At 40.0% G+C, this 67,941-nt stretch overlaps 2 long non-coding RNA genes across 2 annotated transcripts in view; both read left to right on the top strand.

Moving 5' to 3' along the window:
• The window catches only part of LOC140611292 (uncharacterized), a 6,762-nt gene extending 6,275 nt beyond the window's left edge, over window positions 1-487 (top strand). Inside the window, exon 3 of the long non-coding RNA XR_012012571.1 lies at window positions 357-487. This is a non-coding gene — a long non-coding RNA (uncharacterized lncRNA). The remainder of the gene's footprint in view (window positions 1-356) is intronic.
• Window positions 488-19,653: 19,166 nt separating this feature from the next.
• Window positions 19,654-50,760, top strand: LOC140611293 (uncharacterized). The gene is made up of 3 exons (XR_012012572.1): window positions 19,654-19,883; window positions 49,365-49,520; window positions 50,434-50,760. It is a non-coding gene; the product is annotated as an uncharacterized lncRNA (long non-coding RNA).
• Window positions 50,761-67,941: the final 17,181 nt, after the last annotated feature.

Genomic DNA, 67,941 nt, shown 5'->3' on the forward strand with positions numbered 1-67,941 from the left:
ACCTGAAATTATATTGATAACATCTCTCTAGATTCTCTTTTAAGGTTCAATACCATGTATTGTGAAATCAACTTGGGATTTTTAAAACAGAAGACGAAATTTAAAATCCAATCCCACTATTTATAATATGTGGGAATGTGAGGACTTTAGTCATCACTCAGACACCCAGTTTCTTCCTATACAAAAGGAAAAGGATATCTACTTCACAGAGGTTTAAATCAGGTCAGTTAAATAAAACCACAAGCATAATGGCTCCCCATAGTAGTAATTTTTTTCTTGATATTAAAAAGGTTGAACTCTTCTTATTAGATGTATGTATATATATATATATATATATATATATATTTAATTTTCAGGTATTTTTTTTCCTCTGCCTTGTTGCCATTCCAAATCCAGACAAATAAACCTGGGGGAAAATGCTAAAGAAAATGCTTAATTCAATTTTCCATCACGATCAAAAGAAATGAATTTAAAGATCTATAAAATCCATCTCTCAGCTACATTTGCATACATGAGCAAACACTTCCATCCAAGGGTGTGTGACGCACATACATACATACAGATCATGTTACATTTAGTAAGTAAGCTGACCATTCATCAGTACAAATAATAGTACGAAGGAATATAGTGAAGGAATAATACTATGCAGAAAATAAAGCTTATGAAGTAGTTGTATATGTTCAAATGTGCTATAATCTCAAATATTGTTAAGTGAAAAAAAGTTAAATATTAAAAGCTTCAAATGTTAAGTTTTAAAATGAGATCAAATGTAAGTTGCTGGCAACTTCAAATAGACTGTTATAGATAATAGGTTGTTATATGTAGGCCTCATGGTAACCACAAAGCAAAAACTTGTAGTAAATACACAAAAGATAAAGATAAAGGAATATAAGCATACCACTGAAGAAAGTCACCAAACCACAAATGAGGAGATCAGATAAGAGGAAAGGAACAGAGAAACTATAAAAATAGTAAAAAAAAACAATAAATAAAATGACAATCATTAATTGTGTTATGTCTTGATAATCTTTCCTTTTCCAGAATGTCATAGAATTAGAATCATACGATATGTCGCCTTTTTGGATTGAAGTCTTTTGTTTAGTAATATGCATTTAAGGTTACTCCATACCTTGTTATGGTTTGAAATCTCATTTCTTCTTAGCACTGAATAATATTCTATTGTCTAGCTATACCCCAGTTTATCCATCCACCTACTATAAAGGACATCTTAGGTACTTCCAAATTTTGGCAATTATGAATAAAGCTACCATAAACATCTATGTGCAGGTTTTTTTGTGTGGACATATGGTTTCAACTCCTTTGGGCAAATACCAAGGAGTGCTATTGCTAGATTGTATCATAAGAGTATGTTTAGTGTTGTAAGAAACCGCCAAACTATCTTCCAAAATGGTAACTTCATATAATTTTCACTTGTCATGAAATTCATCTTTTCATTTCTTTTCTATCATTTAAAATATAAAAAACCATTCCTAACTCATGTGACATATAAAAATGAGTGGTGGGCTGGGTTTGGCAATTCACAGCAGTAACTTGTCAGCTGCTTCCCTATCATCTAATTTAAATGACATTTTTTTCTCCTCTATGATATTGGACAAACTGGTTCATCTCTCTTAGCTTCAGAGTTCTCATCTTTAAAACTGAGTGGTTAGTGGGTCCAATACAACAGACTGTTTGAAGATTATGTTGAAAGACATACATCTGATACTCTTCCTTCTCCATACACGAATACATTTACATTTTGTTAGAGTTTTGTTAGTCAGAATTTTTTCAACTGCAACTAATGAAAATACCAATTCATACTGGCTTCAACAATAAAGGATATTTGTTAGTTTATACAGCCAAAAAGCTCAGGTATAGCTGCATCCAGAGATTTAGTCAATGTCATTAGGAAGAGATCTCTCTCCATTCTCCCATACTGCTTTCCACCTTGTTGACTATATTCTCAGACAACAGCTCTTCCAGTGTTGATGGCTAGCAGCTCCAGGTTTATATTATCCCAAGCTTCTGTTCAAAAGAAAAGGGGCATATCTCTTTCAGGTGCTCAAGCAAAACATGAAAACTAGCTCTGATTGGACTGGATTGGCTTGGTTTAGGATAAATATTCATCCCTAACCCATCACCGTAGTTGCATGGATATGATATTCTATTAACTAGATCTTTGTCATAGATCTACTTCTGGAGCAGAAGGTGGAAGAGAGGAGAAATCCGCCCCATCTAAAGATATGAACTAAGATTAGAAGAAAGAGGGCAGCCCTGGTGGCCCAGCGGTTTAGTGCTGCCTTCAGCCCCGGGGCCTGATCCTGGATACCTGGGATTGAGTCCCACGTTGGGCTCCCTGCTTGGAGCCTGCTTCTCCCTCTGCCTGTGTCTCTGCCTCTCTCTCTCTCTGTCATGAATAAATAAATAAAATCTTAAAAAAAAAAAAAAAAAAAAGAAGATTGGAAGAAAGATGGTTCCCAGAGCAAAATCAGGTTGCTGTTATCTGATAAAGGAAGGATGGTGGGCAGCAAAACTCAAAATGTAAACTCCAGAGATCTTACCCACAAAATCTGATTTCATTAGAAGTTTTCTCTTATTTTTTTGTTTGTTCTTTTAAAGATTTTATTTATTTATTCATGAGAGCAACAGACAAAGAGAGAGGCAGAGACATAGGTAGAGACACAGGCAGAGGGAGAAGCAGGCTTCATGCAGGGAGCCTGAGGTGGGACTCGATCCTGGGTCTCCATGATCACGCCCTGGGCTGAAGGCGGTGCTAAACCACTGAGCCACCCAGGCTGCCCTTATTTTGATTAATATTCAAAATACATAAAGAATTTATACAACTCAACACCCCAAAAAAGCAAACCCAATTAGAAAATGGGCAGAGGACTTGCACAGACATTTTTTCTAAAGAAGGCATATAGATGGCCAGTAGACACATGAAAAGATGCTCAAAATCCCTAATAATCAGGGAATGCAAACCCAAAACCATCTTACACTAATTAGAATGGCTAAAATAAAAAAAGAGAAGAAATAAAAGTTTTGACAAAAATGTGGAGAAAAAGGAACCCTGGGACACTTGGTGGGAATGTAAATTGGCACAGCCACTGTGGAAAACAATATGGAGGTTCCTCAAAAGATTAAAAACAGAAATATCATATAATCCAATAATTCCACTAGTAAGTACGTGAAGAAAATGAAAACACTAATTTGAAAACATATATGCCCCCCTACATTTATTGCAGCATTATTTATAACAGCTAAGATATGGAGGCAGCCTAAGTGTCCATTGATAGACAAATGAATAAGGAAGATGTGATATACACACACACACACACATATAAAATCATGCACATAATGCACATATATGTATGCGCATTGGAATATTACACAGCCATAACAGATTGTACCATTTGAGACAACATGGAACAATCTAGATGGTATTATACTAAGTGAAATAAGTCAGGCTGAGAAAGACAAATGGCATATGATTCCACTCATAAGTGGATTCTAAAAAAAAAAAAAAAAAAAAAAAAACACCAAAAAACCAAAAACACACAAAAAACAAATGAATAAACAAACAAAAAGTTAGAATCAGACCTATAAATAAGGAGAGCAAACTGACAGCTGCTGGAGGGAAGAGGTGGGGTCATGGGCAGAATGGAGGAAGGGGAGTGGGGAATACAGGCTTCCAGTTATGGAATGAAGTAATAGGAATACAAGGGCATCGGGCTCCCTGTGTGGAGCCTGCTTTTCCCTCTGCCCGTGTCTCTGTCTCTTTCTCTCTTTGTGTCTCTCATGAGTAAATAAATAAAATCTTAAAAAAATAAGAATACAAGGCACAGCATGGGGAATATAGTCAGTGATATTGTGGTCATGTTGTATGGTGACAGATGGCAGCTACACTTGTGGTGACCAAAGCATAATGTATAAACTTGTGGAATCACTATGTTGTACACCTGAAGCTAGTGTAACATTGTGTGTCAACTATACTAAAATCAAAACCAAAACCAAAACCAAAAACCCAAAGTGTCTGCCCTTATTTCTTTCCACGTCTAGATCAATGTAATGAGGGATATTTGCATAACTGATGGTTCTGTTTTGCAGCTATTGGTTTTAGTGTGTGTTTCAAAGACACGAATCTTTCCAGTCTCTATATTGAGAGAAATGACTTCAGAGACTTCGATTCCTGAGATTGAATCTTTCAAAAGGTGTCGTGTGAATAATACTCCTCTTTCTTGTACCATTTCTTTATTCTCCACAAATTCCTACCCTCTGGTAATTCTACTGGATACTGAAAGCCCAACCAAAGTTTAAACTTTCTTATTAAAAATCTCTGCCCCAGGGGCACCTGGATGTTTCAGTTGGTTCAGCATCCAACTCTTGATATCAGCTCAGGTCATGAACTCAGGGTTGTGAGATAGAGCCCCGTGCCTCTTTCAGTGACTCTGCTTGGGATTCTCTCTCACTCTTTCTCTCTTTCTCTCCTTCCCCTTCTACCCCTGATCACCCCCACACTCTCTATAAATAAATGAAATCTTAGAAAAATCTCTGTCCTTTTATAGTCAGTAAAATCCACCCAATCTCAGTTCTTTTCCTTACATTCCAATTGGTCTGGATCTTCCTCTCATACCCCTGCTCTTGCTCTAGCTCTCTCTGAATCACTTTTTCCTTCACCTGCCTCCTTGTTATTCCCTAGTCTCACAGCTCTTCTTTTTCTGCACTTCCCCTCAATTGATTCCATTTGTGTTCATTGAGTGTCCCCTCAATTGATTCCATTTTGTTCATTGAGTGTCTACTGCATCTGGCTCTGGCTCTTCTCAATGGCTTTGAGAGGCAGTTGACATTACTCACATTTCACAGTAAGGACTGGTAGCTTACTAAAGGTCACATAGCTAGAAATTGGGAGGCTTGGAGTTCAGGCCTGGTCTATCTGATTCCCTTTTCACAATACCTTGCTCTATTGTTTTATGGCTCCTTGAAACAGACAATAGTGTACTAGAAATTACAAAAGACCTAGTCCCTATCTTCAAAGTGTTCACAGTCTAGTGGGGAAGACAAGCAATCAATTTAATTACAATGTAAGAGCTACAACAGAAACATGAATACATTCCAAAGTTACATCTAAGGCTCAGATCTCTTGCCTGAGATCTATGCCCATATCACCAAGGGCCCACTGAACACTTTCATTTGAATATTATTTTCATTATTTATTGGTGCCTAACTAACAAATCAACCAAAGCATAGTGGCTTAAAACAATGATTTATTATTTCTCATCAATTTTTGAAATGGCTGAGCTCTGCTGAGTGGTTTTTCTGCTGAAAGTCAACTGCCATGCTGGCACTCAACTAGGAGTTTGACTAGGGCTGGAATATGTGAGACGTACTCACATAGCTCCGCATCTCTCTCCCCATGACCTGTCATCATTCAGTGGTCTAGACTGAGCTTCCTTATGTCATGGTGACTGGTTCCAAGAGGTCAAGTCTCTGTCTGTATCATGTTAATGTCCCATTGGCCAAACAAGTCACATGGCCAAACACAGAGTCAATATCGGAGGCAGCTAGGACGAGCATGACTACTGGAGCCATGGATCACTAGGGAGCTACCAATGAGATGTTCACCATAGGGGTCTAGTTTTTGCCTCCATATCTTAAACTAAAATCACCATATGCCTTCAAAACAATCTCATAATCTCTCAAGTTGTTTTTATTTCTGGTATCATTCTTTTTTTTAAAGATTTATTCATTTATTCATGATAGACACACACACACACACAGAAAGAGAGAGAGAGAGAGAGAGAGAGGCAGAGACACAGGCAGAGGGAGAAGCAGGCTCCATGCCAGGAGCCCAACACGGGACTCGATCCCGGGACTCCAGGATGGCGCCCTGGGCCAAAGGCAGGGGCTAAACCGCTGAGCCACCCAGGGATCCCCTATTTCTGGTATCATTCTTAAAATTTAGGAGTTACTGTTGACTGCAAAATCTATCCTAGCCACATGTAATTAGTTCCCAATTCTTTTCAATTTATTCTGTAAATTGTTTCACATTCTTTTCTTTCTTTTTCATATACATCACTACCTATTTAATTCAAAACAGGCTACTAACTTAGAGGATGCCAGCTGTGTGCTGGTGCTCACTACCATGCTATAAAAAGAGTACAGGTATGAGGACATGATGTTTGTCATTTGAGTATTTGGGGGTGAATGGCTTGGGCAGCTGGAGTCTTGGGGCTGGTCACTCCTGACCAGGAGCAGCCTTATCCATTTGCCACAGTGAGCAATACAAACATCATTTTTCATATAAAAAATTTAGGCAGCACTGTCATAACTGAATCTCCTATCTTCTGTCCATCCTTCCTACCATCACCAGGTTAATCTTTTGTACTATAACAGGTTTAATGGCTTATGAAACCACTTCATATTTTACTCTTCTCTCAACAACATAACTTGCCTATTACACACAGTCAAAGCTGGCATCCAAAAATTTTCTGCCATCTGACTTGAACCTGTTTTTCAGTTTTTCCCACTCCTTCACTAAAACAAAACAAAACAAAACAAAACAAAACAACTTCCATCAAACTGATCTGCTTAGCATCTCCTAAGAATGCCTTCTTATTTTCTGTATCCCTGCCATAGGACAAGTCTACCCTCTTAGAAAACTTCCAAACCCCAAATGTCTTCTGAATCCATTTTGAGTTCTTCGTCTTCCATTAAGGCTACCACATTATTTTGGTTCAAAGTGAGATCTCTGTTTTGCCTCTGACCTCTAAGAAGATATTGTTTATAATTCTCCATTGTTCAATATAGTAGTGACTAGCCTTACATGGCTATTTAAATTTAAATAAAACTGAAATTCAGTTTCTCAGTCACACTAGCTCCATTTCTAATGGTCAGGTGCCACAAAGACTAGTGACTCCCATATTGGATAGCACAGATACAGAGCATTTCCATCACTGAAGAACATTCTATTGGAAAGCTCAGTCTATGCCACATTGTTGGCAGCTTATCATTATTTCTGACTTTGGATTGGATTTTCAATGACCAATTGTCATCTCTTACTTCTTTGTTGCTTCCTGTTATAGAACCTGAGAATCCCAGATACTTCTGTTTCTAGACTTTCTTGCAGGTAGGCTTGTCCTTGTGGCCCAGATCTGGTCAATGCAATATGAGTATGCTTGTTGGAAATTTTTTTAAAAGATTTTATTTATTTATTTATTTATTCATGAGAGATAGAGAGAGAGAGAGAGAGATTGCCAGAGACACAGGCAGAGGGAGAAGTAGGCTCCATGCAGGGAGCCTGACATGGGACTTGATCCTGGGTCTCCAGGATCACACCCTGGGCTGAAGGCAATGCTAAACTGCTAAGCCACTGGGGCTGCCCTTGTTGGAAATTTTTGGGCAAAAATAGTTTTATATGAAAAAAGAGAAAAGTAAAAAAAGAGAGAGAGAGAGAGAAGTGTGCACTGAGATTTCTCTTACTAGATACCCCCTTGCCTTCAGGCATAGCCATATGAGAATGTCTTACCTAAATGTGTGGCAGCCATTTTATGCCCATGAGGGAAATACGACTATCTCAGAGACAGCTATGCAGAGCCCTGTGATGGTTAAACCACTCAATCAACCCTAAGACTGTTAGTCCCAAGACATCTTAGTATGTAGTTAACTGCACTGGCTTACTACTTAAGCCTCTCTTAGTTTTAATATTAATTATGAATGCTAATTCTTATGTCCTAACTACACCATTAGGAAAATTGTCTATATCTATGCCCTGCTTCTTCAACCACATTGCAAGAACATTTTTACAACATCTGTTTGACTCATCTATGGCACATAGTAGGTGCTCAATGAAGTCAGGGGACCAGATTGATTTCTTGCCGGTTTGGGAAGTCAACAACGACGGGCTCCTAAGCTGGACCACGGCTTGTGAATTTCTCTTCTGAAACTAATCTTAGCCTATGTGAAAAACTGTGTCATTTTAACAACAGCAACACTTCAATCTATATTCGTACCTGAGAGTTACACTAGAAAGGTGAGAAAGGGAGAAATATAGTCCTTCAGTTTTACCTCCACAATACACCCGGGACAGATCAATTTAAAAAATTAATGTGATGGTATGATGTCAGTGGCAATTTGAAAGGAAGCCCATGAGTCTCATTGAGAGCTTTGCCAGGTAATCTAGTCACACTTAGCTTCAAGAATTATTTGCAATGTGTGGTATGTATGGTGTAATGTCTGGGTGTGTGTATGTGTGCGTTCTCTTCAATGACTTATTATCAAAGATGTGTGAACTGAAATAGGATATTACTGAGTTTACTTTGTTTCTTTATGCCTCTTGCTTTCCAACTTGTGCCAAAATTCTACTTCTCAAGCCAAAAGGAATTCTCATTTCATTCATTCTTCTAAAATTCATTGGGCACCCAGCAAACACCAAATATCCAAAACCAAGAAGAGACAGATGCTGTTTTACTAACGTTATTATAGTGCTACCATTTAGAGAATTGTCCTTTAGCCCATTCCCCAATGCTGGAGTGGGGGCCTCGTTCTTATCCCATGGAGAGGGCTACCTTTAAGGCTGCAAGTGACCTGCCCTCGAGTGCTCACTGAAGCCTGTCCAGATAATCCCAGAATTAAAATTTTGATTTCCTAAATCCTGGTTTTCCCTCTCTGGATGCCAGGAGGCCTTATAGAAGAAAGGTTTTAGGATACTGTGAGATCAGAGATTTGCATATATTCCATGGGCCAGGTGTGACAATAGTGGATTATACTATTTTTCTAGGCCTCTGTTCCTCACTCTACAAAATGGTTGTAATAATAGAACCTATTCCATAGGGTTAGTAAGTACTCAGTAATACAGCAAGTGCTCAATAAATAGTACATTATATAGTGAACCATTTTAAAGCAACAATTGACGTGAGTCTAGACATGTGGTTCAATGAGCAAAAATTTCTGTGGGAGATCCTGTGTATCTACTCCAGGTGAAGTGGACAGCAGGCTGGCTGGGATCAGGTCAGAGGTGCACCTTTCTTCTACAAGAAAGGTCATGCTCAGCTTCCCATGGCACCAAGGATTCCCTTTCCCCTATGAGAGAAATTGCAACATCCCATAGGCTCCAGAGTCTCCAGATGCTAGGCAGCTATCATTGTCAGAAAAATTCGGAATAGTTGATTCTCAAATCCAGACCACCTGGAAGCAAGAAGCTGATGATTTCCCACAGGAGGAAATACAGCAGAATACCCTGATCTGGTGTGGACTTTTGTGTAATAACAAGACCAAGGCAGGCTCATGCCTTCTCTTGTTGATCTTGGCTTATGTAAATTTCCCCTTTCTCCAACAAAAGCAATTCCTTAAACCACAGAATTTGTCTTGAACTCTGATCCATAACAGGTGGAGGCTGTGTGGAGGGGGGGGCGGGAGGCGAGGGACCCACCTTACCTAATAAGTAAGTGCAAGTTAGATGCTAACTGACCAAATGGGAATTGGTCCCCAAAGCCTAGTCTGCCTGCAGGAGAACAAAACAAATTATGACAGAAAGAACATCCAGAGAAGTCCACAGTACCCCAAAAGAAAGATTCTAATTTGAGTCCCCAGCTCCTCCTTTCTCATTCCATGTTTCACACCAAAATTTTGTATTTGTGATCTTGTATACTTTTTCTTAAAAGAGTCACCAGAACTATACACATTTCAGATCCCATATACCGTGACTGTGAATGGAGCATCGGTGTTGTTCCATGGCAGGAGGGGATAGAGCAGCTGCATATTCTTGTGAGAATCCAACCTCTTCGCTTTACAAATGAGGAAATTGAGAAGGAGGCTAAAAAGTAACTAAATCTTTCTTGGCCCACAATTAATCAGTAATGATTACTTTAACCCTGCCCCCCCCCATGTTTATTAGCAACATTATTGAAGTAACCTGTCCAGTCCTTCCTCCCTCACCCTTCTTCCCTCCTTCCCGAAAAACAGGTACCATTCCTGAAGCAGCTTGGGGAATAGTTAAGTGTGAGGGCCCTGAAGCCAGCCTGGCCTTAAAGTTCAAGTTCACCACCTGCTAGTAAAATATATTATCTCACTGTGCTTACTTCCCTCTGCTGCAGGAATAGAGAGATAGGGATAACTGTACCTGTCCTCGTCAGTCGTTACAAAGATTCAATGAATTAAGTCTCATTAAGTCTTGGGAAGGGTCGCCAGCAGACAGAAAGCAATAATTGTTGGAAGAAGGAAGAGAGAAACATGTTGCTTGACCTTCTTTTTCCTTCTGGTCTGGGTCTGCCTGGACTTCAGATGATATGGATGTTTTATGAACTGGATAGAATATAACAGTTGAGCCCAAGACTTGCTTCCAGAATCAGGTTCAGATGTTCATCCTTCTTCTTGTGTCCAAGGCGGCATGTGCAACAGGGATTCCATGAATAGGAATTCTTGCTCCGGTGCCATGTGCCAAGATCTAGACTTGCATCAAATACTGACGAGGTCCAGAAGTAGCTGCGGGCCACGTTATTTTCTTCAATTGACTTTACCAACAAAACACCTGTGCTTTGGTCTTCTGCTTCATTCATTTGGTGATGAATTGTGGGGTGGTGCGATGGTGAAGTAAAGTAGTGCTGGTCTTAGGTCTCCTTCAAACACCACAAAAGTCACGTCAACCCTACAATGTGGTGCCCTTGTAATTCAGAGTTGTGGATGTCTGTATCTGTCAGAATCAGACACACAAGACTCTCAGATTACAGAGTCCTTTTTGTTTGGGTTTATCTAAGAGTAGCAGGTGAGAATGTGCAGCCACAGTCTCAGGTGTGCAAGAAATAACACGTTTATCCTTTTCAGCCTTTATATGGAGAGAATTTAAAACTGAAACAAATGTAGACGAAACAGCATCGTAAACCCCCATATACTCCTCCCCTAGCTTCAGAAATTGTCATCTGATTGTCAGTCATGTTCTGGTCATACTCCCAACCGAAACGGTTCATTTCTTCCTTCAAAAAATCAGGTAAATTCAACCGCTAACCCCCCTCAGGTGAGACTGCATGAAGTTCATTTCCTTTCCTTGGGTTGTTCAAAGGTCCTGGAGTCTTGAAACATTTGAGGAGGCACCCTCCATGTTTGTTTGTTCCCCCCTGGTCACTACAGAGCTTCCCACTGACAAAAATGAAATAGAGTTGGAGTCTTTCTGCTTTTCTGCCAGATTGCAGAGCAGAAGATTCAATGCTGTGGCCAGAGCTCCAGGGCCAAGTTTGGGGTGCAGCCTCCCTGGTGCCCCTTAAAGCCATTCCTTCCTGAGGTCTTGCCAGCCCCATACTTCCCACTAGGGCGCAAGCCAGCCAGTGGGGATGGGTCCTCGAGGTGTTGGTAGGACACACAGATCTCTAGTCCTTTCCTAATGTTGAGAATACTGTTCCTTCTCACTTTCCACTTTTTAAGGACTCCAAGCACCTAACATCATCACCTGCCTGCAGCCTGACTCTTCTCTCCCACTCTAACTGCTTTTTGCCTCTTTTTTTTTTAAGATTTTATTTATTTATTCATGAGAGACACAGAGAGAGAGAGAGAGGCAGAGACACAGGCAGAGGGAGAAGCAGGCTCCATGCAGGGAGCCCGACATGGGACTTGATCCCGTGTCTCCAGGATCAGGCCCTGGGCTCAAGGTGGCGCTAAACCGCTGAGCCACCTGGGCTACCCTGCTTTTTGCCTCTTATGGGATTTTTACCACGCAGTGTACTGATCCAACCTCCTTGTTTCTCAGAATGTGAGCTCTGCAGTCAGACAGTCTGAGTTGAAACCTCAGTTCTATCCCTTACTGGCTGTGTGACTTAACCTCTCTGTGCCTCAGTGTCCCCATCTCTAAAGATAACAATAGTACCCATCACATAGGGTTGTTGCAAGAATAATGAGTTAATATATATGTGTATATGTATATAAAGCTCTCGGAACAGCCTAACATGTAGCCAGTTGCTGATTACTATCACTCAGCCTCGCCTCAGCCCCAAGAGGTACACATTATAATACTAATTTTATAGACCAGGGTAAGGATACACTGCTACTCTGGGAATTGTGCAGACACTGATTTCACTTATATTAGTAGCACATTCCCATAAGGGTTTTTAAAACAGAGACTTAGGCCATATCCCAGTTTATTTTTAAAGCTGGAGCAATTATTCACTACATATAATTAAGCACTTTTGAGAGTCCAGTTGGAAATGATATTTCACCAGTAAACGGTAATCTTAGTAATTCAGGATAATTAAAAAAAAATCTTCCTCTGATCCTCAGGGAGAGACAGATTTTTCAAACAGCTGAGAGATATTCTGTAAATCTCAGGTAATGTTGTTCCTGTAATTCATGATTTATTTACACCCAGGAAGGCGTTGACTCAACAGGCAGGAGTAAGCCGTTACTTCATTAACGTCTCATTATTGATCTTATTACTTCCAATATCTCTACTCTGGTCCCCCCAGGTTTTCTCAGGTGACTCCAATTTTAAAGATCCTCTTGAGTTCTCCCTCAAATCATCCAAATATCTCTCGAGGAAGTGCCAGCATCAGAGCATCCCACCTCACCTCTCAGGGTGGCCCTGGCACACACAAGTAGCAGGGTCACCTTTTCACTGTGTGTGTGTATTTCGATTTGGAAAACGTCCTCGCCGAGCCCCCCAGAAGGTCGAAGCAGTGAATTTAAGAGCATAACCACGAAACAGGTCTCCGTGTGCAGAGTCTGGGTCCCATCAGCTGAGGCCCTGGGGTGACATTGTCCCTTTGCCGGTTAGCTGTGGGACCATAGGAAAGCTTGCTCCATTCATATTCAGAAAACGAAGATCTGTTGGCCCCTGCTTATTGCCCTTCTTCTACTTTAAAGCAAAATGTCCAGGTTCTTCCATAGACAAGTAGTAAAAAACAAAAACAAAATGCTGTTGTTTCCATGCTAGGCTGAGTCAGGAGTTCTTTGTTAAGACGAGGCTGATGTTTATCTGGTATGTACTTCCTCTCTTGTCAGGCTAGCACGTATTCCGTCTGGTCATCCTCAGCATTTTGGTGATGTCCCTCTCCTCCTCTTTCCATCTCTAATTAAGAGGGTTAACCTATGGGGTCAGAAAGACCTGGGTCCAAGTCCCGACTCTACCCCCATCAGCTGTGTGTGATCATGGGCTAGATACTTCGATCTTGCCTTAACATTGTGCTCTGTAAGTGGGGACACCAGCAGGCACTATAGAGAGGGCACTCCCTGAGCATCAAGCTCGGTGCTTAACATAATGTAACACCTAATAATATTATTATTGCAATAATATATTATTAGGATGCCTAATGAATGAATGAATGGCTCAGGTGTTGAGCATCTGCCTTCGGCCCAGGGCGTGATCCTGGGTCCGGGGATTGAGTCCCGCATTGGGCTCCTGCAGGGAACCTGCTTCGTCCTCTGCCTGTGTCTCTGCCTCTCTCTCTGTCTTTCATGAATAAATAAATAAAATCTTAAAAAATATATTATTATTGCTATAGTGAGAGGAAGGGCCTCAAAGTCTACAACTATAAAATGGAAATTAAAGCCTGTCCAATAAGAAGGATTAAAGGAAAACCTCACAACTGCAGAAAAAACTCACTTATAAAAAGAAAATTACACCAAAGGAAAAGTAAAAGAAGAAATGTAAGCAAAATTGACAAGTTGCCTCATGAGTGATTAATGTTCATTTAATCATATCAATGGGGGATCCCCTGGGTGGCTCAGCGGTTTAAAGCCTGCCTTCAGCCCAGGGCATGGTCCTGGAGTCCTGGAGTCCTGGGATCGAGTCCTGCACCAGGCTTCCTACATGGAGCCTGCCTTTCCCTCTCTGCCTCTCCCCCTCTGCCTCTCATGAATAAATAAAATCTTTAAAGAAAACCATATCAATGTAATTAGAGGATATCAATTTAACTGAATATGTTGTAATAGATCTATGTTGTGAGGGAAGAGGAAGAAAAGATTTAAGAGAGTGAAGCTCACATCAACCATAAAAGGCAGTCAATAAATATTGTCAAAATTGATTAATCAAGAAAACACAGCAAGAATATATCATTCAGAAATATGGGTGCAAATATGGGAAGATACAGTGAAAAATATTGCACACAGTGGGGGGCTGGACAAGAGATAGGCAACTGCTATTTTTTTTCTTTTAGTATTGCATTATTTAGGATTATATCAGGCTGCAAGGAACAAGAGCAGTAACATGTAGACAAATAAAAATTGCTTAAATGTGAGGAAGCTTATTCCTTGTTCAGGTCAAAGTCTATAGCCGTAAGTCCAGCTAACAGATTTCCTACCTTAGAAGAACAGGAGATTGGATATAGGATCAATAGTCTTCTTTGACTTTTGGGCTACTTTAAGGTTCAGATGCTTTAAATCAAATAAAACCTAAATGCAAACCATGTGTAATGTGGTGGCTAAGAGCTCAATCTCTAGGGTCAGAGGCTGGGGGTTGAATCCTGTAGTATCCACTTAATAACTCCATTTCCTTATGTGAGATAGCAATTAAAGGAAATGATGCTAAAACATAAAATGATAGTAGCTGGCATATAGTAAGCACTCATTCAGGGAGTATTTGTTGTCATAATCATTTTACAATTATGAAGATAAATAAGTGCCTAAATCTTAGTCATCTGATGAAGACTAATCAATGAAAGGGACAAACTGAAGAGTACAACACTTCCAGGAAATATTTTGAGAATTATTTGGGGAATAGAGGAGATTAACACATTTTAATAAATAACCTTAATTATATTCAAGAAAATACTATGTACATAAAACAAGAAATTAATGCATAAAAAGAGGGCAAAGAGACAGTATCAGATACAGCTAATACAACTAACGTACAACCTCAGATTCTGAACCTCACCAATGTCACAGACATACAGTGGTGTCTTGAGCCTCAGCCCCCCTAACATAACAGGAACAGAGGCTAATCAGTTACTCCTCCTATTTCTGGCTCTTGCCACCACTCTCCAAAATGGTAAATGTTCTGGCTTCCCCCAGAGTGGGGGTAATATTGCTAACATTGGGCGAATTTATTCCCACAGGGCAAACTTTTGACCCGTGAGTGGTGAGTGCCAGGAGAAAGCTTAGCCCACCAGACATGGAATAAATATAAGTTCACCAATTTTCGGGGGGGGGGGGGGTTTCAGTATAAAAAAGTTAACAGTCGTGTTTTAAGTTTTATGTATTAAAAATACAAACAGGGCAGCCTGGGTGGCTCAGCTGTTTAGTGCAGCCTTCGGCTGAAGGTGTGATCCTGGAGACCCCGGATTGAGTCCCACCTCAGGCTCCCTGCATGGAGCCTGCTTCTCCCTCTGCCTGTGTCTCTGCCTCTCTGTGTGTGTGTGTGTGTCTCATGAATAAATAACTAAATAAAATCTTTAAAATAAAAATAAAAACATATCATTCAAATCACCAGACTTAACCAGTAGAGAAGAACTGAAAAAGTACTTAACAAAAATCTGTAGTTTCTTGGGTAATAATGAGCTAGCAAGGAGGCAAAAGCATTGCTCTGGAGTTGCTTCATCAGGAACTAGTAGCATAAATGTATTATCTAAAGGGATAATGGTAACTGCCAGAAACAAACCCTTCAAATATGTAATTGGCAATTCCTACAACATGGTTGAGAGTAGAAGAGACACCATTTTCATATTATGTTATTTTACACAGTTTAGTAAAAATTTACAGTGTTCAAATACTATGGACAGCATCAGATATAATTACTTTTTAATTGTGGAAGAATATATATGGGCTCTCGCGTTGGTTGATATGGGAAAAAAGGACTTGGTCTTGTCTTGTTTCACATTATATACCTTGGGGTTGTCATAATGTTTTTGTGGGTCATGTGTGACACGAATAAAGTATTTGGGGAGGGAAACTGATATATTAAGACACACAATGCCTGAGCATACTGTCGGTGACTTCTTTCCCTCACCTGAAGCAGCTGAGCCCAGTAGTTAGGGTGTACATAAAGCATTGAGTATAGTGTTTGGCACTGTTCAATAAACACATCATTACTATCATCCTGAGATTGACGATCTTCAAGTTTCTAGTATTGAATTCACTACATCACATCCCACCTAAAACAAGCATATTTCACAAATCAATCTAGAAAGATTCCTTCTTTCAATCAGCTCAGGGTCCAAAGATTTTCCAAAGACTTTATGGCAATTCATGATTTCCCCTCTCACTTGTCATGAGATTCTGAGCATCAGCATCCTTGCCTGAGAAATGAGAACAGCAATAAGTTCTAGCTCAGAGGTTATAAATGCAATAATGCATCTAGCGCATGGCACATAGAAAAGTCTCAATATGGGAAAGCTATATTGCTAATGCTTTTGTTACAAAGACCCATGAAGCCAACCAACCAACATCTTGAATAAGGAGAGGGAGAAATGCCTCCACAGCACTCAGGACAAGGAATCCTTGAGACCCTCTGTAATTGGGAAGCACAAGGCATTCCTTGGCCAAATTCCCCAAGGCTGCAGCCATCACTAGGATCTGCTGCCTCCCTGTGGAATTTCACAGACACAGTCATGAGACAGGCAAAGCTTCCAGGCCAGAATATCATTGCCAAGCCAATCTCAGAAAGATATCCTGGGTTTCCTAAATGATTTGTTCATGAATCATTAATTTTCAAGTCTTTATGCAGCTATCACCTTCTCAATGAGTCCTATAGAGTCCTACTCTATTACAGGGCAACTCACAGCTCACTTGTCCCCAATTCCTTCCACATTGCTCTGTTTCCCTTTTTCATTGCATCTATCACTTCCTAGTATACCTTATTTATTCTCGTTCTCACACTCGCAATTTATTTTACGTCTTTTCCCTTTACTTCACAAGGCAGGCATTTCTTGGTAGGCTTTGTCTGGGTCTAATTTGGTTCCAAGTACCTAAGACACTGCCTGATGCACAGAGGGAACTCGGTATTTTTTGAATGAATGAGTGAATGAATACTTTCTCCTGTAACATGACATGAAATTGTTGGGAAGCTTGAAGATATTGGGTTTGGTGCTGTTGTTGTTTCTGAACTGCATGCATAAAAGCTTGGAGGACCACTGTCCATGCTGCCAAATGTTGCTCTCCTAATTCAATTCAGACTCTGTAACAGGAATCATTTCAGGAACATGATCTCTAAATCCTGTCCAGAAAACCCAAGCAAACACATCCAATACTCTATTGACAATAGAAATGCAGTGGCACCTATGCAACTTCAATCTGCACTATCCTAAGCAGACTGTGCTGCGTGTGCTCTCTCTCTGTGTGTGTGTGCATGTGTGCATGCGTGCTCACGCATGGGTATGAGTGTAATCAACACGAGATTTTGAAAATGCAACCCCTGTGGAAGGAAGAACTAGTTCCCTTTCTGATGATTAGAGGATAAAAAGACGGAAAACTGAATTTGATGAATCTTCAAGACTTTGATCTTATACTTTTAGTCAATGTGAAAAACATTGTAAACCCAGATTTTTAAAAGCACAACACAAAATGGGATGGGCAAATCTGAGTAAGACCTGAGTCCTTTTCTAGCATAATACAAGCCAGGTCCAGGATGTGTATAATGCAAGTCTTCAAACTCAGGGCTGTGTTCAAATCCTCCCCCACCTCAAAACTTTACTTTAACCCCCACTGAGCCTCAAAATCCTCATCCATCAAACAGGTATCACCATTTGGGAATTAAGAGAGATAGTGAATTTATAATTCAACTCTTTGGTATCCCCCCCAAGCCCCCAAATTCAGCTCTTTGAGTCACTTTCCTTTGCAAAAAATCTCAGGTCAAGTCCTTCTCCATATCTACACTGTGAATTCAGGAATTCCTTAGGTAGTGTCCTGGTAGAGGATGACTTTTCACCTAGTAACTTCTTACTCTGATTGCCTGTTTCCTCTGAGTCATGACTTGTCTTTTGCTGCTACTTTTCTTTCTCTGTCCCATGTCAAAAGAAATGTGTAGTATTTCATTATCCTCCCCACCAGGAATCTGTTAATATGGACAGTTGTTGTGGCCCATTCCTAATAAAAGTTGGGAGCAACAGAGGGGGCTTATCTCCCAGGGTTTACTCAACTGTTCTTAAAGTTTTATTAAGCATTCCCTTGTGGGCATCTGTCCCTAGATGTGCTACTGCTGGACACTTCCCCCCTCGCCACACTCCTAGGCCTCACCCACTCTTTCTTTCTTGTAGGTACCTATAATCTCTTCCTAAATTTTTGTCTTTTTAGCTCTTCAGCTCCCACCTGAAATTAACATCACAACTACTTCTACATTACCAAAAGCTCATTAAGAGTCTTCTAGGAGTAGTCATCTCACAGAAGACTTTCACCCTTCGGCATGGCAAAGCCACAGAATCTATGACATACACCCTTTCTTTAACATGATTTTAAATAATCTCAGGTCTGGCTTACTCTTCCCTTTGCTCTCTATATGAGGAAGGAGGAGGTAGAAATATTTGTCCCCACACTGATGTAACTCACTCCAGTATCATTAGAAGAAATGTTTTTTGTTGTTATATCCAACCTGTCATCCTAACTTTTTTTCCCTCTGTACATTGCCCAGCACATAGTGCATGGTCAGTAAACAGGAGCCCTTATCATGATGCTCTTCTCCAGGTGACACTTTTGGAATTCTAAGAGAGGAGGGAAGAAAGCAAAGCCACACAGGGTCCTCACTTGAGACAGGGAAAAGAGACGGTGTCTTAGTTGGGTTTCCCCAAAGCAGGACCTGAGATGAGGGCTTGGATGCAGGGAGTTTCTTGGGGGAATTAGGGAGCAGAGACAGTGAGAATGGAAAAGGAGAAAAGCTAATAAGGAGTATTGAATCCATACCTTCAGGTTACTGCTGTGGACAAAGGGATCAATCATACTGGGGAACCTCGCAGGAACCAGAACAGGGAGACTGGGGCCATTTTCCCAAAAACTCCTGACCTTGGTTGGTTGGGGTTGACTTTTGGGGTATATTACCCCCCCTCCCACCCCTGCAGTTCCAGGTTTGTCTTGTTGGAAGAGGAGTCACTTCCATGGTGTTGGAGAAGGTCCTAAGGTAGAGAGCAGAGCCTTTCTGGTGCTTGAATTGGGAGCTGTGGCACACTGGAGACCATCTACCCCCTGCTGCACGGAGGTGGAGCAGACTGAGAACAGCGTCTGTGCTGAGGGGAAACAGAAGCACTGAATCTTGGTCCTGACGTGGCTCCTAAATATTGCTTGACTTCGAGTAAGAACTTGAGTCTTCTGTGCCTTTAACCATTTCTTCTCTACTATGGGAAAGAGGAGGGAGACACCCTCCTTGTGAGCACATAGTGTTGCCAGACAACTCGCCTCGGGAACTCTTAAGGATGATCCCCGTCTTCACAAGTATCAAAGGAAGTAATACTTTTTCCCTGTCAAAAGACAGGAGGGCTAAGACCAAGAGAGCAAAAGGTATATGCCCAAGGTCCCTCAGCTACCAGTGAAAATATTGAGCTTTAAGTCCAGGCCTTAAAATTCCCAAATCTTGGCTTCTCCATCACACAGGACAAAATGGGGAAAACAACCCCAGCCCAACAATAAAGGGCAAGACCGCTTGCAGAACCCTGGCAAGCGAAAGTCCTCGCAGAATGGTTAAAGGCCTGTTGCTGTGCTCAGTAAATCCTGCCCGCCCTTCCTGAGAACTGGAGGTCGGGGAGGCTGGGAGTTGGGTAACTCTTGTGCTAAGCCTTGGGCAGCTCCACATTTATCTCGCTCGGCTCTGCGTGCACACACACATGCGCACACACACACACACACACACCACACACACCCCAGCCGTCTGCTCAGCTTTGCAATCCAGTGGCGTGAGCTGCGAGAGAAGCAGAATTTTCCAGTCTCTCTGCGTCTGTGACTTGGTGGGCCACCAGAAGCCTCGTGCTGGACCAGCCCCTGAACTGGTAGGATTCGTTTTCCTTGGATGTTTCTCTGTTTTTCTGTTAACTTTCCTTTTCAAGGGATATTTTTATGAGTCATCTGCTGGCTTTTCTTCTAAGTCATCTGATTTCTATTTAGCTTCTGCTCCAACCTCAAGAGGCATTTTCTTTTACAGCCATATTAGTTTGGACTTAATTGGGCTGCTACAGGCCCTCACTGAACTTTTATGTTTCTGCTTGTTTTATGGGTGCTGGATTTTTGAGATTCATTTGGCTTGGCTTGGTCCATATTTTCTTGCAGACTCTCTTACTTTTGACTTCTCTCCTCGCTATTGTTTTGCAATCAACTGACTTTAAACCTCCGTGGATACTTCACTTGGCTTGGTTTTTCCTTGCTGGGTTTTATTGTTCTCTGAGCGTTTATTTCTCATTTATTTCTCAATATGCTTTGTTTGCTCTACTCCTGCTTTTGGACACTGCTGAAGAGTGATGGCTTTTCAGACCCTGATAAGAGGTCCTACAAGTTAAGTGACCATGTGTCCTCATTTGTCTTGGACAGCCCTGATTTGGCCTGCTGTTATGGCACTCAGCACAAGCATCCTTCTGCAAATGTCCTGGCTCCAGTGGGGCGATGAATTATACGGCTGTCCTATCTAAAAGTGTGTTTGTCCCACTTTCGTCAGCTGACCAGGCTTGGGAATACTTGTGTCCTTTTGATCCTGAGGCAGAAGACACATCCAATCATTTGTTACTCTCTGTGGGCTAACCTACACTTTGGGAAAGTTCCCTTTCTTTCCTATCAGGGAAAAGTTGTTAATTTACCTTGTGTTTAAACTGAAACCTGTGATTGAACATCTACGCAGAACATGTCCTTAAAAAGGAATAGTCACTGACTGCAGGTAGGAAGTGGGAAACTGTAGAGAGAGCTAAAGCATCATACCTATTGATTTATTTAGATTAATGTTATGACATGAACGCTCCAATGTCCAAAGCTCTGTTTCAGTGTTTTCCATGAAAAGAGGAAATCCCAGGTAGCTCAGCTGGTTAAGCATCTGTTTCTTGATCTCGGCACAGGTCATGATCTCAGGGTCGTGAGATGGAGCCCCGTGTCGGGCTTATGCTCAGCATGAAGGCTGCTTGACAGTCTTCGCTTCTCCCTTTCTGCCTGCTTGTGTGTTCTCTCTCTCACTAAAATAAGTAAATAAATCTTGAAAAGAAAGAAAGAAAATAGGAAATCCCAGGGTCTCTCCTTCTACCCATGTATTTGAAAGGGCTTTGGATGGTTGGCGTGGATTTGCATCCCCACCTCATTCTGCATCGATGGTCCAATCTTGGACAAATCACTAAAGCTGTTCTAGCCTTCTTTCTGCCACTTGTGCAGATAACAGGTATTTGATCTTTCAGAATGTCAGGAGGATTAAATGAGATAACGTATGTATGAAACTAGATAAAGGAGGTGGTTGTACAACACTGCGAATGTACTAAATACCACTGAACTAAGACAGTTTTATGTTATGTCCATTCCAACCAAATACAAAAATAAATTTTAAAAAATGTATGTGAAAAATTCTAGTGCACAGCAGGTGCTCATGGCCCTTTCTCTGTTGTTAGTAAAGGATCAAGGGACATCTCTGATAGTTTTCAGGGGGGCCCGACTGTCACAGGGCCAGGCGTTCCCAGGCTTGCCACAGAAGTGAATGATGCCAACTGTTGTGCAGTACGCTGGCCCTCAGTTCACCAGTTTGGATGGTTTGCATCAGGATTTGCTGGGTGAAATCACTAAAATGACATAATGCACAGGTTCCACTTCCAGAGAAAAATTCAGTAATTCTGGGGTGGGGCTCTGGATTTCCACTTTTTAACAACCTCCCTGGGTGAATCTTCTACATACAAGAATCGCCAGCTTAGAATCTTTCATCACCCTGTAATCTCTTCCTTTGAGCCATATACTTCAGTGATCACAGTAACACCTGTTGGCTGGTTCTTTAACCAGGATGCCATCTAATGCTTTACATTTGCACAATTAGCTCAAGTGCTTTATACTCACTCAGTCCTCACAGGTATTCTCTCTACTTGGCTGGGCACGGCTGACCCTTCTCACTTTCCCTATGTGGAAACTGAGGCAGAGCATTTCATCCCTGGGCACGCAGTTCTCTAGGAGTAGAACCCGAGCTGGATTCCTGACTTCCTGACATTCATCTACTGAGAACTTCCTTCCTCTGGAAGTAAAATCATGCCCACTTATTTTCCCCCATTCACCTTTTCTTTTTGTTTCTGCTTCTTGGAGATTTTCTTTCTTATTCATTCCATTCATCCTTTATTTTTTTGTCCTTAAGTGTTGGCTTCTTCCTCAAATGTGACCATTATTCCTGTTCCTTGATTATACTTTTTTTCTCATTTTAACACAGCAGAGGAGCAACTGTACAACTTTATAGTGAAGGCATATCCAGTTATTAAAAGGAGCGAGAAGGGAAGAGGTTTCTTAATACACTGAGATGTGAGAAGAACAGGTCACAGAGGAGCACCTTGTATCTGTGTAAATGAAGTTATGGAAACACATGTATATATTCATGCTAAAGATATAAAGCCAACTATTACCTGCGAAGTGCCCTGTGGGTAGGGTGAACAACCATATCAGTTTGCCAGTTCCTGGGAAACAAGACTTGTGGTTTTAAAAATTGGGAAAGTCTCAGACGCCTGGGTGGCTCAGTGGTTAAGCATCTGCTGTTGGCTCAGATCATGATCCCCGGGGTCCTGGGATTGAGTCCCGCATTGGGCTCCCCACAGGGAGCCTTCTTCTCCCTCTGTGTCTCTCTGTGTGTCTCTCATGAATAATAAAATAAAATCTTTTTTTTAATATAAAATCTTCTTTAAAAAATTGGGAAAGTCTCAGGCAAGTAAGGACCTTGCCTCTGGGCAGTGATGGCACTGGCGGTGGGTGGGTGAGGGGTGACAGATACAGAACTGTGGCCTCTTGTTCTTTTCCTTAAACAACCCCTGCAAACCCCCGGGAATTCTGGTAGTTGTACACATTGCTTGAATCCAACTGCCTGTGTTACACGATAGCTTAGATGCTGGGTGATCTTACTCAAGGCAATTCCCAATTCAGGGGATCCGTTGCCCCATCTGCTAAAACTGGGTTAGTAATAATAACCACCTCCACAGAAATCAGAGGACTGAATAAATGAATATGTTTGGAAGGATTTTTGGTGTATAGCAGATGCTCAAAAGTGCTAGGCGTTATCACATATCCACACTGTTTGAATCATTTCTATCTGATATTTATTAATTACATTATTATTATTTTTTAAAAGATTTTATTTATTCATGAGAGACCCACAGAGAGAGAGGCAGAGGGAGATGCAGGTTCCATGCAGGGAGCCCAATGTGGGACTCGATTCCGGGACCCCAGGATCACGCCCTGGGCTGAAGGCGGCGCTAAACCGCTGAGCCACCCGGGCTGCCTAATTACATTATTTAAATTACTGTTGTGTGTGCGGGTTTTTTTTTTTTTTTTTAAATTTCAGGGAAATAGACTTAAAAAAAATAAAAAGAAAAACCTCTGATATCCTGACACCATTCTTTTGTCTATGCTGTAACTATATCTGTGTGTGTGTGATTCTCTATGTATCATCTTCTAAATATTTTCCACAGCTGTTCTTTTTTTACTCTGTTATTAAATAAATATGTTTGACTTCGTTCTATCTCAATGCTCAAAATATAAAGCAGAGCCTCTCTTTTGTCACATGCAGGAATGGGTCCAGTCCTCCACATTCTTCTTATTTGCTTATGTAAACACTGTTTCCTTCTTTACCAAAGGTATGGGATGCTTGGCCAAAGCAAGCAAATGTCACTTTCTTTGTCCTAAAAACTGTTTCTCACCCAGAGGTGCTTTGAGCAAGACCCACAATGGAAGACAACTAACTCATCCATGCCTCAGGGTCATGTTTATCTTTCCATTGTCAGGAAAAAGACCTGTTTGCTTGACCGGAGGTCCTTGGGTTAAGCCTCAGCAAGAGATGCGTATTGGAAGATCACAAATATGTGAGAATTGATATGTTGGGGTTTCCTCAAAGATTCCTGCCTCCAAATCTGTTAGTTTACAGTGGAAGGAGGGATATAAATTTAGGGAAGTTTAGTTATTTATTTAAGCTAACAAATATTTACTCTTCACAATGGGATTGCCAACAGAACTTCATTTCATGAGTTTGTTAGTCCTTCATATGTTGTGTTAAAGGCACAATCTATTACATACATACTTCTGCTTTTAAAAACAAGTTTTTCTTTTTTTTAGCCCACATTAACGCCACCTGTGTAATTTTCACCATTTTTTTTCTTATATTTCCAATAACTTATTTGTAACTGCTGCTAAGCAGAGAGCAATAGAGCTGAAAGGCTGAGAATTCAGACTTTGGCCACCGACTGTCTGAAATCATACCTTGACCTGAAAACATTAGGCAAGATCTATCACCTTTCTATTGTGTGGTAATGGCAGTGATAGCTTATCTCACAGGGACTTTGTAAGTAATAAATGATGTAATAAACATAAATGGCTTAAAACTGGACTAGGCACATAGTGAACACAAAAGCGCAGGCTTCCCCTGTATATGTGTATGTATATACGACAGAAACAGGGGATTTTTAAGCTCTCTGCAGCAGTGGTAGGCAACGGGGTAGACGTCAGTGTTTAGGGTGGTCCACCTCCCTTGGACTCTTTTTTTTCTGGTAAGGATCTCATTCTTTCTAAGGGACTGCCTCTGGTGGACCTACCCGCTCCAGCCCCCAGGGAATTCATTGGCCCATGCATAGCCAATCAAGTTCCTCCCCTGGATTGGACAAATGGAGGCTTTGATAATAATGATGACAGTGATGATTACAACAGTCAGTCCTAAAGAGCACTTGTTATGTGCCAGACCCAGTTCTAAGCACTTCACATATATTGACTCATTTAATCTTCATGACAACCCAAGGAGAGGAGTACTATGGTTATCCTCATTTTGCAGATGAGGAACTAAAGGTTGAAGAGATTCAGTAGCTTGCTCAAGTTCACACAGCTGATAAAGTGAGAGTGCTAGGAGCTCTTTCTTCTTACCACTGCTCAATACTATTTGGCCAGTTTAAGAGACTCCCTTTTTCACCTGGGGTCCTTCAGCTGATGATGGATGCGTGAATCTCTGTGAGGCTATGTGCTGCCTTCTTCTGCCACACAGTGGAAGGCCACCTGTGTAGCAGGCCAACACTCAGAAGACAGTAAAGGTACAAGAGGGAAAGAAGAAATGAGAGACCAAGGAGAAGGCAAAAGAGAGAATGAATCTTGATGACGATGTCTGAGTTCTTTAACCTTGGGCTTCCCAGGGTAAAGAATTTCTTCCCTTCTTCCCCACAATTCTCCTCCTTAAAAACAGTTTGATTTGATTCAGTCCCTTGCAAACCAAAAGACCCTGATTTATTCAGTTATAAAAATGGATTTCGCTTTTCTGTTGTGGAAAAATACATTTAACATAACATTTACCATTGGTGACATGAAGTACACTCACAGTGCTGCGCAACCATCACACTATTTAGTTCCAAAACATTTTCATATGGAATGAAAGGAAACTCTGTATGCATGAAACAATAAATTTCCATTCCTCCCTCTTCCCAGTCTCTGGCAATCACCAATGAGCTTTATCTGTAATGAATTTGCCTATTCTGGGTATTTCATATAAATGAAATCATGTAAGATGTGGTGTTTGTAGTTGGTTTTTCCACTTAGCATAGTGTTTTCAAGACTCTATAGCTTGTATTACTACGTCATTCTTTTTTAGGCCTGAATAATATTCCACTATATGGATATACCACATTTTATTTATCCATGCATCAGCTGATGCATGATTGGGTTGTTTCTGCCTTTTAGCTATCAGGAATAGCGCTATGAACATTCATGTACAAGCTTTTGTCTGAACATCTCTTTTCAGTTCTCTTGAGAATGTGCCAAGAGTGAATTGCTGGGTTATATGGTAATTCTATGTTTAACTTATTGAACAATTGTCAAACTGTTTTCCACAGTGCCTAAACTATTTTAGGTTCCTACCACAATGGGGAAAAATGGTCATTATTTAAATGTATGGGAAAAGAATGAAATAGACAATTCCACAATTACTGGCCTCATGTAAAGGCTTCAGGGGTCCTCACAGTGCACACACATATGCACGATGCTGTGTTTAACGTTTAAACGTCTTTCCACAAATCTCTCACCCAACTTTGCAGGTAGCATAAAAGAAGAAGAATATTCACTTTCAGTCCTCAAAAGGCTCATGATATAATACATGTTGTAAATAAATTTACAACTTTTAGGTCAAAGATTGATATAGATAGAACATTTCTTATGATACAACCTAATACATAAGCAGTTATAAAAGGTAATTTGTGATTTTAAGCTATCAGTGGAATGCTAGTTCCATAAAGTCTTATAGCCTAGTACATATACTTAATTGAGGACCCATTCAACCAGCCAACAAGAGTTTTTTGGGGGGAGAGATGTCCCAAATATGTGCTAAGTATGTTGCAAAGTGCTAACAAAACAGATCCTGATGCACTTAGCCCGTTAGTACGGATCTGGAGTAGTAGCCCCAGCCTCCAAGAATATTCATTTAGTGTCTAACGGAAAGGAAATATGCCAAAATGTTCAGTGTCTTTCTCCAGTTATTGGATTATGTGTCATTCTTATCAGTCTCTTTTTTTGAGCCTCATTTCTGAGTTTTCCTAAAATGAGCATGAATGGCTTTACCAGTTAGAATAATACACTCTTACAAGCCTTTTCTCTTAATCAAGCTAGAGAAAGCAAACATCCAATTAATTTGTGGCATAGCTAAACAGATACTTTTAATATCATGATCTTTCACAAGTAAGGGTGAAGGTTTTAAGTTATCCTTGCTTGTTTTGGTCAACCTAAATCTAACTGTTATGCAATTAAGCTCCTTGAAAGTGTCTCCCACCAATGGCATTGATATGTTTCAATTTCAAACATTTGTTTTTACTATCCCCATATATTCATATTTTGACCTCTTCTAATTCTTATGAGATTATTGTTTTGAAGAATATGGTGACTCCAATTAAAACTGTTAGAATAAGTTAAACAGTATAGACCAAGATTTTGTTAAAATAAACACCATCAGTGAAAAATTTGCTTTGGGAAATGTGCGTTTTATGTATTTTCTCAGATTTCTATTCCTTGAGGGGGGAAAGCAATTAAGAAGTCAAAGAAGAACTTTTTGGGCTAGTAGGATAAGTGTATTTGAATATATACGCTTTCTTCACATATCCAGCTCCTATCGAGGTATTCCTTTGTGCCAGGCACTGTACATTGGTTAATTCATGGCAACCCTCATAATAATGCAACAAGCCAGGATTTAATTCCCCTGTTACCTAGATAAGAAATTGACATCTCCAGCAATGTGTTAATTCCCTATTACACAGCTCCTACAAGGAAGTGAGATTTAAAGTCAGATCTTTTAGATTCCCAAGCCCATGTTTATTCTTTTATTCTTTTTAAAAAAACATTTATTTACTTATTTGAGAGAGAGAGAGCGAGAGCACATGAGTGGGGGGAGGGCCAGAGGGAGAGGGAGAGAGAATCCCAAGCAGACTCAGAGCCCAACATGGGGCTTGAACCCACAGCCCTGAACCCACTACCTGAGCTGAAACCAAGAGTCAGTCACTCAACCAACTGTACTACACAGAAGCCCCCCAACCCAATGATTTTCTATACATTATACTTTCTTTCATGGAATCATGAACAATAAAATATATTTTATTTTATTTTATTTTATTTTATTTTATTTTAGATTTTAATTTATTTATTCATGAGAGACACAGAGAGAGGCAGAGACATAGGAAGAGGGAGAAGCAGGCTCCCCGTGAAGAGCCTGATGTGGGACTCGATTCCAGGACCCTGGGATCATGCCCTGAGCCCAAGGCAGACGCTCAGTCACTGAGCCACCCAGGCGTCCCAGAGAAATATATTTTAAAGTAGACCAGGATTTCTTGATTGGTGATATTGACATTTGGGACTAAATAATTCTTTCTTGTGAGGGCTTCCCTGTGCATTTAGGATGTCTAGCAGCGTCTCTAGGCTCCACCTACTAGATACTAGTATCATCCCTCAGTTATGAGAACCAGAAATGTTTCCAGACATTGCCAAACTTCCCTGGAGGAGAGAAACCATCCCTGGTTAAGAACCATGTACTAGACCATACTTCCATTATTCAGAGGGAAAATGATCAGTTTTGAGTTTTCATAAAGACAGACTGACTCTAAAGGAATTTCCCAAACAAAGCCTGCTTGAAGGAGTCCATGATTATGTCGACATGAAACAAGGTGAAGCAGATATTGGAGATTTGACAATAATTGGTCTGGTGCAGACAGCTCAGTGAGGTAATTTTGACTCTAGAGCGGCCCCCTGCCAACTTTGTGCTTCATTCACTGCCCTGCCTCTAGGATATTAGCACTAACGAATACGAGCTATGTCATATTTACACAAGGAGAGAAGACTTTTCATTATAACAGAAAGGATAGACTGCTCCTTTAAAAACATTAAATCAAGTGAGATAAAAACCCAGAAAAGCAGTCAGGCAGTTAACAACTCTTTAGAAATGCCAGCTCCATGATGGTCATTGTTCTAAACCCTGGGGTTACCATAGGCAGAAAAGAGACAATAGGCTCCTTCACAGAGCTTCAAGTCTAGTAAGGAAGACAGACATTAGCAAAAAAAAAATTACACAAGTGATTAATTAAGTAATTACACATATGCATGGAGCTGCAGAGGTTTCATCCTTATTGTGCATTTTGATGCCAGGTCAAAAAGCACATGATCACCGCTTCTGCTTGTTAACAAACTATTATCCCCGAACTCCTAATCCACCTCTCTATGGTCTGTCTTCTGGTTGTGCACAAACTACATTTCCCAGATGCCTTTGCCTTGTGGCTTCCTGTGGAGTCCTGTTAAGGGAAAGGAGAGAGGGAACTCAGAAGGTGAGAGGAAGTGAGAAGAAAGGAGCAGGTTCTGGAGAAGGGGCTTCTTTCTCTCTATTTGCCTCAAGTCCCTGTAAAAGTTGCCCCAGCAGTACCCTTCAGCCCAGAGCGGCAGCTGGTCCCCACCTCCTGTTCCTTCTGGTGTTCCCAGGCCCAGCCTCCTCGTGCTCTCCAGAGCAGTCGACAGGAGCTGGGCTGTGCCCCTCCTCAGAGCTCCGCAGAGCTCCTCCTATGCTGTCTTGTTCTTGAAACCCTCCAACATCGGTGCACCAATACCCTCTACTAAATCTCCTCTGCTGAAACACCTCGTGTGTTGTCTCTTTTCCTGCCTGACACATGCTATGGAGTCCAGCTTCATTCACAGTGTATAAGCACAGGCATGCTTCCCGTGGACCAAGGCAAGGACAAGGCCGTGTGAGGAGTCTTCCTCATTTAGGAGGGTGACTTCAGAAGACAGAATCTGTGCAAAATAGCAACATGTCTGAGGACAGAGAAGTGAACAAGACCAAGTCCCTGACCCCATGGAGCTCGTGGTCTAGTGGGAGGAGCTAGATAGTAAATGAATAAACACAAGTCACACAGTTGGCAGGGCATATTAGTTTCCTAGGGTTGCTGTGACAAAGTACCATAAGCTGGGTGGCTTACAACAACAGAAATGAACTCTCTTAAATTCGGGAGGTCAGAAGTCCACAATCAAGGGACTTCTTGGTGTGACCATATCCCTATGAAGGCTCTGCGGGAGGATCCTTCCTTGCCTCTTCCCGTTTCTGGTGGTGCCAGTTGTTCCTCTGCCTGTGGTCACTTAACTCCAATCCCTACTCCCATCTTCATATCACCTTATCCTTTCCATGCGTCTTGTCTTGTAAGAATACTCGTCATTGGAGTTAGAACCCACCTGAATAATCTAGGATGGTTGCATCTCAAGATCCTTACCTTAATTATGTTTATAAAAATGTTTTCTCTGGGGCAACTGGGTGGCTCAATTGGTTAAGCCACCAACTCTTGGTATCGGCTCAAGTCTTCTTCTCCAGGTCCTGAGATTGAGCCATGCTTGGGGCTCTGCATTCAGCAGTCTGCTGGAGATTTGTCTCCCTTTCTGCCTGCCCCCCGCAACTCGTGCTCTCTGTCTCTATCAAATAAATACATAAATCTTTTAAAAATTTATTTATTTATTTATTTGAGGGAGAGAGAGAGAGCACAAACCAGGAGAGAGGCAGAGTTTGAGGGAAAAAACAGGCTCCCCACTGAGCAGGGAGCCCGATGCAGGGCTCGATCCCAGGACTCTGGGATCATGACCTGAGCCGAAGGCAGGTGCTTACTAACCAAGCCACCCAGGCACCCCAATAGATAAAACTTTAAAAAAAATGTTTTCTCCAAAATAAGTCACTTTCACAAGTTCCTGGGGTTAGGATGTGAACATCTTTTGTGGGGACATCATTGAATCCACCATACAGGGTAAGGAAGCAGAGAGTGATGGGGGTCATTGCAAGGTGGGCAGTTCTAGGTAAGGCACTCAGGACAAGACCCCAGTGAGCACAAGGAGCAGCCATGGAGATCTGAGGGAAGAGCTTTCCAGAGAGAGGGAAGAGCAGGTGTGAAGTGCCAGGACTACCCCTGCTCCTTTCCCACTACACCCTAAACGTGAAATTTATTTCTGGGCCTCATGCCCTTTTGATGTTCTCTCTGCCTTGAGCTCTTTCCCTGAGATTTCACGTGGTCCTTACTCATCATCTTTAAATATTTCCTCCTCCAGGAAATGACCTCTGGCCACTCTAAAATACTCCTGTCCTCAGGTAGTAGAAACCCACCACACTCTGCTTCCCATCCCCTGGCCTATGTCGCTGTTCAGCCTCGGCTGCAGAGGACCTGTCTGTGAGCTCGGATTTACCTCCTTCTTGCAGCATCCGGCCCCGAGCTCCAGTCTCTCCTTCCTCCTTCTGCTTCAGGGCCGCCTCTGAGTGTCTGGGCTGCCCCTCAGCCAGTGTCTAAGCATAGACCCAAAGTGTGAGGAGTCAACACTCCTGGAGTCTGGAGCCAGCTGATACACATTCCACAGCCCTCAGGTGGACATCTGGCAGGTATTTTATATACCTGTGTCTCTTCCCACAGGAACGTCCACGCTGAGAAAGCAGGAACTTTTTCTGACTTCACATACCCAGTCATTCTCCACTGAATGACTCTTGTGTACGTTGGTTATTTCCATGACTCTTCATAACTCGGGCATTCAAATTCCCATTTTATGAGAAGTCATCTCTATTTGATTTAACCTTTGCTATTCTTCAATATCTGAAAAGTGCTATCTACAATACTTTATTCTGAAAAAAGAAATTAGAATTTCAAGGCAAGTTGTCAGTAATTACACCTGGTCCTAATCTTTATCAAAAGAGTACAGAGAAAAGTAGAAAACGGATGCTATTGCTATTAAATTAATTTCCTTTAAATATGAAATCCAAAGATCGATTTTTTAAAATTCCCATTTTATAGATGAAGAGTTAGAGTCCTAGACAGTTTGTTAAATCCTCAACATCGTACCTCAAGATCCTCTCCAAGAAGTGAAAAAAATTTTTTAAAGATTTTATTTAGTTATTCATGATAGAGAGAGAGAGAGAAAAAGAGAGAGAGAGGCAGAGGGAGAAGTAGACTCCATGCCGGGAGCCCGACACAGGACTTGATCCCAGGACCCCAGGATCACGCCGTGGGCTGAAGGGAGGTGCTTAAACCACTGAGCCACCCAGGCCGCCCCAAGAAGTGAAATTTAAAATCAATCCTGTCCAATTCCCAAATTGATGCCCTTTTCACACTATTACACATGCTTTTCCTGAATAATGAAACAAGACTTCGGACAACACTGCCCATCCAGTAAAACCACTGATTAATTCACTGGGGGCTGAATTCTTTTTATTAAAGTCTGTTTTTCCTAGATTAAATAGTGGATGGAAGCTACTGTTTATTAAGCATCTACCTCAGCATTGTTCAGTTTCCTCATAGTCACATAATGGAAGATGTACTCTCTAAACCCTTAGAATGTAATCTGGAAGCCCTTGATTTGACATAGAAGCATTTTTTTTTCCCCTGCTGATAACCTAGGATTGCTGGTAAATAAAAATTGACCTCATCAAAGATCACAGCTCGGTTGCCTTGGGACAAATCAGTCCTAGTTCTGATAATGGCAATAGCATCATTGAGCCACTTACAGGAGGTACAGTGCGGCCAGATAAGGAGAATGCTGGCATTTTGTGATTCAAAACAAGCTCACTAATCCAAATTACATTTGCTCTTATTTTTGGTAATGATTTTGATCTCTATTCTGATCTCTTCATCCAAAGTAACATTCACATGCACCAGGCACTGTGCCCGGGATTTTCACCTATCTTAACCTATCCCCACAACAGTCTCGTGAATATGTACCATTAAAATCCTCATGTAACAGCAGAACCACAGGGAGTCTTAACTGTCTATGGGTGGGGAGAAGTTATAGGTTCTCTGAAAATCTGATGAAAGCTTAGGGATGTTTTGAAAACAAAGTGTGTATAGTCACAACACACACACACACACATGCATGCACGAGCAACACATATACTTTCAAGGGGTGTTTGTAAACCCCCTTAAGTCAAAACATTAAGTTATATATGAATTTGGGTTAAGAAATCCTGAGTAGGATACTAAGACTCTGAGAGCCACCAGCAGCAGTAACTTGCTTGAGGTACCCTAATGATTAAGGGGCTGAAGTATGTTGGGACTCACAACTATCTAACCCCAGAGCCTGCTTCAAAGCCAACACCATGCAGTTTCTCGAGAAATGTCGTTCCAATTCAAACTCAAGCACATTTAGACTGAACTAGAAAGTCTGCCAGTGTCAAGACTGCAGAATGGTAACTTTAAGAAAGATCATCACAACGGTTAATAAACTCCATTAACCTTGTGGAAAGTGCACTTGCCTGCCCACCCAGGAAAGATCTGGCAATGGGAGCCCATTTGGCTGGGGCACATCCACAGAAGGACAGTCCACTTGGCCATCGGGCATGTCCTGGCTTTGCCTGGTCAGACTGTGGACGTTGGCCAGGAACAGCCAGCTCCCGTTGCCCGGATTCACTCAATTCCTCACAGCCTGAGCATCAGCTTAGTGCTGAGCTGCTGAGCAAGACACAGAATAGGACCCACTCAAGGCTATTGTTACCAATGGGCTCCGGAGTAGGCTGAGCAAAGATGAGTCTGTTACTTTAGACTTGTCAGTTTTTATTACCTCCACATGAAATGAAGAGGGTGTGCTGTGATGGGCACTTGATCAAGAAAATTAAACCAATTTAGCTCTAATCTAGTAAACTGCAGAGAGGCGAGGGCTCTGAGCTCTTTAATTTGATGACTTGACCCCATGAAAAAGCTTAAATGGTAATGATGATCATTTTTTTAATGAGAAATGTTTTCAAAATCTGAGATGGGCATTTCTTCTCCATTATGAAGAAACCATTCACTCAGTCGTTTTGATAGCTTGAAATTTTATTTATGCCACATTAAAATTCAAATGTAACCCTAATTGGGATCTCAGGTTTTGCACAAATTTGAATAACAGAGGAGTCAGGAGCACTGAATTTATATTTTTGCAGAGAATGAAGTCCAGGGTTGCATTTTGGAAATTTACCACCAGATGGCAGTGTCTGACAAAGAGTTTTGATCGTCCTTTCCACACCCCCCTCCCCATCTCGCTAAAGTTTTTTTCAAAAGCTATGACGAAGAGTTGCAAAAATATAGGCAATACTCAAGCCTTACAGGTGCACACTGCAACTGAAACTAATTGTTCCCATCCTTTGGAAAAGTAAAATAAAATAATTATTTTGAATCCTTTCTCTAAATATCCTATTTCAGTAAATCAAAACCATAATTAGGAGATTAATTTATGGTAATACAAATACATTTGACTCAATGAGAATTATTTTTTTAAATACTGATTTAATAGGGATGTTCCATAATTTATTTTTTTTCCTTATGAATTTCCAATAACAATGTCATTAGGTTTTGCTGGTTTTTCAATTCAATTTGCCATTAACGTGTGTCAGGCACTAAACTACAATCAATCTGCCAGACATCTCCCCTTCCTGTAGGCACCAAGAAATAATAAACAGAAAGATAATAATCAAAGGTTAGGAGGAAGGAATTTAGAATTTCGAGCCTGCCAGTTCTGGTTAGAACCCCAATTTTATTTTATTTTTTTGTTAAGCTTTTTTTTTTTTTTTAATTTATTCATTTGAAAGAGAGAGACAAGGAGAGAGAGTGAGAGCACCAGCAGGGAGGAAGGGCAGAGGGCAAGGGAAAAACAGACTCCCTGCTGAACAGGGAACCCGATGTGGGGCTTGATCCCAGGACCTGAGCTGAAGGCAGACGCTTAACTGACTGACCCACCCACACGCCCCAGAACCCCAATTTTAATTAACCTGAAAATGACATTTTATCATTACTCCTTTTTTGTTTTCATACTATATTGTATGTGTGCCTGTTTTAACCTGTATGTCAGGAACTATGCTCTGAGTTTATATAACACACGTAGACACACACGTGCACACACATGCACACAATCTTATTCAATAAATAAGTCAGGTACTGTGCTAGGAATTGAGGATGCAGTGGTAAATAAACCAGACAAATTCTTTCCTCCACGAAGCCTGCATTCTGGTGAGCAGAGGCAAACAATAAACTTGTATACAGATAATAAAGGAGTTTCTGAAGCGATCATTGGTACAAAGCAAGTTAAGCCAGGTAAGGAAATGCACAGGGGTAAACGAAAGGGGTCCGGCAGCATTTCTTAGAGCTGTTGACTTTTGAGTTGAGTCCTGAATGCTGAGAAGGAGAAACTAGTGATATGATTTGGGGGAAGAGCATTCCATGCGGCAGGCCAGCAAATGCAAGGGCTTGGAGGCAGGAAAGACGTGGGTGTAAAAAAGCAATTGCAATCAGGCCCAGGGGATCCAGGAAACATTAGAGAAGGTCCCAGGCTAGATCAAGTAGTCCTGGAGACCAAGGCCAAGGAATTTGAATATAATTCTAAGTACATGAGGAGCCATTGAAGGTTTGAAGCAAGGGAGTTGATAGGGTTTGAGCTACTCTTTTACAAGACTTCTCCATGAAGTCTTATTATCCCCACTTCATAGGTAAAGAAATTGAGGTTTAGGATGATTAAACAACTTGCTAAAGATCACCCAGCTAGGAAGGGATGACCTAATGTGACCAAGAGCCTCATTCACGTATGCACCGAGCATTGCTGGAAAGTCTACTATGAGGTCTGCACCAAGAGCTGTTGCACCAAGGGATGCTGTCCTTGCCTTTAGTTTTAAAAATCGAATTGAAGAATAAGGGAGATTCAGGAAGAGGGCCCCATTTGAATAAAAACTGTATATATCAGTGGATACAAATGACAAAGAAAGAACTGGATTAGAGCCAGGATAGAGCCATCAGTTAATCAGGTTTGGGCTCCGCCAAAGAAAACAAAGGCCCAGTCAGGATTTTAGAAATGTACTCTATCACACCCTAAGGTAATCCCCAGTGATAGAGCCTGGTGTGGTCCCCTCTCCCTGAGCAAGGCAGCACCAGTGGCTTTCTTCTAACCAATAGGATATGGTAAGGGTGATAAGACGTCACTTCCGTGATCACATTTCAGTGTATAAGAGTCTCTGGCCTTGAAGAAACGGCTGCCATGATTCCTACAGCTGCAAAGAAATGAATTCTGCTAACAATCTGAATCATCTTCAAAGTGAATTCTTCCTCACTTGAGCCTTAATGAGACCTCGGCCTCAGTCAAGCACTGAATTGCACTAAAGCAGAGAATCCAGTTAAGCCGTGCCCTGAGTTTTGACACACGGAAAGGTTGAGATAAGAGGATATTGTTTAAGAAGTGCCTAGATGGCTCAATCAGTTAAGTGTCTGACTTTTGATTTTGGTTCAGGTCATGATATCAGTGTTGTGGGATTGAGCCCCATATCGGGATCGGCTTGAGATTCTCTTCTTCCTCTCTCTCTGCCCTTCCCCATGCTCTCTCTTTCTTGCAAATTAATAAGTAAGATCTAAAAAAAAAAAAAAAAAAAAAAAGCATGTTGTTTTAATTCACTTAAATTGTGGTAATCTAGTACAGAGGATAGAAAACTAATACATGAACCAATGTTGAGGAAATGCCCTAGGATTCTTGCAGTTTCAACCCAGCTTTGTTTGCATTTCTTACTACTTGAATATGACCCCACAATCCTCAGGGAGAAAGGCCCAGGTGTCACCTAACAAAGAGAAAATTCACATGTATTCTAGGAAGGAGAGTGGCACCATTGGAAAAGATTTTCCAAAAACAAATATGGAAACAAATGAATCAAAAGCTTTTCTGCTTAAGCCTGAACTCATCAGGACTTCAAATAACATGAGCCCTCCTTTTTTTTTTTCAAGCATTATGCAATGGAAATTGTTCAAAGTATAGAATAACAAAGCATGCTGGGTAGAGCCCAAGTCTCCAAAGTCCCGAGTAAAGATTTCCAGTGCATATTAACATATTAAAAGCCTGCACAAAATATACCTCAATACATTTGTTTAATCAAGAATTTCAAACGTAAAACCTCCCCCACGTCCTCTTTACCATGGGTATGGCCTACTTGCTTACACATAGAAATGTTGGTAGCAAGAGCAAGGGAAGAGGGTTTCATAATATTTAGTTAGAAACAAACATCCCTATAAACTGAATGATATGTATAATATGAAATGTGCTGGAATTACTTTCCCCCCAAAATCATATAGTTGAGTAACGATCTATTTAGGATTATGAAAATAAGTTGATGTAAGGTATGTTCAGCTCCATAGAGAACTAATTTTTTATGTATCAGACACACAAAGCTTACTGTGTGTCCACTCCATTCAAAATACTTTATAAACATTAAAATAGTAGGTGGCTACTATTATTTTCTCCATCCTCTCTATCAAAGACCAGCAACAACACACTAACTCAGGTCCATATATAGCCAGAAAGGGGCAAAGCTGGGGTTGGAAGCTGTGTAGTGCAGCTTTATACCTATAAAATCTAGCCCTGAAACTCCTTTCTCAGGCTGCCTTTGCTGTGCTGTTGGCTCTTATGGAGCCATTAAGATGATGCTGTATCTGTAGAAAGGGCCAAGAACTGTGAAAGAATAAAGTGAAAAAAAAAAATTAGGATGAAATTCTTTGTGATTTGGCTTTTATTTAAAAATAAAGATATATGTAATATATGTGTGTGTGTAAATACATATATATGTATATTTATCTCCGAGGCATTAACTCTTTTGCTGTCTTTTATGTACTTACGTTTTCTAAATTGTCTTCAATAACATACTGATTTTTGAAACATCCTAATTTTTGCTTTAGAGAAAAAATTTAAAATGGTGCATATACAGCGAACACTGCACCAAACACCTAGTCTGGTCATCATTCAGAACTAACTAACCATCTCTTTGTCATAGTTGCTTCAGATTCTTTGATGAGTAATATAACCATGACATTTCCATTATACAAATATTGCATGTTCATTATAGACAAAAAAAAAAAGAAATCAGGAAGAAAAATTAAAACAAAAAATCTACTTTTAATCATCCTTCTCATGAGTAACCTGTGTGTTTATCTGGGCATGTACCTTTCCCAACTTCTCTATGTGTATATTCACACATTTAAAAGAAAAGCGAAAAATGCAGTACTGCTTTGTAACCTGTATTTTTTAAAGATTCTATTTTTTCATTTTGAGAGAGAGACAGAGACAGCACAAGCAGGGGGAAGGGGCAGAGAGAGGGAGAGAGAGAGGCACAAGCAGATTCTCTGGGAGGGGCAGGGAGCTCCATGCAAGGTTCGATGCCAGGACCCTGGAATCATGACCTGAGCTGAAGTCAGACATTCAACCAACTGAACCACCCAGGCACCCCTGTAACCAATTTTTCAAAACTTAATATATTTTGAATGTCTTTCTTCCTTGATACTAAGGAAAAATGAATTTTTTTGAAACAAAAGATAAGATGCTTTGAACTCCTAGACTTGCAATTGTCCAGATTGAAAGCCACTAACCTCGCGTGACTAAGGAGTGCTTGACAGGTGGCTAGTCTGAACTGAAATATATTACTGTGTCACATACACTCTGGATTTTAAAAACTTGCTACAAAAAAGAATGTAAAATAGCTCTTGAATATTTTTATGTGAATTACATAAATGATAATAGCTTTGATAAATTGGGTCAAATACCACTAAAATGAGTCTCACTCTTTTTCTGGGTTAAATAACATATAATCATATATTATTCACACATTGCTAATATTACTTTTACCATGTTTCCCTTTACTTTGCTTAGCACGGCTACTAGAACATTCGCAATGACATATACAGTTCACATTCTATTTCTGTTGGACAGCCAGCTCATTGCTTTGTGCCCTGATGTACTCTCTCATGACCATTCATGGCACATTCAGTTCTGGGTCTTCCCATCAGTTCTTGCTCAGCAGTCAAAAATAATGTGGAAAGAATCATCCCATTTCCCGATCTGAAATCTGCTTGTGTTGTCTTGGCAAATCTTGACCTTGAGTGCAGTATGTAGCATATGTGTGAGAACACTCTGGATCTGGAATCATCCAAAAGGTCTATCAAACTGATTGAAAGCTTTGTGGTATCCTGGGTTCCAAACATAGGCCCTATCACACCAGAATCAATCCTTCCAGCTCAGTATCTCTGCCAGACTGGGCAACACTTGAGTGAGATGCGGAATGTTAGCTTATAATTGGGTAGCATCTGGGGCCTTCCTGCGTCTTTCTGGCTGATGCCCCCGCCCAGTAGTATAAGTGAAGGAAGGCTTTGTCACAGTGTGGGGAAGTCCAGAGCTTGTTACCCTGCCCTAGGGCATTATCACGATTTATATTTTCCTGCAATTCACACCGTTTCCTATCCACACCCAACAAACTTCCTACAGTGCCAACGGGCGGGTGACAGCCAACCTCATCTCTTTCCTGCAATGTGTCCTCGCTTCCCAGGAGCGAGGCAAATAGCCCTGATGTTTGCTGTGAAACCAGCTCTGGGGAGCAGACACAAAGCTCCCGGGAGCGCTACATCTTGATTAGCATCCCATACAGCTGCCAAGTCAGTCACTGTCTCCCTCAGACAGAACACAAATAAGCACTTCGCGCCCCGAGAGCCCTCACAAAGGCGCACCAGTGGTTTCCAGGCAGGGACTGGCAGCAGAATTTCTCCCACTTCCCAGAGAATTGGGAAAGAACCCCACCCACCCCGCCACACACACACGATGAGTTTTCCATAAATCAAAATGCAATCCATTGAAAGCGTAGTGCTTTATCCCTTTATTTTAAATACTAAGATGTCCAAATAAATAAATACTAAGATGTCCTTACTTTTATGAAATGATGGTCATGATAAATAGCATGGACATGTGTTTAATATGTTCACTTGACAGCCTTGCATCAGCCCTCAAACATGGAAAGTGGCATAATTGGTCCAAGCAAACCAACATCTGGGAATCACGGATCCAGGCTGATGCTGATGGGCAGAAAGGCTCTATGGGTTTTCTATAATAAGAACAAGCCCTTGTTTGTTTAAGATTTCCTTAACAATATTATCAAATCTTTGCAAATAGAAATTGCTCTTCTCTTCTTCCAGTCTTTCCCACAGGATGTCTAAAGGCATGCCAGATACACAAAGGTTCTCAGTAAATACATATGGGTTAGTGTAATGGAGAAGAATAATTGGTAATGCTTTACAATTCTACTTCATGTGTTGACTTTCCTCCAATTTCCTTTAAAATTTTAACACCCATCCCAGAAAAGGGAGCTTTAGCGCATAGAAGTACAACAATGCCTTTCACATGTAACTTGACTATCAGTCAGATATCAGTTTTATATGTAACTTTTGAATTCTCATACTAAAACTTGTGTGAGAGTAGTAACCAAATATAGATATAAAATAGAGATGTAATGACTCCTTGAGGAATTTTCAGTCTGTGTTTTTAACTCCTTACTGACTCTGATGAGAAACTGATCAAATATTGATTGAGTGCCTAAAAAGAAAACATATTTATTTGGGCTCTGGGATGGAGCTAGATGAGAGGTCATCCTCATGAAGCTTTTTGCCTCTACAGAGAGGGTGAACATTAACCAGGTGAAATATAAGTTTTAAAGTGGAAGGATAGAGCAAATTTGAATTTTAAAAACCTCTACATAAAGTTATCTATTTAAAAAAAAGAAAAGAGGATGGGTGTTCAAGTGAGTAATTAGTTCCCAGGAGAGAACATTCAGAGGGAAAAAAAAAGATATTTTGAGAGAAAAGTGAGGTCTGTAAAAAGAAAGAGGCAGTAAAGATTAGCCAAGGTCTATATTCACATCTTGTCGCTCTCTGGATAAAATTCGCTGGATGGACATGGAGCTATTTTGAGATTTCAGCTTCGAAATCCTGAGTGAATGAAAAAGTCTGCCAAGATGTGAGTGGATACATCTGTACAAACATTAGGGAGAAGAGACTGGGGCAAACCAGTTGCTGATGACTGACCCTTGCAGTAAGCAGCAATGGTGGTCATTTCTTTGCATCCCAGGAAAAAAGACAAATGACCTGAAGTCAGCTTGAGCCACCAGCTTATTCCCAAGAAAGGGTCATTGAGAAGACTTTCATTTGGCAAGATGGGTTTCAAAAAATTGTCAGTATATGTAATATGTAGAATGTTTTGTTTTGTTTTTGAGTTAATTCAATATTCCTGCATCCACACTCTATAACAATGACATCTGGGAAATAATGGAATGACATTGGCATAAGGTGACGTCTTGGACCTACTTAGCAACATTCATAAGAGGCTTTGATGTTTCCTGGTTTCTGTCAGACAGCTGCCAGAGTTTATTTAATTAATTTGCTTCATCTCATCAGAGTGATAGTCTAATGAAAAGAGGAGGAAGAAATACTGGATTCTGTTGTCTCGATCAGTTGGATCCTCTGCAAGGAGGAATCTGAACTCGGGCGGGGGGGGGCTTGGTTTAATCTATTTTTTAATTGGGGATAGAGTTGATACCATATTCCCAACATCCTGTTATTTTTTGTTTTCCTGAAATAAACCACCTAGTAAATAAACCAGAAGAAGTGAGTATGCAAATGCTGAAGGCTGGGTGGGGCACAGTGGGAGGGGTTGGCAAGAAGAACCTCTGAGTCCAGGTGGTAGGTGAGCTGCATTTAACTCCATGGCTCTGCTGCACACAGGCTGTGTGGTACTGGACACAGAATCTTTCTGGGGTTCAGTTTGATTATTTAAAAATTTTTTTTTAAAATATTTTATTTATTTATTCACAGAGACACAGATTTATTTAGAGACACACAGAAAGAGAGGCAGAGACATAGACAGAGGGAGAAGCAGGCTCCCTACAAGGAGCCTGATTGGGACTTGATACTGGACCATGGGATCATGGCCTGAGCTCAACTGCTGAGCCATCCAGGTGTCCCAGTTTGCTCATTTATAACATGGATATAAAAATTACATTTCCTTCCTAGGGTTATTATGAGGTGTAAGTAATATATATACATATATATATATAGTGGGAAGGTGAGGCAGAGGGAGAGAGAGAGAGAGAGACAGAGAGAGAGACAGAGAGACACAGAGAGAGAATCTTAAGTAGGCTCTTCACACCCAGGGGCTTAATCTCACAACCCTGAGATCATGGCTTGAGTTGAAATCAGAAGTCAGAAGCTCAGCCCACTGAGCCACCCAGGTGCCCCATGAAGAGCAAATAATATTAAGATGTGTATGATGTGCCTAAGAGTGCCTACTAATGTTAAGCATTCCATAAATCATTTTTTTAATTTATTTTTTATTGGTGTTCAACTTACTAACATACAGAATAACCCCCAGTGCCCATCACCCATTCACTCCCACCCCCCGCCCTCCTCCCCTTCTACCACCCCTAGTTCGTTTCCCAGAGTTAGCAGTCTTTACATTCCATAAATCATTTTTTATATTTTTAAAAGATTTTATTCATTCATGAGAGACACACAGAAAGAGGCAGAGACATGGGCAGAGGGAGAAGCAGGCTCCCTTTTGGGAACCTGATGTGGGACTCAAGCCCAGGACCCTGGGATCACGACCTGAGCCAAAGACAGACACTCAACCACTAAGACTCCCAGGTGCCCCTCTAAATTATTTTTAATACCATCATCATCATCATCATCATCGTGCAGTTCAGTGGCTTTTATCCTGGGTTACTAGGGACTCTAGTGATCATGAGAAAACATCTCGTAGACAATAGAGTGCATGATTACCCTCCCATCCTGCACACCTCTCTAGTGGGGACAGGTCACTGCTTTCTTTCAATCTTCCGTTTCAAACCACACAGCTCTGTTTACATCTGTTCCAGATATCAGACATCTGGGGAACAGTTTATTCAAAAACAAATATTTTCTATTACATTTCATAAAGTTTGGGAAATGGATCCACCATTACACCTTCATTTTAAAAGTGAAGACACTGAGTGCATGTTTGAGAGTCTTGTGTCTCTTGGAAAAAACTGGAATTCCCCACAAACCAGTGTCTTATTCCCAAAAATTCTTTTTTTTTTTACCAAAAATTCTTCACTCCCTGACTGGCCTCTTGTACGGGTCACATTATGCAGAGAGTAAGGTGCTGAAGATTAATATTAAGGTGACTAGAGACAGATTAAGGTCTAGAGAAGTTGGGTCTATTATAAGTTTAAAGCAAATCCCACATACCATATCACATTACCCCATAAATAGTGCAATATATATATTTAAATAATAAGAATTTTAAAAGTTTATACCTGAATTTTTATTTTCAAATTTTTATTTAAATTGTCATTAGTTAACATACAGTGCAATATTGGTTTCAGGAGAATTCAGTGGTTCATCACTTACATACAACACCCAGGGCTCATCAAAACAAATGCTCTCCTTAATACTCATCACTCGTCTAGCCCATCTCCCATCCACCTCCCTCCATCAACCCTCAGTTTGTTCTCTATTCTTAACAGTCTCTTATGGTTTGTTTCCCTCTTTCCTTTTCTCCCCTCTCTCATGTGTTTGTTCATCTGTTTTGTTTCTTAAATTCCATATATGAGTGAAATTATATGGTATTTGTCTTTCTTTGACCTTTTTCGCTTAGCATAATATACTCTAGCTCCATCCACATCATTGCAAGTGGCAATATTTCATTCTTTTTGATGGCTGAGTAATATTCCATTATATATATATATGTATATATATATATATACATATATATATATATATACCACATCTTCATCATAAGTCAATGTACATTTGGGTTCTCTCTACAGTTGGACAATTTTTGATAATGCTGCTATAAATATCAGTACTCTTTTGAATCTGTATTTTTATATCCTTTGGATAAATACCTAGTAGTGCACTGCTAGATCATAGTAAGTTCCATTTATAACTTTTTTAGGAACCTCCATATAGTTTTCCAGAGTGACTGCACTTTGTATTTCCACTAACAGTGCAAGAGGGTTCTCCTTCCTCCACAGCCTCGCCAAGACTTGTTTCCTATGTTGTTAATTTTAGCCATTCTGACAGGTGTGAGGTGGTACCTCATCATGGTTTTGATTTGTATTTCCCTGATGATGAGTGATATTGAGCATCTTTTCATGTGTCTGTTAGCCACCTGGATGTCTTCTTTGGAAAAGTGTTTATTCGTGTCTTCTGACCATTTCTTAACTGGATTATTTGTTTTTTAGGGTGTAAGAATTTCTAAATACACAATGTCAACCTCATTATCTCCAAAACAAAATTAATAATAATTCCTTAATATCACAATATCTAGCCAGTGTTGCACTTTCCAATGGTCTTATAACAGTAATTAAAAAAAAATTCGAATCAGGATCCAAATGCAACCTGTTAAGATTGATTAATATATTTAAGTTGTAAAATATTAATATTAGCATGTCTAAGTTTTAAAACTTAACATCTTTTTCCCCCTCACAATTTGTTTACTAAAGAATTACTTCTCTTTTGACTTTGAGGGTAGTGAAAATAATTTTTAATTTTTTTATGATTAGAGAACATTTTCACATATTTTAATAATTATTGTGGCAGCTTGCAAATTCCATGCTGTGCTTCAGGCTTAAAAATAGCAGCAATCCAATTCACTTTTTATTGAATGTTGATTATGTATCAGGTACTTATCTGGACTCACATAAAGCAGTGTGAGATAAAAGCTGTTATCACTTTCATTTCACAGATGAGCAAACTAAGCAGTAGAATGGTGACATCACTTGGACTACAGGTGACGGAGTTACCTGGACACGCTGACTTTAGGGCTTGGGTCCCTAACATAAGCCAGACCACCTTTTATATATGACCTGCAATAATATCACTAGAGGCTGAAGTCAAAGCTCTGGGGACATTTACAGACTTTTGGTTTTCTGTTTTGTTCCTTAGTTGTTGTTGTTGTTGATAAATTTTACTTACCCCTCACTGAGGGATCCAGTTCTCCCTCAATCTCCTGTGGGCAGAATTTATAATCCAGGCCTCAGCTAAGGATCACCAAACACAGTGATCGAGGATAGGCATGGCCCCCAACATGTTCCTGACAATGAATCCTTAGAGTTTTTAGGAATATTGGAAAAATCTTTCTTTTCCCTGCATTTGGAGTTGTTGTTGTCATCTTGCCCATCTCATGCAGCCTGAGGAAAAAAGTCACACCAGGACAGTGAAGCCAACCTGAGAAATGAAGAGGAATTAGATCCTTTGTTTAAGCCCTGAACAAGCCATGCCTGCAGACATACTAGCCTTTGTCTTTTGAAATATAGGATTCAATAACTTCCCTTTTGGCTTAAAACAGTTTCGTTGATTTTTGTTGTTGTTCACTAAAAAATAAAATATACTCTAATTGACAGAGAAAACTGCACAATTAAAAAAAATCCTCATTCACTCCTTTCATGTGGCAAACAGTCTTTGGATTACTGGCTGATAGAATCATAAGTAAAATTTTAACATTGACATGATATTGTTGCACAGAAAGACTGAAAGATCTGTAGAATAGCTCCTGACACCAAAAACACAATCAAAGGACATCTGCCAAAGCGCAAGTCCATTATTGTCTTTATCTTGTTGCTGCACTGAAATATGACTTTAATATCTTCTCCCCATGGACTGGATTTTTTTTCACTATGTGGCTAATCACTTCCAACTTCATGAAGTCAATACAATACAATTTGCCCTTTGCTGTAAATCTTAATGCAATCTGCCCTGAATGAACCCATTTGTAATTCAGAGTTGTTCGTTTGCTAACTGTGGCTTGTATGCATCCTGACCAAAGCACATTTTTATTTTCAATTGTTTTTCAAAAATTCACTTGGTGGGGGATCCCTGGGTGGCGCAGCGGTTTAGCGCCTGCCTTTGGCCGGGGGCGCAATCCTGGAGACCCGGGATCGAATCCCACGTCGGGCTCCCAGTGCTTGGAGCCTGCTTCTCCCTCTGCCTGTGTCTCTGCCTCTCTCTCTCTCTCTCTGTGTGACTATCATAAATAAATTAAAAAAAATTAAAAATATTAAAAAAATTCACTTGATGGGCCACGATGTGATTTTCATGGACCCTAGACACTTTTTCCTTCATGAGCCACTTCTTGAATAAAAAATATTTAAAAATCTATGTTATTACTCTAATGGTATTAAGAAAAATATAATCCAAGCTGGATTAGATTCATTTTTTAATCTAATATTAAAATAGACAACATTTTGGGACGCCTGGGTGGCTCAGTGGTTGAGTGTTTGCCTTCGGCTCAGGTGGTGATCCCAGGGTCCTGGGATTGAGTCCTGCATTGGGCTCCCTGCAGGAACCCTGTTTTTCCCTCTGCCTATGTCTCTGCCTCTTTTTGTGTCTCTCATGAATAAATAAATAAAATCTTTAAAAAAATTAAAATAAAATAGACCACGTTTTTGTGGGCCCTGAAATGTATCATAGGCTGTTGATACTACACTCACTGTGCCTAATCAATAAGTCTGCTCTGCATACTGATTAAATACTAATAAAGGCATTTTAGAATCAGCACAGGTGTAAAGCCTGGGACATAAACCCTGAAGCCAATCCCCCTCTAAGCCTTTCCCACTATCACCATTCAGCAAGAAGCTTCTCTTTTCTTTATGTAATGAGCAGGAGCTTTGAAACCAGATAGGACTGGGTTCCAGACACCAGCTCACATCTTTCCAGATGTATGAAACAACTTGTCCTCACCGAGTCAAATATAAAACCGATCGAAAGTTGAGAGCTTCGATGTCAGGATGCATGTAAGAGCTCTGAGCACAGCGTCTAGCCCTTAAGAAGTGCTGAGTAATCATGCCAGCAATGGTAGTGAATATTCCACAGAGAGGCGGCAGGGCATGGGGGCTTAGGAATCAGGCTGCCTGGGTTTGGATCTGGTCTTCAACTAGTAGTGTGACCAGCCTTAGGCAAGTAACTTGATCTCTCTCTGCCTCTGTTATCTCCTGTATAAAGAGAAGACAATAATATATCCCTAGATGTAATTCTTCTAGGATAACAGATAAGGTACATATAGTACTTGATACTTAGTAAGCGAAAGATATTATTATTATTTAGTTTGTTATTTTTCATAATATGTAAAATATGTTCCCCTCATTTATTTATTTGCTTAAATGTTTAAAAAGTAACTCTAAAAAGATGATTTAGGGATGCCTGGGTGGCTCAGTGGTTGAACGTCTGCCTTTGACTCAGCTTACGATCTTGGAGTTCTGGGATCGAGTCCCACATCGGGCTCCCTGCAGGGAGCCTGCTTCCCCTTCTGCCTATGTCTCTGCCTCTCTCTATGTGTCTCTCATGAATAAATAAATAAAATCTTTAAAAAACAAAATAAAGTAAATAAAAAGATGATTGTAACCTTAAGTAAAAGTTGCTTGATTAGTACAAAAATGTCCTGAATTTCCTTTTCTTGGATTCTCTAATTGTTAATGTTTTAGATTTACTCCACCGCCCAGGCTGTCTATACACATTCCTATTATCATTAGTCAGGCAAATGATAGACATGATATTCCATCATCCCTAAAAACTCCAGTGTGTTTCCAAAAACGAGGACATTCTCTGCAAAATCAGCATCTAAACCTCCCAGTCAGCACAAGCAGATCTGATGCACAGATCCCTTTCAAATTTCCCAGCTTCACCCTGATGTCTCCTGTTTCTTTCTGGCTAAGAGATCTATTTTGCATTTAGTTATCTTTTAGATGTCACTTCACACTCCTCAAGTTTGGAACAGTCCTTCAGGCTTTCCTTGTAGTTTATGTCCTTTATACTTTTAAGGGTTGGAGGCTTTGCATTCTGTAGAATGAGCTTCAATCTGTGTCCACTCAGTATTTCCTCATGATCACACTCTTGCCATACGTTGTTGGCAAGAATACTCCAGGAATGATGTTGTGCTTTATTGTGGGCAACACAAAAGGAAGTGCATGATGTTGATTTGTCCCCTCACTGATGATGTTTACCTTGATCACCTGGTCAAGGTGGTGTCTATGGTTTTTACACCTTAAATTCACTAAATTTTCTTTGTAATTAATTATTATTTTGGTGGGGAGCAGGGTGTGAATAGTACACCCAGATCTTATTTCTTATCAAATCTTTATTCACTGTTATTATCCACATATGACTCCCACCTGAATCTATCTTTATTTATTTATTTATTTATTTATTTATTTATGTCAGCATTAAGTCATGGATTCCCATTTTAGTCAATGGATTATAATCTGTCACCAACCTTCAGCTGGTTCTTACACCCTTTAACCCATTAGTTGTTGAACATTTCCTTATCTTCTAGCACAATAAGACTTTACAGGTTCATATTAAACTTTCCTTGTCCCCAAATCCTGGAATCAGCCATTTCTCCAAGAAGCCCTGGCTCATTTTAGAAAGGATGGTATTTAGAAACAAATATTTGAATGTCCATTGTGCTCACTGCTACTGGAGTGTCATTGTTTCTTGGCTGTCAATAGAACTAGAAAAAATACATATATTATATATGTATATACACATATTACATTTATGAATATTTGTGTCCTTCTGTGTATATACATGTTACAAAACCATGCAGTATTATGGCCATCTTAAATTCTAATTCCACACCACTGCATTCTTTCTAGCCTTCTCTTCTGGTTTGGAGGTGAGATTTTTGGTTCCCATTACCCCAAATACTCTTATTTACTTATTTGCTCAGCCTCCATGCTAAACTTTAGATGGAGAGGGAAGACAAAGGAAAGACAAAAAAGAGGACAAGGAAAGGAAAATAGGAAGAGAAGAAATGCCCCCTTTTTACTTAAAAATAAATATTGAGCTCTGTCTTCTTAAATTCAAACTTAACAAGTCCTAAAGTTCTGCATGAAACTTGAAGGTAATTCTATCATATCCAATTTAGAATTGTGCCTTGAAAATTTCGAAGTGAGAGAGGCGCTCTTCACAAACACAAATAATTATCTTAAGCAATGAAGCAAAGGAAAAAATTGACTCATGTCAGCCAGTGTGGGAAAGACATTTTCATCAGTGTATGTATAATCAGTTTCATATTTCCCAGGAAATACTTTGAGAAAATCTGATTAATTTCAACAGAAATAAACCTGATATGCCCAAGAATACACTAAGGATTCATTGAATTTTTTTTTAATAAAGAGAGATTCTTTTATTTGACAGAGGAGCATGAATATCTTGAATTGTCTTTTTAAATATTCTCTTATACATGTTCACTGCAGGTATTATCAAAATTTATTGCAATATTAGCATAGCAATGCTAGTAAATCACTAAGAAACACATTTGTCCTGAAATGATGATCTCGAGGCCACTCTCTCCATGAAGTGTTCCTGATCCCCGACCCTAATTGAACCAATGTCCCTCATGTACAGTTGTACAGATTGGGCCCTGTCCATCTTCAGGAAGCATTATTTATATAAACTCTTATGAGCCTCCAATGTAAAGGGTTGCCCCAAACCCCAACAGATATGCAGAATACAACCTGCACAGATGTACACAGTGGCCTTGACATTGATCATTATCCTTTCCTTTCAATGCCTTTGATGCTTGCTTAGTGTGTATTGCCTGTTAGTGTGTGTCCATATGTATGTGCGTGTGCTCTTTTCATCTTGCTTCTTCATGAACCCTTCCTAGACCACCTGACTCTAGGTAATAATCTGTTCCCATACTTCACGTACTACAGCACCACTGCCCAAGCAGGTATAAATTATCTTATATTTGTGTTTAACTTTAATCCTACTTTAATCTCAGCTCAGTCCAAGTCTGTGATTCGGGTGTGTTGGGTCAAACTTTGGAGATTTTGTAGAATAGGCCTACCAGAAACTTATTTATATGAATGACTGAGAAATCTCAACTTGCCCCATGTGGAGAGGGAACAAGTAACATGGTTTTTATTTTATTTTTATTTTTATTTTATTTTATTTTATTTTATTTTATTTTATTTTATTTTATTTTTAAAGATTTATTTTTTCATGACACAGAGAAAGAGACAGAGATATAGGTAGAGGGAGAAGCAGGCTCCCTGCAGAGAGCCCGATGTGGGACTCAATCCCAGGACCCTAGGATCATGATCTGAGCCACAGGCAGATGCTCAACCACTGAGCCACCCAGGTGCCCCAGTAACATGGTTTTTAAAAGTAAGTTTGAGTCTTGACTTGAAATTAACTATCTGTAGCCTTAAGTGAGTCACTTTTCCTTTCTATGAAATGAAGAATTTGAATCTGATAATTTGGATGGATTTTCTAGCTCTAACATTCATTAAAAATAGGTTCTATAGTATAAAAATAATGTATATTATTTAAAAATTCAGAAAGCATAGACAAGCTTAACAAATATATATTCAAGTAAGCCTTGAGAGAGTCACTGTTAACATTTTGGCATAGAGCTATCTGGACTATTCTATTAATTCTATTCTAAATGTGTATACCCATATTTTGGGTATTGGGGCATAAGTAATCACAAATGGAACCATATGATGTTTCACATTACTTTCATATATGCATATATATATACATACATATAAAATTACATTGATTATATGTTTATATACATATTATATGTATAAATTATGTATGTATGTGTATATAAGTTATACAAATCTATATAGTTTTAGGTCTTTGGCATCTTTTAAAAGTTAATACATCTTGGATATCTTACATAACAATAGTATATATTGTACATAGCTTACTTTTCATCTGAAATATTTCATGTTTATAATTCCATATAAACATATATATTTCCACAGAATAACTTCAAATTGACTTGTATGTCATTGCATACAATGGACCTTAATTTCTTCAGCAATCCCAATCAATGGATGTTAAAAATTTCAGTGTTATAATTACCAGTGAGATGGAGGTTGTTACATATAACATATCACTGTTTATGTCTAATAATTTTGTTTGACATATATTATGATAATAATATATACAGTAATGTTTATCTCATTGTTCTTTGTAACTAAAAAATTTTAGCAACTTATACCATTAGATAGTATATAAATATAATATACGTTAATTAATTCTGCTCTTATATTTTCTTTTGTATTAGGTCCCAGAAGTAGGATTGCTGAACCAACAGCTCTACCATTCTATTTTTTTCTCGTGGACTTTCAATAAGTATTTTCTGAGGATGACAGGCCTTCACAATAACAAGCTTTCCAAAGAGCAGTACTATTCACATTGTGAACCTGACCTGTGCTTTATTAACTAAGGAAACAGTGTGAAAAAAAAAAAAAAAAAGGAAACCATTTTGGTGAAAACAGAAGAGTTGTCTAATCTCATGTGTATAAAATTCTTAGAAGATAAATTTCTAAAGGAAATAAAAAGAGCAAAGGAAAATAAAAAATAAAAATAATGAGTAATTTTATTAAATCCATACATTTTAAAGAATTAATTCCCTTCTGTGTGGCTTATCTTTATATATATTTAGTAATACCAAGATTCTTAAACTTGCTCTTAGAGCAAGTTTATGCTCTAAGAGTATATCCTATTAGAATGTAAAAGTCCAAATAAATCGACTGTAAAAAGACATTTATATTACAAACAAAAATTTGAAGAAAAGCAACTGACTGAAAATTAGATGATATTAAGAAATCATTATGATTTTAGGTGTGAATAATGACATTGTGGTTATGTGAGATAAAAAAGAGAGAATGATATGACATCTGAAATTTATTTTAAAATAATCCAGCAGAGTGGTAGGGAGATTTGGGGGTAAAGAATAAACACTAAAGTCAAAGGATTGTATGTTTTCAATTGTTGAACTGGGTAATGGGACATAGGCATTCATTGTACTACTCTATCTAACATTTCATATTTTTGAAGTTTTCTATAATAAAAATTTAAGGAAAGAATGTCAACTCCACAGAGGCTGGGATCCCACTTGTCTTGTTCGCTCCCATGCCAAACACAAAGAATAAATGTTGATAATTAGAATATAAGTACTAGGAATAGGTTACTCTGTTTCACATTATGTTTTTATCTTAGTCACTTGGTTTACAAAAATTTTAGGTATTCAAGCTTGGCAATTACAGCAGATAGTGAGATTCCCACCGGTGAGAGTATTTAAATAGAGAAGGCTTTCAGTGGGGTGTTATTATATGGGAATCATGGGTAAAGTTTGATTGGCTGGAAGTTAAGTTCTCTGCCAATTTCAGACGTCTATTTGACTTAATGTTGTGCTTTCCCACCCAGATTTATATTTATACTTAGCATTTTTATAGAGCTGAATGGAAAAAAATCCAATTTCTTTTTCAAGTTGGAAATTACCTTCCTTTTGCATTGGATTTCTTCTTGAAGTTTCATGTCTGTCTGGTCTTTGAATGCAAGCTCCAGAGACTCAACATGTTACTCCAAATAGTTGGGTCTAAATGGACATAAAAATAAGTATCAAAGGAGGTAGGAATTCCAAAGGTGGGAGATCTCCTAGGCCTCACAGAACACTAGCTTAGGATTTACAGAAGTGAGTTGTACCATCAGCAAAGAAAACTCATGGATACTTTGCTCTTGGGGAGCTCTCTTCTATTTCCACCACTCTACTAACTCCTATCTTTGCTTCTCCCAGAACTTCAGATTTTTTAGGGCCTTTCTCTGGATATCTTTGCAGCTTCTGCTCCTAAAATTTGCTATCAACTGTCCCTGAATCTTAGTACTTGAACTCTGAGGGTGGGGGTGGGGTGGAAAGAGAGAGACGTGGAACTTATGAGTAACCATCCTGCCTGTCTGAAGGTAACTTACAACGCTTACCTCACAGGCTACTAGCCAGTCTATGGGTTGGCTCTTCTTAGGGTGTACTGCCCATCTCCAGTCTATCATTGAGATTATCTGGTCATGATTTGATTTTGAACTTATGTGTAAAGAATACCTTAGGGGAAGGATGCTCTAGAAGGGAAAGATAGCAAGGCAGACATCCTGTCCCGTGAGCCCAATGCAGATTGGCAATGAGAAAGGGGCCCAAGGAACAGAGAGGTTGAGAACTAAGGAAAGAGAAAACTCATGGGTCACTGCCCTAGAGAAAGATCTTGGACAGCAGCCATGTTTAACCAGAAGGTCCTAATGCTGGTATCTGGAAAAGAGATGTAAGTTATACTTTTAAAATCTAATCTTGGATTTGAATCCCAGGTCAATCTCATATTACCTGTACACCCTTGCAGAAAGTTGTGTGTCTCTCACTGCAACCTTGTAGTCTGTAAAAAGGGCATAAAAATTCTTCCTCTGCAGGACAGGCAAAAGGTTAAATGAGATAATGAATGCAAAGCATTCAGAAAATAGGCACTTAATAAATGATCTTGTTCTTATCAAGCTAAACCTTCTAACGCTCCCTGTGAATCCCAACCTTCTGTAGCGGAAATAGAATTTGAAACCCAACATTGCTGCAGGGAAGCCAGTGAGAGGCAAGGATGTATGCCCTTTACTACATAAGATGAACAGGCTCCACTAAACTTAGAAGCTCTCCTCATCCTTAAAAATGACTGTCTTCTCCCCGCCTTGGCCCTCCAGTGGTGAGCTGTCAGCAGCAGGCAGGTAAAGGGAGATTGCTGAAGGCCAGGCCCCAGAGCTCATAGACTTGGATTTCCTGAGTTCTCTACAATCCGTTCATCTCTGGGCATGCTTCTCCCTTTTTTATTGCTCCATTCCCCAAACATACACACCATCCTCCTACCAGATAAGAAGGGAAAACAAAGGGTATTTTTTTTTAAATTTAAATAGAGGAAAAATGATGTTACATGGATCTTGGAGTGTGGAGGTCCTTGTTTGAGATGGAGCCTTGGCCAGCAGTCTGTATCCTCCAGGGATTGCTTGTGGGGAAGTTTTATCTGGATTCTTTCTGAAAGTCAGCATTTCCCCAGGAATGCCTGAGTGATGCTAGTAGGTAAAATATAGAGCTTTGGAGCCAAACACATCTGGTCTTCAATATCCCCTCCTATCGCATGTGGACCTTGGGCAAGTTACTTCATCTACCTGGCTCTCAGTTTTCTCATCTGAAAAATGGAAAGGTAGCACTAACAAGCAGGATATTGAGACACTTTCGGGAGAGCATAGATGGAAAGTGCCTCACACAGCGGAGAGTGGGCACTTGGGGCACAGTAACTTTCATGATTCATGAAATTGATTTCACAGCAGCCTGTAAACATAACTCAGGTGATATGCTTGTTTAGAGTGACCTCAGAATCCTCCTCAGGTGATACGGATATTAAAATAGGAGAATGAGACAGTCCTCGGTCTACATGCTGGCTCTGCCACTTCCTGATGGGTTATGTGGGCAAAGTCACATACGCTCTGTGAACTGTAGTCTCCTGAGTCATATTGTGGCTTAAAGGGCTTTTGGAAGCAGATGGAGCCCAGTCTATCACCCGGCACATAATAAGGGCTCAGTAAATAATCAATATGGTGATGATGATGATAAGGAAGACTGTTTATGCTGCTGATATTACATAAAAGACAATAATGGAATTTCATATCTGGTATTTCCAGCATGTTCACTAGAGCCTGCGAGTCACTGAAGGCAGAAGCAGTGGTTTGCTTTTATTTTGTGCTTTGTACTTAGCAACTAGCACACAGTGGGTGCTCAGTTGATATTTGTTGTAGGAGTCAGTGAGTTGATAGTAAGAAAATGCTTTGGTGATAGAAGAAGAAATTATTCCCAGATCAACAACTCTGGCTTTGGAGTCAAGACAAATATGTCTTATATCCTGACTCACCATTTACTATGTGCATTTAGCTGAGTTACTTATTCCTCTCTGTCTCATATTTGTAAACTGGAAATAACAGAATCTGCTTCGTGGGGATGTGAGAGTCAAATGAGATAATGCATGTAAAGAGCTTAGCACTGTGCCTGAAACATAGTCTGTGCTCAATAAAAGTTGGCTACTGGGGTGCCTGGGTGGTGCAGTTGGTTGAGAGAATGACTCTTGGTTTCAGCTCAGGTGGTGATCTCATGGATCATGGGATAAAGCCCTGGATAGGGTTCTTTGCTCAGTGGGGAGTCTGCTTAAAGATTCTCTCCTTCTGCCCCTCCCACCACACATGCTTTCTCTCTCAAATAAATAAATCTTTAAAAAAATTAAATAAAGTTAGCTACTATGCACTACATAGACAAGGCAGCCATTTGACCTGAGTTAACCAGAAAGGAGGCTAATGAACTGACTTATTTGAACTCATGCTGTGTTTTCCTGATGTGCCAAAGTACCTCCCAGGTTGGAAGTGCACAAGTGTTTAAGAAAACCTGGCCATCTTCAAATGCTCATCAAGATGGCAAAAATAAATGTGGGAGCCGATTACCTTCTGTGAAGTGCTCATAACCCCCACTCAGTAATTTGGTCTCAATGCACCATTACAATTAAATATGCAAATAGCAGGCCTTTGATTTTTATCATTTCTGGTAAGGATGAGTATTTTCAATCTGCTGCATTTGCATCCATTTAGATAATGATGATGATGCCAACAGATCGTCTCCAATCCACTCTGCCTTTCATTCAAAAAACCAGGCCCGGAGGTGCTTTTAGAGACCACATTTATAGATTAATTCCATCATTATGGAGCTGTAGGAATCCCTGGGGGTGGCAAGAAGCACATATTAACTTTTGCCAATGACACTGCACAAACACCAGATTATAAAAGCAAATGGCAAATAACTCACCCCGTTGAGAATGTAAGGGACATTTATGAAGAAAGAAAGAAAGAAAGAAAGAAAGAAAGAAAGAAAGAAAGAAAGAAAGAAAGAAAGAAAGAAAGAAAGAAAGAAAGAAAGCCACATTAAGTGGCGTTGTAATTTAGCTACAGATTTCAAATAGCAAAGAATCCACAAATGAATGTGGCTTCCCTTGGCACTCTACACTATATGGAGATTGTGTGGGGGCATGATTCAACAGGAAGGAAGAAGAATCCACCTCACTTGTCACCACCCACACCCCTGACATTCAATAATCTCACGATGAACAAGAAAGTGAACCGACTAAACTCTAAACTTGTAGTGCAAGTTCCTTAGGTCCAAATTCTCCCAAGCACTGAAGTTTTGAGCATCTCCTACACTTAACACTGAAACAAGACAATCCTGGTGACTTGGTTCTTCAGGGACACTCAGGACCACACATATTTTTCCCAGAAGCTACTCTTTCCCTTGGCTTTGTATTTTGTTTTTATCCTGCAGCAGAGAAAAGATGGACCCGAGTTTTCTGAAGAGATTGAATTATACCAGTAATTTGTACCTCTATTATTATATCGGACTTCCTTTGGGAATATGATGAATGCTATGGACCAGCTACTCAGATAAATGTGTGCACAAATATCAGCACACAAATCCAATCACAAGGCAACATTGATTTTAGGGGAAATTCATTGATCCTTTGCAGCTTTTCTGTGTACTTCTGGTCAAAAACACTTCTATGGGTTGATTCCTAAGATTGTATCTCTCGATGACATTCATTTACTGATTCATTCAAGATTTCCAGGACCACTGTGTTGCAAGTACCACACAAGATTCTGGAATTACAAAGGTAAATAAAGCATTGCCTCCACTTTTGATGCATTCACAACCTGATACAGAGTGACAATGTGTGACAACTGTCTCTATCGAAGTATAAAAAATATACTGAGGGTATGTAAGAGAAAGAGTGACTGAGTGTGGCTCAGGAAGTCAAGGAAGGCATTGGTATTTTTGTTTTTATTTACTTATTATTATTATTGTTATTATTATTTTGACAGAGAGAGAGAGAAAACATGCATGAACAGCAGGGAGGGGCAGAGAGAGAATCCCAATCAGGCTCCATCCTCAGCATGGAATGCAACTCGGGGCTTGATCTCATGACCCTGAGATCATGACCTGAGCTGAAATCAAGAGTTGGATGCTCAATGGACTGAGCCACCCAGGTGCCCCCCCAGAAAGGCATTATTGGGGAAGTGATATTTGGGCACAGTGTTCAAGATGTGTAAACCCAATCAGAGGGCAAGGGCAATGATGTCACCCTGGACAGATAGAACAGCAGGAGCAAAGGCTCAGAGTGGTGAGAAAGCCTGGCATTACCAAGCGGTACTAAGAGTTTGGTTGACCAGAATGCTGGAATGTATAAAGGAGAGAAATGTTGAGAGGAAGCACACAGATTTTGTGAGTTCCACTTACAATGAAGTTTGGACTTCATCCTGTGGGTAATGGGGAACCCATGAAGGATTTTAAGAATGGAAGAGGGACAAAAGCAGGTTTATGTTTTACAAAGATTATTCTATGATCTGTGTAGGAAAAACAAACCCAAGCCTCCCTGGTGCTAGTGAAACTGTTGTCATACTCAATTTTCCATTGCTAGTGCCACACAAAAATAAAAGCATTCAGCTGAATCAATTTTCTCAAAAAGCTCAGTGGAAAAGGAAATATATTTTTAGAGTAAATTCAGTGCTGGTACTCAGCGGGGATGGACACACAATATTAACAGATGATGACCGGGGCTTCACAAATTTGAACCAAGACAAAACAGCTGCTACCTTGAACTAGTCATGAATAATATTTAGAGTTAAACACTAGCTCATAGCACTTGGTGGATTCTGGGGCCACCATTGAAAAGTGTCAAAAGTAATTTGTTATAAACACAGTGGAATTTTAGCTTAAGATGGTGGTGCTGGTGGTATGAGGTAGAGGGGAGATGTTGCCTAAAGCAAAAAGTGATTATAGACAAAATCACCCTTGGAAACTTCTTAAATTGTTCATGAAGCACAGTATACACACAGTAGAGAGCTGGGGCTATTATTTATAAATAATCTGTACACAATAAGGTTTCTAAAAGGCTACATATTAAAAGTTAATTTTGCAGTAGGTTTGCTGTACTGATGTATATTAAAATTTGCATAAGTTAAATGCATGTATGTAGTGAATGCCACTATAACATTTATAACATCAAATTTGGTGAATAAATGTAATTTTATTTATTTATTTATTTATTTATTTATTTATTTATTTATTTATGAAAGACTGCTTGTAAGTGTACACACGTGTGTAGGAGGTAGGGAGGGACAGAGGGAGAGGGAGAGAATCTTAAGCAGGTTCCATGCTCAGCCCAATCTCTTGACCCTGAGATCATGAACTGAACTGAAATTAAAAGTGTGGTGCTCAACCAACTGAGCCACCCAGAAACCCCAAATAAATTAGAAAGGCTTCCAGGTTGTCCCCACCATAATCTAACTGTCCTATATCCTGATATGCTGTCCCAAGTGGTAAAAGTTAGCACATCCAGAATGGGGAAACACACAGGCAATTTACATTGTTCATAACTGCCTTAGAGTGTAATTAGGAATTTACTGGAACTATGAATGGTTAATAGTAAGCATGGAGATCAGAGACTACTGCAGGCCTTTATTTCTCTTCAAAGTATTTTGGGATTCAGTCAAAATCTAGGTAAATGCATTGGAGTGAGCCCTGTACGTGAACAACATTTGTCACGTGTCCTGGAGACAGTACCTGAAAACTATTGCTACCTGGGGCCTGGTGTAGAGATATTCATAGAGAGCAGCATGCCAGGTAAAGTAGAAAATTTTGCACACTTGATACTGGGGTTCCAGATAATAGTCGGTCAATACAAATGTTTCCATTTAAAGGCTTATGTCACCCTCTGGAGCCATCCCCTTCCCAGGCCCTCCAGCTGTCGTGGTGACAGGTGGCTGAAGTCTACCCACTCACTGCCCGATGGGGGCTGGTGGATTTCCGCTGGTCAGCCATGGGGGAGGCCTCCGCTGCCAGGAGAGCCCATGGGAGATGTCACTCCAATTTCACCGTAGAATATCTTTTTCTGAAGCCCAGGAGGTTGACCTCAATGGCCTGTTTTGTGTAAATCTGGGCTCAGCAGTGACCAGAAGTTGACTTTGAAGGATCTTAAAGAAATGTGTTTTTACTTTTTAGCCTCATTCCTACCATTGCAAATGTCAGAGCAGGTCAGGCCACTAAGAGACTTGTCACCCTCGGAAAGATCAACACGTCCTTGAAAATACATGGTCATCTTCCTCTGTCTTCTCTTCTCCTTCTCCTCCCCTGCCCCTCAACTCTTTCCTCCTCATTCTTTCACCTTTTGTCAGCACACACACTCACACCACATAGTGGATAAAAGCCTGGACTTTCAAACGCACCTGGATCTAATCCCAGCTGGATCCTGAATGAGTTATTTATGCTTCACTTTGCTCAGCTGTAAAACAAGACTAATACAACAGATCCTAGGGTTGTTTTGGGGATTGAATAAGAAAGTGTATACACTGTGCTCAGCCCATTGCCTATCACAGGGGCAATGCTCAACAGATACTATTATTATTTATTCCTCTTATTATTTTATTGTAATTATACACTTCCCTGTAGCCTTCCAATGATTAATTGTAAATACACCGTGTAAATGTTCTCATATCAATAAGTCTTCCCAAACAGGAGATTGAGTGGTGGCACAGAAACCATTGTACAGATAGTGTAATTAGCAATATGATTTCATGGCTTCTTAGTCACATTGCTTTTCCTTAGTAAGCAAGAAGAAATGTTACTAAGGCAGCTAAGTGCTTAGCCATATGTACCTAACATAAGGCTTTGTTTTCTTTTCATTTCAAATAGATCAGATAGCAGAAACTATTTTTTTGCTAGATCATTTTTCTCCGTAAATCAGTATAGATTCAATATAAAGGAAGTGATTTTTTAAATAACTCTCAAGGAGTTTTACTATCCTAATTATCAAATGACCTTTAAATAAATTATTTCACCTCTGCTGACACTGCCACAGGGCTCTCAGCTTCACAGTTAAAAGTGGGTACAGCTTTGCCATTTCAAAGAGAGTTTCAACAGATGCCTTGAAAAGATCATAATCATCTGCTCTCTGCAGAACTATTTAAGCTGCTTAATAATGATGACGATATTGATGAGAACAGAAAAAAACAGCTAATATGATTGAGAACTCATTACCTGCCAACCCCTGTTTCAAGCATTTTACATATGTTAATTTACTTACATTTCTCTGAACACTTTGGAGTAGGCGTGGTATTTATTCCCATTTCACAGATGAAGAAGCAGAGATGCTAATTCTTCATGTGTGAAAGGTGGATGTTACCATATTCTGGGGAGCATTGTAGGCCAGAGGGAAAGGGAAATGCTCTGAAAATGTATAACTCTGAGGGCATTATTAACATCTCCTGACATGAATAAGTCTATGGTGATGACCTTTATTTTGTAGATGAGAAAACAGACATGCCCCACATGGTAACGATGAAGTTGTGGCTCACCCTTGTCTCATGGCTCCAAGACCTGGGATGTTTTTGACAGCTCACACACTGTTGAGTTTCAGCACTTCCTCTTTCATAAATCAATAAATCCTTTACCAAGCGGAGGAATTCACATTCCCATGTTAGCAAATAATTAAGAAATAATGTGAGTTTTGTAGAGGGAATGATTTTTCTGAATAACAATGACTTTCAATAATAAAAATGACACATGATGCCTGTAAAATGCCTAATAAAATGGAGAAGCATACAGAAGAAAACAAAAATCACATCTCGGTAGTTCAGAGATGCTGATAACGTTTTGGTGATTAGCCCTGTTGTGTAGTTACACACACACACACACACACACACACACACACACTTTACTGACATGGAATGGAATCCTACGGTTCTCTAATGTGCTTTTCACTCAACAATATTAACTTATGAATATTCATGTTGATACTAATTAATAATTAAAATCCACATGAACCTATTTCATTGTTTTTGATATCTGCAAAGTTCAGTGAACCAAAATGCATCTAACCAATCCCCTACTGATGAACATTATGCTATCTTTTTTGGTAATATCATAAAAAATTGGGTGAACCTCTTTGATATAATCCTTTGCGTACTCTCCTCTGATGACCTCCTTAGGGTAAACCCCTAGCAGTGGAATGGCTAAATCAAAGGATCTACACATTTGGCATTTTAAATGAATGAATACCTGCATAATTGGTTTTCCCAAAGACAATGTACGAGAGAGCTTCTGATTCTTCCTGGCTTGTGGTAAACAGCAAGAGTTAACACAGCTGTGAAGCACTGTTAACATAGTTTTCCTGGCTAAACAAAGTCAGAGGGCACAAATTCCAGCAGGCCTGAAGCTTTAGGGCCTATTTCTCCCACTAGTCTCCCAGTTTATGGCTCCTAAGGGAGTAAGAGTTTGCAGTTTGGGTTAACTCAATAGCCTGACTTTGAAATACTGTTTCTGGCACCTGCAGAGAGATTCCTATGGGATCGCAGGATAATACAATCAAAGAATCTCATTGCAATCCAGGAAGAAACTACACCTGCTGACTGATGACATTTAAAACTAAAAAAAAAAAAAAAAAATTCCAGGTTGCTACTATAAGATGTCTTATGTGTTTGTAATGCCATCTTTGTTTCTAGAAAGAACCAGTCTGTTATTCGCAGACTGTTCACTGTGACATCTGGGATAGAAATAAATTCTCCATGGACCTTGTTGGAAATCCAGCTCCAGTATACACGCAGGATTATTGCCATATTATAAACAGGGTAAAAACACCACATCCCATGGCTTCACTGATGCCTTAAATTTTAGAATGAATCAACTATTACTTGAAAGTCTTTCTTGCTTTATTAACTCAGGATCACTGTATAATAAGGGAAATTCTCAATGATTCTCCATTCTGGGGTGACACACAGCACAGATGTACTGGGGACATGTGGGTGAAGAACATTTTTTATTTGACATCTACTGCCTCATTGCATTTTAATTACATTCACCCTTTGGTGTCTAGGCATGAGTAGAATATCAATGGCTTTTGAAATGTTCCAAAAGCAGAAGAGCAGAAAAATGTTAATCTTTAAAAAGTGTGCTTTCCTAAGAGATTAATTCAGTAGTTTGGCACCATATAACAAGCCAGTAAATTTTTATGTAGAAAAAAATGAATAAATGCCTTATTTGAAATATAAAGATAGCATTTTTCTTGTTTACAAATTTCCACTTCTAACCTAGTCCTGGATGGTATATATTCTTCTTCCTTGACACTCTCAGGAGAAACACAATGAGTTTCTGTAAGATTGCAAATTATGGGCACGCAGTGAAAAGAAGAAAGGTGAAGAAAATTCAGATTCTGGGAGGTTCAGAAGCAATAAGCAACCTGTCCCTTCCAATTTCACCAGAGAAATGCTTTTTGTCTTCCAAATATAGTTTTTCCAGCACTTCTGAGTTCACAGGGTGCCCCAGCAAAGGCTCCCAAGGAAGAGTGGAGACATCCGTCTCTTTGCTTCCCCTCAGCTTCATATTCCAAGGGAAACTAATGCCAGTGCATTAGTGGAAAACTTCACAGTTTTATAAAAGCACATCCTCATCTGTTGTCTTATTTGACTCTCACACAGGAGAGGGAAGGTATAGGGGGTTATTAATAGCTCAGTTTGGGGGCACCTGGGTGGCTCAGTCAGTTAAGCAACCAACTGTTGGTTTCTACTCAGGTCATGATCTCAGGGTGGCGAGATCGAACACCGCATCAGGCGCCGTGCTCAGGGCTAATCTGCTTGAGATTCTCTCCCTCTGCTCCTCTCCCTGCTCGTGCTCTCTCTTTCAAATAAATAAATAAATAAAATCTTTTAAAAAATAGTTCAGTTTTATCAGAAAAGAAAATTTAAGCCCAGCCATACTCACCCAAGTCACATGAGAAATGCAGCTTAGACAATGCCCAGCTTTACTAAGTACAAATCAACAGGTGTTAATATTATTGGTACTGTTTTTATTACCATGGCCAGTGGCCTTAACAAGGCCAAGGCCACTAGTTGACTCTCAAGAGCCTCTAACTTTTTCCCCAGCCAGCCTTTTCATGCATCTTTTAGAAAGATGCTGAAAATCAATAGGACCTACTCTTGTAAGCACATTATCCTGATTTATAAGCATATCCTACATCTGATGTTCCAGTCTTGTTATAAACAGAATACAATGGAATGATTCATCCCCTGAGAAGCCATAGTCACCATCTAATTCAAGCTGTTTTGAAGAAAAGAGAGTAGAACTGTTCTCTCTTAAGTGAGTGGTTTACAAAGATTAACACTAAAATATTTAAATGCTTAAAATATTGTTGTTTAAAAAAATATATATATATCCTATTTTGGGGGTATTTTTCTTTTAAAGATTGGGTATTTTGTAAAAGTAACACTGTAGTAGTTTTTATTTCATTCTGGTATATATTTATTTTCAATAATCCTAATATAATAAATGTAACATATGGAAAATTTGGGATAATATTTAATAGTAAATGATGTGCTAAATATTTTCCCAATTTTGTTTGTGTCACAGGCTTAGTGTACGTTTCAAAGAAGATATTATGAAAGTGCTTTGAAAAGCCTAAATTTGGGGCACCTGAATGGCTCAGTTGGTTGGCTCAGATCATGATCTTAGGGTCATGAGATCAAGCCCCACATTGAGACCACGGTGGGCGTGGAATCTGCGTGGGATTCTCTCTCCCCCTCTCCCTCTGCCCCTCCCCTCCCCTCTCTTTCAAAAAAAAAAAAAAAGAAAAGCCTAAATTGCACCTTAAAAACTGATAATAGTAATAGGTATTACTAATGCTTATAGACATTAACTTTCTAGTAGTAGGTATTAATTATTACCTTTGTAATTATTACAATGATAGTAATAGGTAAGTGTAAACTACACATGCAAAATACACGTTTTACATGTGTTCATCTCATGTTCTTTTTATAACAATTCTATGGATTAGAACTATTATTAACCTCTCTTTATAGATGAGAAGAGCAAAGTACAGAGAAGTGTACTGACTTGTCCAGCTAATAAGTGGTAGTGTAGGAAGGCAGGCTTAACTCTAAAGTGCCTTGGGACACCTGGATGGCTCATCGATTAAGTGACCTTGATCTCAGCTCAGGTTTTTATCTCAGGGTTGTGAGTTCAAGCCCCAAGCTGGGCTCCATGTTAGGCTCCACATTGGGTGTGGAACCTACTTAAAACAAACAAACAAAACAAACAAAACAAAACAAAACAAAACAAAGCAAAAAACAAACCAAAGTGCCTTCTCTTTTTTCCTCAAATTTACTATTCATTTTCAAACATACACAAAACTTGAAAATCAGTGAATACTCATTCACTCAGCACATAATACAGATTTAATAGTTTTCCTTGCTTCCTTCCTTCCTCCCTCCCTTCTTTCCTTCTTTCTTTCTTTCTTAGCCATGATTCCAAGGAGGCTCCAGGATAGATTTAAGACTTTGAACATTCTTTTCTTCATTTCCCTCCCTCCCTTCCTCCTCTCTCTAGCTGGAAAGTTTGAAAATAAATAATAGGCAGCATACAGTTTACCTACAAATACTGCAGCTTATAACTCCTAAGAATAAATAAGGATATATTTTTACACAAACACAATACTATTATCAAACCTAGATAACTATCAATAATTTCCTAGTATTATCTTATACTCAATTTATAGTGACATTTCCTGAATTATCTCCCAAATGCTTTTTATGGCTATTTATTTTTCTTTTCCTTTTTTTTTTTTTTAAGGATTTCATTTATTTATTCACGAGAGACACACAGAGAGAGGCAGAGACATAGGCAGAAGGAGAAGCAGGCTCCCTGTGGAGAACCTGATTCAAGACTCATCCCAGGACCCCAGGATCCTGGGATCCCCAAGGGAGATGCTCCACCACTGAGCCACCCACCCAAGTACCCTATGGCTATATTTCTCAAACGCAAATCAAGTTTCATACTTTGTAGGTGTTGTTATGTCTTTTTATTCTAGGCCAATTTTTTTCCACTAATTTTTTTTTTAACTACGCTGACTTTTTCAAGAGACGAAGCAAGCTACTTTGTTGAAGGCCCCACATTCTGAATTTGCGAGATTGTTTTCTTGAATTTCTTTCATCTTTTTCTCTTTTCCCTAAACTCTTGGTCAGGCACCCTTTGTTGTTAAATGTCTAATTCTTAAGTAAAAAGTACAGCATGTAAATAAATAAATCGCCAAACGACCCTCATATTTAATTCTGTTATTAATTAATAATGTTTGTTCTGATGATAGAAAAGTCATTTGGGGCTTCATTTAAAGGAATGACAAACTAGTGAAGACATTCCATGCTTAGAATCCTTTGGTGTAGAAAGCTCATGTCTGACATTTTCAAATTTGGCTATGATTTTACTCAGATGCGTTGGTCCTGGAGAGATTTAAGCACATGTGTTTTTGGAAACATTGCCAAAAACATTTGAAAATCCTATAGCTCCTGCCAGTTATGGCAAGTTTGGCTAGAAAATAGTGTTTTCTCTGCTATTTAAATGAAATTCAAGGAAATCTTGGAGTGGGGTCCTACTCTCAAAGTCCCAAAAGAGCCTAGGAGCTGTTCTCCACTATTAATATGCTATTTTTACAAAATTAAACTTCTCTTTGGACTTTATTTCATTGGCAACATTTAACTAACTGCCAATATTCTGGCCCCAGGAAATCCAGAAATCTCATGAAGCAATGAAAAAGCTAACACCAACTCACTTTGTAACATGTTGCAAAACTAAAGAATGATTGCATATTCTAAATCTGACACTAGATAACATTACAAAATGATAAGAGAGTGGGGGGTTGACATTTTGTAAGATTCGAGCCACATTGTAGCTGCTGAATATGTTCGTCATCGCGTATATTCACAGAACAGTAAGAATCATATTTCTTTGTATATTTTTTTACTCCACCAAGCATATGTCGATTGGTTCATTTGTGCAAGATATCCAGGGAACATAGGAGTAAACTGCAGCCTTCAGCCTCAAGAAATTTACTAATAGGGGAGACAAGTCACATAAACAATTTTCAGAATGATGTGGCCAAGAACAATATAATGCACTGTGGGGGCACAGAGGAGGAGTCCTTAAGCTGGTCTGTCAAGTCTGGAAGGTTTCATGGGGGAAAAGGATGACAGGCCTCCATCTCCAGCTTATACAAAGGTCAGAATCAGGAGGCAGGGGCACCTGGGTGGCTCAGTGGTTGAGTATCTTCCTTTGGCTCAGGTTGTGATCCCGAGGTCCTGGGATCGAGTTCCACATGAGGCTTCCATGGGGAGTTTGCTTCTCCCTCTGCCTGTGTCTCTGCCTCTCTCTGTCTCTCATAAATAAATAAATAATTTTTAAAAAGAACCAGGAGGCGGAAGGAAGTGGCCTCAGTCCTAGAGCCAGGACCTGCTGGGGGTTGGAGATCAATGTGGGATACCCACCACTCATCTCTGAGGGACAAGAACCACTGAGATACAACACAACTGGGGTCTGGGCTAGAAGAACAAAGGTTGCCATATTGTTGCACCTGCAAATAGGCTGGGAGAGAGAAACAGGAATAGAGACAGAGACATTAGACAAAACTTCCCACTTAAAAAGATCAGAGGAATAACATGATCATATATATGTATTATGTAGTTTCTTCCTAACCCTGAATGGGAGATGAATTTATGCGGCTTGAGAGTGAGTAGACCAACCAACTAGAACCCTACTGAGGTCATTCGGCAAGAGGGACAGAAGTCTCACCTTTAGCTATGCTGGCAGAAGAACAACAATGAGATTTTGTCAAAGCTACTATTTAGGGGAGTCGATATCTCTCAAAATTGAGTCTGCCTCACAATCACCAGGCTGGCTTGTTAACATGGATTCCGGGGCCCGACCTTAGAGTTTCTGATTTTGTGGATCTGGCCTGGGCCCCCCCAGATCTACATTTCTAATGAGCTCCCAGGTGATAATGATGTTGCCGGTTGTGGAAACCACACTTGAGAAGCAAGGACTGTGGGCTTTTTTCCTGCATAGTCTTCCAGTTACAGCCTCTGGGTTTTGGCTTCTGTGAACTCCTTTCACACCATTGGATACAGTCATGGGGGAACCGTCCATCGAGATTCTCATCCTCTCTTTACCCCAAAGAGGCTAATCAGATATGCTGGCTCATTCTGGAATCAATCTGAAAGCAGCTGATTTTATTCAACCTGCCCCACCTCCCACAGGGATTACCTGTGAGGTTCTGCCCTGGTTCCTTCCCCAAGACCCATCCTTCAGCATTTCCTCCAAAATCACCCCCTATCTTTCCATTTTACTTACCTGCTTGTTTAATAAGTGGTTTGTTTTGCTCAATTTAGCCAGAGTTAGACCAAAGAGCCCAACCGATATTTGGGGAGTAAGGGAACTTTGGTAGAGTGATTGTATTTGTTTCCTGTGACTGCTGCAACAAATTGCCACAGATGTGGTGGCTTAAAATAAGAAATTTATCCCTGCGCTGTTCTGGAGGTTAGAAGTCCAAGATTAATGTCACTGGGATGAAATCAAGATTTCAGTAGGGTCAGAGGGCACCTGGGTGGCTCAGTTGGTTAAATATCTGACTTCAGCTCTGGTTGTGATCTCAGGGTCCTGGGTTCAAGCCCCGTATCAGGCTCCCTGTTCAACAGGAAGTCTGCTTCTCTCTCTCCCTCTGCCCCGTCCCTCCCCCCAATTGCACTCTTCTCTCTCTCTCTGTTTCATTTTTTTAAAAAGATTTTATTCATTTATTCCTGAGAGACATACACACACACAGAGGCAGAGAGGCAGACATACACACAGGCAGAGGGAGAAGCAGGCTCCATGCAGGGAGCCCGATGTGGGACTCGATCCTGGGACTCCAGGATCACGCCCTGGGCTGAAGGCAGGTGCCAAACCGCTGAGCCACCCAGGGATCCCCTCTCTCTCTGTTTCAAATAAATAAAATAAATATTTCAACTGGGTCATGATCCTTTGGGAGGCTCTAGGGGAGAAACTGTTCTTGGCTTCTTCCAGCTTCCAGTGGCCACAGGCACTCTGTGCCTTGTGGCTGCATCAGTTGAATCTCTGTCACCATGGCAGCACTACCCCATGTCCCCTTCTGTGTCAGTTTCTTGCCTCATTCTTGTTAGGACACTTGCTAGGGTCCACCAGCATGATCCAGAACAAGATCCTCATCTCTAGTTCTTTAATATATTGGCAAGTGCCTTTTTACAAATAGGTTCCAGGGATTGGGATGTAGATATTTGGGGGTGAAGACACCACTTGTTACCTTACTATAGTGATCAAGGATTATCCTGGTTTGAGCACGAGAAGTCTTATGCTCCAAGAATTCCCGGAGTCCCAAACAAACTTGCATTTATCTGTTTGCCTTTTAAACTCTTGGTGTTAGGAACAAAGGTGGGGTGACCACCTGTCTCAGTTTACCTGGGACTTCTTGAGTTTTAGTCCCGCATTCCAGGCAGTCTCCTAGTTCTAGGCAAACAGGGTTGGTTGGTCACCCTAATTCAGTTTCTCTGTCAGTTTCAGAGAACTGGTCCAGGAAGGGTTGTCCTCTTTAAACTCTTTCCCAGAGCAAAGAGCACTACCAAATAATTGGAGCACATGCCTCAGGCAAAATGAACCTAGAGAGCTACCAACAGAGCAATGAATCCAGTAGATAGCTGCTAAGTGCCAGTGGTCAAACTTGAAAGCAAGGCTTATTTCCCAAGAAAGACATAGAAGAAATATTTAATAGGATAGTTTTTAATAAATGGTAATCAGCTGCTTTGAAACAACCTTAAGGAGTAGGTAAACAATTTGGGTGATTGTTGCAGG

The sequence above is a fragment of the Canis lupus genome, chromosome 19, assembly GCF_048164855.1.
Source record: "Canis lupus baileyi chromosome 19, mCanLup2.hap1, whole genome shotgun sequence".
In the NCBI taxonomy this organism is placed as follows: domain Eukaryota; kingdom Metazoa; phylum Chordata; class Mammalia; order Carnivora; family Canidae; genus Canis; species Canis lupus.